Here is a 70157-nt window from a genome sequence, read left to right as displayed (position 1 = left end):
GTGTGTGGTGTCCAGTGGCCACTGTTCTCAGGAGTTGGACCTCCAAGGAGGGGTGGGAGGACATGGACGGCCCTCCGGCCAGTGTAGAGAGGGCCCTGTAGGCTCTGGCTGAGCAGTTGCCAGAGGAGGAGAAGGATACAGCCGGCCACGTGGGCTGGATGTTCCTTGCGGCCTTGAGTCTCAACACGGAAAATGCGCTTAATGAAATGGCCCGGGTGCTGGACCAGGTGTCCTGGTTGGAAGTGCTGGAAGCCCAGGTCCGCCTGTTAGGACAGGGGCTCCAAGGTGGAGACTCTGAGGCAAAGGCAGAGGAAGTGAGTGGAGACAATGTAGCTCCCAACCCCCAAGCCCGGCCAATCTTGAAGCAAAGGGTAAAACGTGAGCAACCTTTGGGCCCCGGGGGCATTGCTGCCGGCAACCCAGCTGTGACTGAGTTCACGACCTACACCCCATACACTCCCACTGAGTTGCAGGAGCTGGGGAGGCGGTACAGACAGCGCCCTGGAGAGCCAGTCTCGGCTTGACTACTACGTTTATGGGAAGAGGGAGCAGACAACATTCTCTGCTCCACAGGCGAGATGGAAAAGCTAGCCTTCGTGACAGTGCATCCGTCCCTGTGACAAAGGTTACAAAACTGCCATAGGTTGGCCAACAACCAGGGCAACCATTCTCTAATGCAGTGGCTCACTGCTGCAGTACGCACCGTATGGGAACAGGCTGGCGAGCTGCCAGACACTGTGAGTCAATGGCAGTCATATACAGAACTTACACAAATAATCCGTGAAATGGGTATGAGACATGCTATTTTTAACCTCAACATGCAGGGCCCAGATGATGAGCTTTTTACTGCCAGCATGAGAGATCTGGTTTTGGATACTGCACCTGCAAGTGCTTTTGGATCCTTGGTTGCTATTCTTACACCGTATGTAGGGAGACGGATCCAAGAAGTTACAACTGCCATGGCCACCCTAGGGGATGTAGAAAGCCGGAGGCAAAGGAAGTTAAGACAGTAGTCCGCGCTGTTGAGACCTGGAAGTCCAAACCAAAGGTAAAGGGGCGAAGTCGCGGGCCTCAGAGAGTAACACACGCACAGTTGTGGCGTGACCTCGTGGCAGCAGGGGTCGATAGGAAGAAAATAGACCAGCAACCCAATGCACTCCTGCTTAAACTTTGGAAACAGTTGCATCCGGAACAACAATTCCAGAGAAGCATAAAGGAGGAGTCTGGCAAAGTGTGACCCGTGTCCCTCCAGGACTTCATGCAGCCACTTGAGGCCGACTCCTTTCAGCTGGATTAGGGGTGGGGCCAAGGTATCCGGTCAGAGGGGACGAGCAGGGACCGGAGGCCCCATGTGGAACTGTCCACACATTGGTCCCCTTAAAATGTACAGAGGGTTTTGGCTCTAATTGACACTGGCGCAGACTGCAGTCTCGTTTATGGGAATCCAGAACTGTTCCCTGGACCAGCAGTCTGCATTGATGGCTATGGGGGAAAGACTGTGACTGTGAAAGCCATTTCCTTACTTTGGGTATAGGAGGGCTTCCTCCTCGTACCTACAAGGTTTATGTCTCCCCCGTTCTGGAATATATTCTAGGGGTGGAAGTGCTACATGGCCTCAGCTTACATACGTCGGTAGGAGAGTTCCGTCTCCGGATCCGGGTGGTGAAAGCGGTGACACCGGGCATGCTCACCACCCTCCTCAAGTGTTGCCACAGCCCTGGCGCGTGGTTACAGTGCGACAGTACCGCCTGCCAGGAGGACAGGAGGAGATTGGTCGTACAATATTGGAATTGGAGAAGGCACATATTGTGAGGCCAAGGCACAGTCCCTTTAACTCCCCAGTGTGGCCTGTCAAGAAGCCCGATGGGACCTGGCGAATGACTGTGGACTGTAGGGAGTTAAATAAAGTGACGCCACCCTTGCACGCTGCAGTGCCTTCAATTCATGATTTAATGGATCGTCTGACTGTCTGCCTGGGGACATATTACTATGTAGTGGACTTGGCCCTGGCAGGTCAAAAGCCCACACTGTCAATGGTTGGGCCTGATAGCCCCATGGGGGGCCGGTTTGACTCATGATTTGCAAGTGACGCCAGGGGTGGTGGCTGAGTGGCCACCGCAAGTGACTGTAGTATACAGAGGTCCCAATACCGGGATGATTTTGCGAGGAATCTATGTGCTCTCACTATGGCCTATTATGGGGTCCCCTGTTCTGTTACATGTTGAAACTATGCAAGGGACCCCAAGCAGTGCCATAAAGGTCTGGTACCACAAACCGGGAAAGGTGCCAGTGGCAGCGACCCTCCTGCCTAAGGAGCGGCTAGTTTCAGTGCCTAAGGCTTCCATTCTCTGCTCTGCAGTGAGGGCTTCAACCACCATTTTCAGCCTTCTTTCCTCAGTATTTTCTCCAAGGTCTCTGCCCTGATCATTGGGTTCAGCCGTGTTATATGCTGCCATAAGCGGAGCCCTAGCAGTCCGAGTTCTTCCCGCTCCCACAGCTCGGTAGTTCCGGGAAGCAGCGAGCTCGGAGCACTGAGCTAGGTCTGCGTCCTGCGCCCTCCCGGCTCCATCTCCGCACTTCTCCCTTTCCTCCTCCCCCCACTCGCACGAATCTCCCACCTGTAGGTGATTTCGGTAGTGGGCCTCTTCGTCTTGCCTGTCTGCTGTGCAGGGAGTCCTTTGTGGAGTTTTTGTTGTTCGATTCGTTGTAAATTCCAGGGGAGCTTTACAGAAGCTCACCTCATGCCGCCATTTTTCCTCACTATCCTGTTTTTTTTTTTTTTTTTTTGCCTGTACCATGTTGTTTTGGTTAGCATAGCCTTGTAGTATAGTTTGATATCGAGTAGTGTGGTACCTCCAACTTTGTTCTTCTTTCTCAAGACTGCTGTGGTTATTTGGGGTCTTTTATGGTTCCATATAAATTTTAGGATTATTTGTTCTAGTTCTGTGAAAAATGCCATTGGTATTTTGATAGGGATTGCATTAAATCTATAGATTGCTTTGGATAGTATGGACATTTTAATAATATTAATTCTTCCTATCCATGAGCATGGTATATATTTCCATTTATTTATATCTTATTCATTTTTCTCTCTTCAATGTCTTATAGTTTTCTGGGTACAGGTCTTTTACTTTTTTGGGTGCATTTATTCCTTTTTTTTTTAAATGCAATTGTAAGTAGGATTGTTTTCTTCATTGCTTTTTCTGACAGTTCATTATTGGTGTATAAAAATGTAACTGATTTCTGAATGTTAATTTTGCATCCTGCTACTTTGCTGAATACATTTATCAGTACTAATAGCTTTTTGGTGGAATTTGGGTTCTCTATATACAGTCATCTGCACATAGTGAGTTTTACTTCTTCCTTTCCAATTGGATGCCTTCCCCCCCACCCCTTCTACTTGTCTGATTGCTATGGCTGGATTTCTAGTACTGTGTTGAATAAAAGTGGTAAAAGTGGACATTCTTTTCTTCTTCCTGATATTAAGAAGAATACTTTTAGTTTTTCTCCATTGTTTATGAGGTTAGCTGTGGGTTTGTCATATATGGCAAGGTATGTTTCCTCTACTCCCACTTTGCTTAGAGTTTTTATCATAAATGGATGCTGCACTTTGTCAAAGGCTTTTTCTGCATCTATTGATACGAGCATGTGATTTTTACCTTTCATTTTGTTTATGTGGTGTATCACTTTAATTGATTTGCAGGTATTGAATCAAACTTGCATCCCAGGAATAAATCCCACTTGATCATAGTGTATATTTTTATTATATTGCTGAATTCAGTTTGCTAATATTTTGTTGAGGATTTTTTTGCATCTGTGTAAATCAGAGATATTGGCCCATAGTTTTCTTTCTTTCTTCCTTCCTTCCTTTCTTTTCTTTCCTTTTTTTTTTTTTTTTTTTTTAAGGACCTTTGTCTGGTTTTGGAATCAGGGTAATGGTGGACTTGTTGAATGAGCTTGGGAGCCTTCCCTCTTTTTAAATTTCTTGGAATAGTTTAAGAAGAATAGGTGTTAATTCTTCTTTGAATGTTTGGTGAAATTCACCTGTGAAGCCAACTACAGTAGCATCTCTGTTGTTGGGAGCTTGTTGATTACTGATCAATTTTGTTGGTAGTAATCACTCTGTTCAGATTTTCTGTTTCTTCTTGATTCCGCCTTGGAAGATTGTATGCTTCTAGGAATTTATCCATTTCTTCCAGATTGTCCAATTTGTTGGTGTGTAATTGCTGATAATATTTTCTTAATACTTTTTGTATTTCTGTGGTCCATTGTCACTTCTTTTTCATTTCTACTTTTATTTATTTGGGTCATTTCTCTTATTTTCTTGATGAGACTGGTTAAATGTCCATTTTGTTTATCCTTTCAAAGGACCCGCTCTTGGTTTCATTGATCTTTTGTATTTTTCTAACACTCTATTTCATTTATTTCTGATCTTTATTGTTTTCTTTGTTCTTTTCTCTTTGGGCTTTGTTTGCTGTTCTTTTCCCAGATCCTTTAAGTGTAAAGTTGGATTATTTGAGATTTTTCTTGTTTCTTCAGGTAGGCTTGTGTTACTATGAATTTTCCACTTAGGATTGCTTTTGCTGTGTCCCATAGATTGTGGGTCATTGTGTTTTTGTTTTCATTTGTCTCAAGGTATCTTTTGTTTGCTTCTTTCATCTCATTGTTAACCCATTAATTCTTTTGTAGCATGTTATTTAGATTCCATGTGTGTGTGTTATTGGTCTTTTTTTGTAATTGATTTCTAGTTTCATACCATTATGGTTGGAGAGGACGCTTTATATGATTTCAATATTCTTGAATTGATGAGACCTTTTTTTTGCCCAATATGAGAATATGACGTCTATCTTGGAAATGTTCATGTACATTTGAAAAGACTGTATATTCTGCTACTTTGTGGTGGAATGCTCTAAAAATATCAATTAAATCTATCTGGTCTAGTTTGTCATTTAAGTCCACTGTTTCTTTGTTGATTTTCTGTTTGGAAGATATATCCATTGTTATTAATGGTATGATAAAGTCCCCTGCTATGATTGTATTACTGTCAATCTCTCTTTTTATGTTGGTCATTATTTGTTTATATATTTCAGTGCTCCTATGTTGGATGCATAGATGTTTACTAGGGTTATGTCCTCTTATTGGATTGATTCCTTTATCATTATGTAATGCCCTCCTTTGTCTCTTATTATAGTCTTTGTTTTAAAGTCTATTTTGTCTAATATAAATATTGCTACCTCAGCTTTTTTTCATTTTCTTTTGCATGAAATATCTTTTTCCATCCTTTTACATTTAGTCTATGTATGTCTTTTGATATATGGTGAGTCTCTTGCAGACATCATATGCCTGGGTTTTGCTTTCTTATCCATTGAGTTACTCAGTGTTTTGATTGTAACATTTAATACGTTTACATTTAAAGTGATTATTGATAGGTACATAGTATTGCCATTTTATTAGTCATATGTTTTATATTTTTTGTTTTTGTTTGTTTGTTTTCCCTCTTCTTCTTAAAGAAGTCCCTTTAACATTTCTTGTAATACTGGCTTGGTGGTAATGAATTCCTTGAGCTTTTTCTTGTCTGGGAAGCTTTTTATCTCTCCTTCAATTTTAAATTATAGCCTTGCTGTGTGGAGTAATCTTGGTTGTAGGTCCTTGCTTTTCACTACTTTGAGTATTCCGTGGCACTCTCCATTGGCCTGTAAACTTTCTGTTGAGATTTCAGCTGATAGTTTTATGGGGGCTCCCTTGTAAGTGCCTAATTGCCACTCTCTTGCTATTTTAGGTTTCTCTCTCTGTTTTTAACTTTTTGCGTTTTAATTAAGATGTCTTGGTGGGGGCCTGTTTGGGTTCTACCTTTCTGCCTTTCCTGGTCTTGTATGTTTATTTCCTTCACCAGGTTAGGCAAGTTTTAATCATTATTTTTTCAAATAGGTTTTTGATCCCTTTCTCCTTCTCTTTTCATTCTGGTACTCTTATTATGCAAATGTTGTTGTGCTTGATGTTTCCCAGAGTTCCCTTAAACTACATTCACTTTTTAATTACTTTTTGTTGTTGTTGTTCCAAATGGGTGTTTTCTGCTACCTTGTCTTCTAAATCACTGATTCAGTCCTCTGCTTCATCTAATCTGCTGTTTATTCCTTCTAGCATATTCTTCATTTCAGTTATTGTATTCTTTATTTTTAACTGATTCTTTTCTATGATGTCTATATCCTTCTTTATGCTTGCTATCTCTTTGTTGAAGTTCTCCCTAAGTTCCTTAAGTATTCTTAAAAACCAGTGTTTTAAACTCTAGTAGGTTGGTTTCTGCTATTTCATTTAGTGCTTTTTCTGGAGTTTTCTCCTATTATTTTATTTAGGACATGTTTCTTTGTTTCTCATTTTGGCTGCTTCTCTGTGTTTATTTCTGTGTATTAGGTAGAACTTTGTGTCTCAGACTTTGTTGGGTGGCCTGATGTAATAGGTGTACTCTGTTAGGTGTACTAGGTGTACTCATAGGTCCAATGAACAGTCTTCCTGATCACCTGCACCGTATGTTCCAGGAATGTCCCTTGTGCACATTCTGCATGCTCTCCTGGTGTAGTTGAGCCTTGATTGCTTTTGGTGCATCAGTGGGTGGGATTGAGTCTCAAGTTGACTGGCTGTGAGGATTGGGTAAGCCCACAGCATATGAGCTGCTATGTGGGGGCTGACCCCTCAGAGAGGGATGTGTCCCAGTGGGCTTTTGTGCCTGTTGTTACCATCCTTTGGGTGTGCGACTTGTGGGGCTAATCAGGCAGCGCTTTGGTATTGTCTGAAGCCAGCCTCTAGGTGTGATGTTTCTGGTGTCCTTTGGGAGGGGCTCCTGTGCAGGTCAATTTCAGCCTTGACTGTGACTGGCCTGGGTCTATCTGGTATGAGATACAAAGCTCTATGTGGTTTGTTGCTGCCTGTGCTAAACCTGGAGGCAGGTGGGGGTGGCCTCACTGTGAAACAAGGCCAGCCAGCTGCCACCAGTATTAGGCCCAAGACAGCTTAACAAAATGCCCAGAGCACCCCTCAGTCTGTTACCATCTACCAGCTTCTTATAAGGCTCAGCCACTGAAAGTGCCTCTTTAGGTACATACGGCTGGCTTGTTGTCCCAGTGCTGACTGTGCCCCCAACGATATCATCCAAGTTGGGCGGGACAGAGTCCCAACAGTGTGGGACAGGTAGTATTCACAAAGTTAATGCACATTCAGTTTTTGCACCAGTGCCTGTGGCCACTCCTCAAAACACCTGGAGAACACTGTGGCCCGCAGCCACTCACCTTGGTCCCACAGATCCCTGATAGCTGCTCAAAAAAGGCTGCAGTGTGAGCTGGGCCTGACAAACAAAATTTTCCCAGTTGACCACATGGGCTGCTATAGGCCATCCATTGCTGTAAAAGCCTCCTGCAGCTTATGGGATGGCGCTTGCTGCTCAGGAGCTGAGAGTGCCCCCATCAATGCTAGATGATTTGGTGGGGTGGGGTCTCATGGAGTCACCTACGTGATATAGTCCCAGAGTTCACAAGCCAATGTAGTCTCAGATTTAGCTGTGTGAGGGGGGCGTTCAACACAGGAAAGATGGCACCCACCTGTAGACTATACATGACATGGGCTCCACAAAGGCATAAATGGCAGCTGTCCCTCTAGCCCTTGCCACATAGCCACACAATTCAGTCTTTTCCTGTATGTCTCTCGTACATTTCAAGTTGCTGCCCCTCTGCTGGATCCCAGCTGAGTTCTTGAAACCGAGTTAGTCTGTACATTGGCCCTATAACAGACATCTGGATTTTCCAGCTGCCTTCTGTCTCACGAGTATGGGTGGAATTCTCATTGATTTTCAGTGCCAGAAAATCACTGAAAACTTTCCCAGCAGGGAACCCTCTGTGTTGGGGAGCCTGGTGTGGGGCTGGGACCCCTCATTCTTCAGAGGGCACCTCTGCCGCCGAGATGTCCCTTTCAATGCTCAAGCACTACCTGTGGTTTTGAGGTCAGCCTGTTTCACATCTCTGCCTTTCCTACCAGTCTCAATGTGCCCTTTTCTTTATATCCTTAGTTATAGCATTCTATTCAGCTAGTCTTCAGATGATTCTCAAGGTTGATTGTTCTGTAATTTATTTGTTATTTAAATGTGGCCATGGGAGGGAGCAGGCATAGCATTTACTTACTGTGTCATCCTGAAATCTCACCTCATCTTCATTTATGAAACACAATTTCCTGGTGTGTTTTTTTCTTTCAATATTTCGGATATGACATATCCCTGCCTTCTGGTCTCTATTGTTTCTGAAGAGAAACCCTTGTCAAACTTATTAAGGCTCCCTTGTATGTGACAAGTCATTTTTCTCATGTTGCTCTTAAGATTTTGTCCTTACCTTTGTTTTTCAACATTTTTTATTGTAATATGTCTGGGTGTGGATCTTTTATGTTTATTCCACTTGGCATATCCTTGATGTGTAAGTTAAGGTTTTCATTAAATCAGGAAGTTTACAGCCTTCTTTCTTTATTTATTTTTAAGTACACTTTATTGGGGAATATTGGGGTACAGTGTGTTTCTCCAGGGCCCATCAGCTCCAAGTAGTTGTCCTTCAGTTTAGTTGTGGAGGGCGCAGCTCAGCTCCAAGTACAGTCACTGTTTTCAATCTTTAGTTGCAGGGGGCACAGCCCACCATCTCATGTGGGAATTGAACCAGCAACCTTGTTGTTGAGAGCCTACGCTTTAACCAACTGAGCCATCCGGCTGCCCCTCCAGAAGCTCAGTGGCAGCTTGTTGGTGCAGTTCACTCGCCCATGTGGGACTCGAACGGGCAACCCTGTCGTTCAGAGCCCACGCTCTAACCAACTGAGCCATCTGGGCACCCCGGCCTTATATCTTTGAATTGTTTTTTCTGCTCCTTCCCTCTTTCCTTCTGGCACTTTTATTAAAAGGTATGCTTGTGTGCTTAATGGTGTCCCATATTTCACTGAGGTTCTATTTATTTTTCTTCAGTCTTTTTTTCTCTTTAGCTTAGATTGCCTAATGTATATCAATCTATCTTCAAGTTTTCTGGTTCTTTTGCCAGATCAGATATACTATTGAGCCCTTTTATTGAATTTTTCACTCTAGTTAATGTACTTATGGACTTCAGAATTTTTATTTGTTCTTTTTCTATCTCTTTACTGATATCCTCTATTTGATGAGATATTGTCATTGTACCTTCCTTTACTTCCTTAGACATGGCTTCCTTTATTTCTTTGTACACATTTATTATAGCTGCTTTAAAGTCTTAGCTAATCTGACATCTGAGCCTCCAAAGGCAGTTTCTGTTGCCTGAATTTTTTTCTTGTGTATGGTCACAATTTCCTGTTTTTGTTTTTGTTTTTTTGTACCTTGTAATTTTTGTTTCAGGTTGAAAACTGAATATTTTAGATAATACATTGTAGCCACTGTGGATATGATCCCCCAACCAGCATATGTTGTTGTTTTTGCTAGTTTGCTTAGTGACACATTTGCTTAGTCTGGGCTATTGTTGTGAAATTCATTTCCCCTGCAGTGTTCAGCCTCAGATGTTCCTCAGATGGTGCAGCCTTGGGCATATGCAATTACTCTAGAATAAAATATTTCTAGCAAGGCTATTTTTGACTGTCTTCCCCCACCCCCCAGCTCCTTATTAAAGTGTCTACCTCTGTTGGTTAGTTGTTACTAATTTCTAGCTGATAGAACTATTGTTTTCCACAGTGTTCTGGCGCATAAATTGCTCTTCAATTATCCAATTAAATTCAAGCCCTTTTGCAGCTGTAATCTTTGAGGCCAGCCTTTCAGATTCATTCTGATTTCAGGACCATCTTTCATAGCTACCTCTTTGCCTGGTTTTCTCTGATAAACTTCTAGCTTGTCTATTGTTTAGCTTGTTTCTCTCATGGAGTTACTACTCTCCTCCCCTTAATTGCCAACATCCAAATTTTCCATTGTTTTCAACAGTTTCCTTAGGTTTATACTTCTCCCCACTCTGTTCCAAACAAAGTCAATGACTAGTCATCTAGAGGATGACCATCTTGGACCAATCCAGAGTCTAAGAATGTAAGACTGATTCTTAAGAATGTACTTTTTACTATAAGAACTCTTAGCTTTTCTTTCTTCTTTGGAACATTCTGGGTATTGGCTAGTTGTGTTTCTGGTTTACAAACCCTGAGACCCTTAAATAAATCATTATCATTTATTTCTAGACAAAGTCTTTGGATTCATTTACACTCAGTCAACATGGGATATGAGATCTCAAAGTATAATTGTGGATTTATATATTTCTCCTATGTATTTTGCAGCTCTCTTATTAGATACATAAGTACATAGGATTGTATGTCCTCTTGATGAAAATACCCCTTTATCTGTTATGAAATTATATTTTTTACTTTGTAATATTCTTTCTGCTGAAGTCTACTTTGTCTGATATTAACATATCTTTTCGAGCTTTCTTTTGACTTGTTTCAGCGTGGTATATTTTTATCCTTTCACTTTTAACCTATTTTTGGTTTTGTATTTAAAATTCATTTCTTGACAGCAACGTACAGTTTTTCCTTTTTTATTATTCAATTTTACAGTCTATACCTTTAAATCAGGAGGTTTGGTGCATTTACACTCAATGTGATAACTGATATGGTTAAAATTATGTCTAGCGTCTTCATCTTGCTATTTCTCTTCTCTTTGTCTATTTGTTCTTGGTGTTCTCCCCCTTCTTTTTTCTTTTTTAATCTTTTTTTGCTTTCATTTGGATCGAGTTTTTAATGATTTGTATTTATTTCCTTTGTTGGCTTATTGTTTATAACTTTTTTGGCTTCTTTAGCATTTATGATATATGTCTTTAACTTTGGTTGCTTTAGCATTTGTAATATACATCTTTAACTTATCACAGACCACCTTCAAGTAATATTATGTAAGAGGATACCAGTGACTTGCTTTCATTTCTCCCGTTCTGATTTTTATGTCAATGTTACACAGTTCACTTTATGCATATGTTATAAACTCCACAATATATTGTTATTATTTTTATTTAAGGAGTCAATTATGTTTTAAGAAGATTTAAATAATGAGGAAAATATTTTTATATTTACTCATGTATTTACCATTTTTGGAGTTCTTGCAAAACAATATGTATCTTTTTTCTCTAAACTCATTGTATAAAACAGCCCAGTCAATTCCAGGACAGTGAATGTTTGTCTTTTCCATTAGCCCTGCTGATGGTGATTTAGACTGGATGCTCGAGGACCTGGTCCTTTTTCTGGCTAGCATCTGGCTCAATAAACCTTTTCTTTCAGAAAAACTTTCAGCCTGGAAAGTTTTTGATTAACAGCCTCATAACTGTTAAATACATTTTTCTTAGTTTATGTTTTAATTTTGTGTTCTTTTTAAATTGGACTTTTCCATAGTTCATAGTAAAATTTGTTCATATCCTTTATGGTTTCTGCTTTTTGTTTCATGCTCTTTCAAATTGTATTATTTAATATTTTATTTATATTTTAAGTAATTGGTTTTAGTTTTTAAGTTTGCATACTGAATTCATGTACCACTTATTTATTATAATGTGTGAGATGACTAGATAATCCACCTGATTTTCTCAACATCATTTACTTAATACAATATACTATCTCCATTGTTTCAAATGAGAATTTCAACATATACTAAATTCTTATGTATGTTGGGATGTGTTTGTTCTTTTTTAAAATCAGCAGTACACTTTTAAATTATGTTTATAATAATACACATTTCCAAAAGAAAATTCCTGCTTATTCTCCAAGGTGATATATTTCCAGGTGAAGTTAAAAATTATTTGTCAACTAGAACAAAACCAAACTGTCCATCAATTTGTGTGTGTGTGTGTGTGTGTGTGTGTGTGTGTGTTTATTGAAATTGAGTTGTTTTACAGAATTTTCTGTAAGGGTAAATACAAATATAAAATGATAGAATTTTTCCTGGTGTAAAAAGGGGAAAAGGCCTTTGCTCCTCTTCTCAAGAGCATTGCCTTAAGGAAATTGTAAAGCTTTTCTCTGTCCTTTTGATGTGTATATAAATCTTTTTAGAAAATAAATAAGCCTTTTATTATTTTTGTAACCCAGGAAACCTGTTTCTTAAAGGCTTTGGAGCCATATCTTTGAAATGTGACTAACACAGATAACCACCCTAATTACCAGGTGAATTTAGGATGAACTCTGTGTAGCAAATGGGTTGTCAAGTCCTCTTGAATAGTTATGTATAACCATTAAAATTCACACTTTTACATAAAAGTGTGATATATCTGTTATTGCAAACTCATTAGCAGATGATCTGATGCCAATCACAGTCCAGTTTAATCTAGTTTACTAATAGATTGTTTCTTTTTTTCTCTATCTACAGAGAGGATTTTCTGGATTTGCAAGAAATATTTTTAAATATTTCCCCAACACCTCTCATCCAGAAAACTGGTGTGTGTGTGTGTGTGTGTGTGTGTGTGTGTGTGTGTACGCATGTGTGCATGCACATACTCAGATATATGTGTACATTTTTTCTCTATATGGATTCTATGTTTTAATGTTATGAAAATTTTAATACTTTTGTAATTATTTTGAATGGAAACACATTTCTATTGTTGACACAAGAGTAAATTGATGTCATAAAGTGAGCAGGAAATCGGCATATATTCAATTTGTAGACGGAAGAGGGTTACATGTTAAACCTGACAAGTTTAGGAGATTGAAAATAACCACATAGGATGGTGTGAACATGAAAGTTCCTAAGGTGGGCCATGGCGGGAAGTTACATCTTTAGCCTGAAGCTTCCTTGATAAGGTCAATCTTTACCTTAAGTGAGCCTGTTTATTGTCTTTTTGCACCTAAAATGACATCCTTAGAATGTCAGTAATCCCATTTTCCAGACCAGGGTAGGAAACTACAGACTCCCACATTGTTATTCTTGTCCCGATTACCATTTCTATGCGCTGTAAAAAGTGAACTAGTAACTATCCTGTAGCTACTTATGTAGAAGTACCTAGGAGGGGGGTGGTAGATGAGGGTAAATGGAGTAGAATATATGGCGATGGAAGGAGAACCGACTCTGGGTGGTGAACACATAATGGAATATATAGATGATGTAATACAGAATTGTATACCTGAAATCTATGTATCTTTACTAACAATTGTCACCCCAATAAACTTTAATTAAAAAAAGAAAAAAAAAAGGGAAGTTCCTGTCCCTCCAATTTACTTTTATCCAATCCCAGGGATTTCCCTGCTTTGCTTACTCCCACCCCCCTTAATCTACCACCAATGGATTTCATGTAACCCTCCTCCTTTGATTCTACATATAAAATAAGCTGCAAACCGCCATTTTGCAGAACATTTTCTCAACCCGTTGAGATTTTGCTTCCCAGCAATTGTCGTCAGTTTGGCTCAAATAAACTCTTATTCGCTTTTTCTTAGGCTGGATGCTTTTTCTTCGACAAGTGTATATTCCTCAGTGGAATGACAGCTGAAATATTTTATACCATTAGGATAAAACTTGAGTAAAACTCTCAGAAGAATGTGCACTTTGCATTGTGTGCTTTTTCTCTCTTGAATAGTGGTACGTGTGGCACTCATGTTGTTTTAGCTTATATGCATTTTCTCTTTATTATGTTTCATGTATTGAGACAGGTTAGTTAGCATGTTACTAGGTAGACAAGGAGGTCCCTGGTGGAATAAACCAAAAAAAGCAGCCTTATCCTGAAACTCCAGGTTCTGGAATGTCTCCTTCACTCCAGGACAGAGATATGCGGTTAATAAATTATCTCAAATGCCTTTTGGCCAACAAAGGAACAAATCTGGTAGATAGGAACGGGTTATTTCGTTAATCCCTTCAGCACAGGCAAACAGGACAAACCCAATGGAGGAATTCCATCAGGAGGCTCCAGCCCCGTCCCCAACCAGCCAAGAGATGGTATAAAAGAGTTTTTGCCTCAGTCACTGGGCACCCCTTGCGGTCGGGAGCTCTGCCCCTTAGCTTTCAATAAACTATCCTCTTTTAAAACTCTTTGCCTCTCTTGGGTCCATGTTTCCATTTTTCCATCTCATGAGACATGATCCCAGCATTCTCTCACTCAAAAATCCCCTATGCCATTTGGGGACTCACAGAGAAATAGTCGTACATCAGTATCATTTGCATAATTTTAAAATTAGTATTCCTAAGATAAAGTCAGCCCTTACAGGGTATTCTTTGAAAGTTCTACTGTACTTTGTTTCAAGTACTTTCTTTTACTCATAAATATTCATTGCACCACCTCACTGTAGTTTTGTTTTCAAGCCCCCATATCACAGGTTGCCAGTTCTAATCAGCCATCAGTATGAGTAACGAAAGAAAGGACCAGGGCTCCCAGAAATCCCAGCAGCAAACACGCTGGACACTGAAGGCCAAACCTCATCTACCATGGAGTCGCAACAGAGGCTTCCCGGAAGCGCAGTTCCAGAGTGGGTCGTGGGTATACTTTTGCGCATGAGCAATTCCCGCTCTTTCGTAGTCGCCATTTCCCGGCTTGCTCCCCAAAGGGGAGAGAACTGGGAGCCTCCAGCTGGGCGCAGCGCCGCACAGGAGAATCTCCACGGGGCGGGAACCGTGGCGGTGTCCCCGCTGGTGTGTCCACGGCCCCGCTTTGGGGACGCCAGGCCGGGGCAGGGGGAAGTCGGGTCTCCGCGGCTGCGCAGAGTCGGAGAGCCTGCAAGCCACCCCCTTCGCTGAGGCCGAATGGGTCTCTGAGGGCCCCTGGGGAGGGAGCCGGGCGGGAGGCGGCGTGGAGGCCGGTTGTCCGCCTTTCCGTTCCTCCCCAGAAGCCTCGTTTGTCGACCCGTGTGAGAGCAGCGGCTGCAAGAGACCTGGGGCGCCAGCCGAGGTGGGGACGGCCGCTGGTGACGTGGATCCAAACCCGTCCCTGGTGATTCCAGCTGGCGCGTCGCGGTGCTGGGCGCTGGGGACACGGCGGTGTCAGGCTCCAGGGACCTGGGCTCCAGTCCATTGCCTGCCAGGAAAGGGGCAGGTTCTTCTCGGTACGATTCAGATACTCACCTGTAAAATGATAATACTATTGGTGTTGTTTTCTGTATTAAATAGGATAGTATATTTAAAGTGTGATGACTCAATAAAGGTGAGCGGCTTTTATAATTACAAAGTATGCTGTTCTTTCATTATTGGCTCATCTAATCATAATCATCATAACCATCCTTTCCATGGGCATTAACCACCTCTATTTTAATAAATACGAATACTACAAGTTCAGAGATATTGTTTTACCCAGCGTTAGCAGGTGGGCTTTAAATTTTCACTTGCTAGTTCATGCTGTTTCCTACATTAAAATTCGCAGTAATTGACCCTGAGCATCGCTAGAACATAATCGTGTAGTGTAGTGGATTAGGTCCACCCAATATTAGCATGTAGTGTTCTATTTCCAAAAATTATTGAGGCTTCCTCAGAACTCTTGTGTGGAAGGTTAAAATTAAGGCCCTTCCCGCATTCTCCATCCTGTCTCTATTCTCAGAGGAATGTTAAACATGTAATTTGAAACTGTAAATTAAGCCCAGAATTTTAATTCTTGCTTGGAATCCTATCCAAGCAAGAGGGGAAATGGAACAGACGTTTTTTAAAAAATGAAAACTGCAATTTCATCCATGCTCCATGTTATGAAAGTGTCATAGTACCTCTGATTGGCTGGTGTATCTGGGCTTATTAATTAGGCATTTTGTAAGCAACAGGCTGACTGAAAGTGGTTTCTGCTGTATGTAACAGAAGGGATTTCAGCATTATGGCATCCTTTTGCTACCTACATGAAGTGCCTGTTTGGGGGTTATGGTACCAAATTGTTGTTTTAGAAGTTAGATTTATGTCACTATCAGCAGATTATTTTGCCATGTTAGAATTCATCAAGGCCTAATTAAATTTTACTCTAGGCCCAGCCTAAGTTTGGAGGGGATAGTAAATTCCAGGGTACTGTCTGGATTTGTGGTACTTAGTGAAGACTTATAGAATCAGAATGGTACATAAAGCATTGTTAAAATTTAATTCTTCATGTAAAAGATAAACAGCATTTTTAGCTACGACAGTCACTAGATTTTTAATAGCAGAGCCTAGCATAGAGCACAAGACTCCAGAGCCACGATATCATATTTAATACGTGATTTAATGAATCATGGAGAAGTGATTTTTGAGAAACTAATTTAGGAGAAACATTTTTGAAAGCTTTGGAGACTTTCTAACCTTGTGGGGTTTATAATAATAATAGGAGAAATTGTTATGACTTGTAACTTAAACACTTTTCCATACCGTGTTTACCTGAAAATAAGACCTAGCCGGACCATCAGCTCTAATACGTCTTTTGGAGCAAAAATTAACGTAAGACCCGGTCTTATTTTAACATAAGACCGGGTCTTATATAATGTAACATAATATAAGACCTGGCCTTTATAATATAATACCAGGTATAATATTGTATAATATAATATAATACCAGGTGTTATATTAATTTTTGCTCCAAAAGACACATTAGAGTTGATGGTCCGGCTAGGTCTTATTTTCAGGGAAACACAGTATCAGTAAATACTTCTCTTCTGCATCATTTGTAATGCCAGCATAGAGTTCCATACTTTGGTATATATTATACACCTTGCTTAACTAATCTATTAATGGATGTTTAAGTTTTCAATTCTTTTGTGTTATTTGGTAAATGGACACGTAATTTTAAAAACGGCCAATAAGAAAGAAATGTTTAGATTCAGTCAAAAATGTCCCAAGATCACCAAGATTATATCAAAGTCACCAATGGACAGGTGGGTACTCCTTTATCATGGTTCTTCCTATTCCTTTTCATAGCTTAAAGGGACATTTATCCAGAGGTTTAAAATGTATGGAAATTTCTCATAGGTGATTCCTGAAACTGCAAGATAAGGTCTCATGACTTCTGTCTTTCAACTTTCCCTATTCTGGCTTCATAGTTTCTATCCTGTCCCAAGAGCTGCAGAAAATGAACACATTTCAGGTAAGTCATTTAGCCCTTACTTTGTTTTTTTTTGTTTGTTTGTTTGTTTTTTAATTTTATTAAATTTATTGGGGTGACAATTGTTAGTAAAATTACATAGATTTCAGGTGTACAATTCTGTATTACATCATCTATAAATCCCATTGTGTGTTCATCACCCAGAGTCAGTTCTCCTTCCATCACCATATATTAGCCCTTACTTTGTTTCACTGTGTGTGTGTGTGTTTGTGTGTGTGTGTGTGTTCAATGAGTTTTATGAAAGAGAGCCCATATATTAAATTTAAAAAGAAAACAGTTTAAAATCACGTTCAGGGAAAATACTGTAACTAGCACAGCATTTCTCAAAATGTGGTCTGCGGATCTCTGGGAGCCCCAAGAGGTCAGTGAGGTCAAACGTAATATTAAGATCCAGATTGAATTGCACACTGTTGACATTTGCACTGATGGTATAAAAGCAATGGTGAATAGATTGCTACCTGTTTGGCGTGAATCAAGACGATGACACCAATGACATTTCATTCCTCTGCAATGTACTTACAGTAAAATATTGCCATTCTTATTTAAGGATATCATTGGTGAAACAGTAAAAATTATTATTTTTATTAAATCTTGACCCTTGAATACACATCTTTTTAATATTCTGTGTGACAAAATGGGAAGTTCACATAAAGTACTTTTGCTGCATTCTGAAGTATGGTGGTGGTTGTCTTGAGGAAAAGCACTTGTGTGATTGATGTGTGAGTTCCTCTAGCCACTTTTTTCATGGAACACTTTTACTTGAAAGAGCAACTGGCAAGCAAGCTGTGGTTATTCACACTTGGGTATTTAATAAATGTTTTCTCAAAAATGAGTGAAATGAGCCTGTCACTTCAAGGAAAATACTTGATACTATTTGTTGCCAATGTTATATGTAAGCTGTAAGTGAAAATTAGAATTTTGGAAGACTTGTATCCTCTGCTATGAACTTAATAACTTCTAAGACTTTTCTGTTGAGATTGATGAGGATACTAACAAATGTGATACGTTTTTATGTTATGTAATAAAATGTGTCAACATTTGAGTAGTATTTTTGATATAAGTGTTCAGAGGCAAGCTCAAGCAGCTTAAGAGGACAGAATGATATAGTGAAATGAGGAACGGGGAATGAGTTGGTTAGGGATTGCCCATTCTAAAAGGTAATAGTTGAGGAAAGTCCTAAATTAAATGAAACAGAGAACCAAGTAGAAAAATGGTGGAAGAGCATTCTAGATAGGAGGAATAGCAAATACAAACACCCTGAGGTATGTTCCAGAAACTGTGGGAGAAAGGTAAGAGGTGAGATCTAAGAGGTAGAATCAAAGAGGTAAAAGAACTAGAATATGTAGGACCTTGTAGGTTGTAGAAAACATTGAATTTTAATTGTATTGATTGATTGATTAAAAATTTTTTAAATCATACTTTTTACAATCAAAGGACTGTACATAATGTATATGTATAATTTAGGGAATACTGATTAAGTAAACAGCAGTATATCCCCTATCTGGCTTAAAAGATAAAATTTACTGGTACCTTTGAAGCCCCTGTGTGCCCCTCCTTAATCTCATTGCAGTATAATCCAGATAAAATTAATCCTGAATTCTGTAGGAGTTATTTCCTGCTTTTTAAGTTTAATATTTTAAAACAAAATAGCTTACTTGACAATTAATTAAATGCCCAGCCCTTTGATAAGCTCTTGACAAAGTCTGTTTTACATAAGCCTCACAACTACCTTTTGAAGTATTATTAACTCACTTTTTTGTATTATTTTGTTTACTGTTTAGTCTGGAGATTACAATATACACCATTAACTTATCACAGTATCTTAAAATAATATACTTATTCATGAACAATGTAATCAACTTTCATCAGTATCATTCTATTTACACCTTTTCGACCCATGTGGTCCTTGCCTTATATCTCACTTCTATGTATATATTGAAGTATTATTATTATCAGATCATAAATTTTCAGTGTGGACATGATCTGTTATTAAAAGTCATAGCCTTTAGGCATGTTGATTGAGAGAAACAGACTCTAGAAGGAGGGAGAAATTAAGTAGGAGGAAGCCCCCAAAATTTAACCTGTTCTACAGTTGTACTTCGGTCAATCTTGAACATATTTATATCTTTTATGTGAAGTTCTCCTTATCCAGAATTAATTCAAAGGTGGTACATGATGTTTTCCCTATCTTGTGCTCTGTAACTAATTGCTGAATGGTCAGTCTTGGACAGCAGAAATGACTAGTGAGCCTCTTTGTTTTTTGAAGTAATTTTGCAGTCGTCACTACCAACTCACGGAAAAGTTTATTTTATGCAGATACTGAAATTTTTTGTTTGTTCATAGTCATTTTGTCCAGATTAGATGATCTCCTTTATTCCTCCTTGAATCTCTCAAGTCCTATTGGCATAAATTTCCTGTTTGAAAACATCCTTTATAGTTACTGTTTTTCTTGTGTGTGCTTGCTTGTTTTAGCCAGGGTATGCTGTTGGAAAATTCTCAATTTTATTTATCTGAAATATTCATGAAGAACTTCTTCACTGTGTATAGAATTCTTCACTGACAGTTCTTATCGTTTAAAACATTGAAAAGCATTTACTGTCTTTACTTCTGATGCTGTTAAATTTCACCTGTTGATTTTTCAGGCCGTTGAAGTAAATTTGTCTGTTTTGTGCTAGCTGCTTTTAAAATAGCTTTTATTCTAGTATGTTTATGTATGGATTTCTCTTTATCCTAATGAGATTTATTGTATTTTCTTTGGGTTGAATATTTGAGTGTTTCAAATATTACTTTGTATCTTCTTTATTGACTTTTAAACTCTACTTTTTTGTCTTATTTTGTTTATTGCTTAGTCTGGAGATTACAGTACGCTGTTTCCCCGAAAATAAGACCTAGCCAGACAATCAGCTTTAATGCATTTTTTGGAGTGAAAATTAATATAAGACCGGGTATTATATTATATTATACCTAGTCTTATAGTAAAATAAGACCGGGTATTTATTATATTATATTATATTATATTATATTATACTGTATTATATTATATTATATTATACTATATTATATTATAAAGACCCCATTTTTCACTTATTTTACTTATAGTAAAATAAGACCGGATCGTATAGTAAAATAAGTATAGTAAAAAAATTAATTATATTAATTTTTGCTCCAAAAGACGCATTAGAGCTAATTGTCTGGCTAGGTCTTATTTTCGGGGAAACATGGTATGCACCATTAACTTATCACAGTATCTTCAAATAATGTTATACTTTTTCATGAATGATGTAATCATCTTTCATCAGTATAATTCTATTTACACCCTTCCCATCCTTGTGGTCCTTGTCTTATGTCTCACTTCTACATATATTTTTATCCCCAAATACTTGTTATTTTTTTAAAAAACACTTAGTAATCTTTTAAAGAAATTTAAGTATGTGTGTATGTGTGTAGTCTTTTATGTTTATTTACATATCTGCTTTGAGTTCTCTTTATTCTTTCCTACAGGTCTGGAATTTTCTCAGATATCTTTTCCCTTTAGCCTCAGCAATTTATTTCATTATTTCATGTAGCTCAGGATGGAGGGTGACAAATTAACTTGGCTTGTCTTTCAGAAATGTCTTTATTTTATCTTGGTTTTTGAAGGATATTTTCCTGGAAAGAGAACTATTTATCAAGAGTTTTCTTTGTTTTGCCCTTTTAGGATATCTTTGTCTTCTGGCTTCTGTTTTTTTCTGATGAGAAGCCAGTCTTCATTTTGTTGTTAATCACCTGAACATAATGTGTCTTTTTCCTCTGGTTCTGCTTAGGATTTTAATTTTATCTTTAGTTTTCCACAGTTAGACTGTGATCTGCATACATATTGTTTGTTTTGCATTTATCCTTCTTGAAGTATGATAAAGATTTGTAGGTTGTTTTATCATAATGGAAAATTCTTGGATACTCTTCAAATATTTTCTTTGTGCCATTCTCTTTTTTTTTTCTTTATAAAGTTCCAATTACGTAAACGTTGGAGTATGCGGTGTGATCACAAAAATTTCCTGTTTGAAAACATCCTTTATAGTTACTGTGTCTTTACTTCATCCTCCATCAGGACAGCACTCTGTGACACACATGGCTTCTGGTATGGCAATTTCTGTCAAATAAAAACATTACGGTGTGTCCTCATCCACCTTATTCACCAGAGCTGGCACCGTGCGATTTCTGGCTCTTCCCCAAAGTCAAAATGACCATGAAAGGTAAACGTTTTGAATCGATTCAGGACATCGAGGCAGCCACGACAGAGCAACTAACGACACTCATTGAAAGAGGACTTCCAGAACTGCTTCAGAAAGTGGCAAGAACAATGGGATAAGTGTGTTCAAAGTGAGGGGGAGTATTTTGAGAGGGATTAATGGCAATGTGTCTTTTACTGTAATACATTTTTTAAAATATAAACATTCATCGTATTTTTTTTATCACACCTTGTATATACATATTGTCGCCAAAATCTCAGATGCTCTATTTAGTTTTGGGAGGGTTTTTTCTTTCTTTTTTTCTTCTTTCTTTTCTGTTTTTTTGTGGTTGTTGTTGTTCTTTAGTTTGGATATTTCTATTGAACTTTTTTTTTTTTAAACTTTGTGGCTTCCTTCTTCTGTCAGTTCTTTTCATTCATAAAGCCCACTTCATTCATAAAATCTACTTCTGCTATTGTATCTTCTAATTCTAAAAATTCCTGAGTTGTTTTTTTTTTATTGTTTGTTTGTTTGTTTTTCTATCTCTGCTAAGATTCCCCATACTTTCATTTATATTGTCTGTTTTTCCACTAGGTCATTTAACAATTTTATCATAGTTACTTTAAATTCCTTATCTGTTAATCCTAATATCTAGGTCATCTGTGGGTCTGCTTCAATAGCCTTATTTTCTCAATATGAGTCATATTTTTATGCTTCTTTGTATGTCTCTTTAATTTTTTATTATGTGCTGGACATTATGTGTAAAGGTGTAGTGAAGATTGAAGTTAATAATACCTCCAGAAAAAGACACAGCTCTTCCTCTGTCCGTTTGCTAAGTCGGTCTAACATATAGTTCAGCTGGCCCTGGGTTTTAGTTAGATTCCATTCACCACTGGCTTCAAATGATTTGATGGCAAGATCTAGCTTTCCCTTAGCAGGGCTTGGAATCTGAGTACCACCAGGCTCCATTGATGTCATTTGTAGCCTACCCACCACCTGTTTTGAGGAGTTCCTGCCCTGCAGAGCTTTCACCACCTGAAACATCTCTTCCTGCCCTGACACTCTGCTCTTGGCCTTTGGAGAGTTGTTCCCATGCATTCAATAAAGGCCTGTTAGGGGGAAAATGGGTGTTTACATTTCAGAACATCTATATCTGTAATGGAACATCCTATTTGGTTCCAGAAACTGCTTCTCCAGTTTATAAACTGACCACTTTGAAACATTTGATGGGAAGTAAGAAAAGACTTCTTTTTGGGGATATGCATATGAAGCCCCCCACTCAGTCACCAGGTAGTATCAGGTTGGTGTTGACTTGCTTTGTGATTGGGGTTCATAAGGATGATAATACATCACAGAAGCCCAAAAGCAAACATTGAAAGTTTGTTAAAAGTTGAACTGGTTTGCTCTCTCTCCTACTCACCCCCAGCAATGAAAGTAGTTGTAGTTTTCTTTTCTCTTCTGAAGTATTTATCTCTTCTGAATTTTTTTTCTTTATTAATCTTTGTATTCTCAGATCTCTGATAGAGCTTATCTTACAGAACTTACAATTTTCTTGGTAGGGACTTGTTGTATTGTTAGGGTGAGATCAGCTTCTCTTTTACTTCTCCGCATTCTATTCAGAACTGTTTTTTGTTTTGTTTTTTTTTTAATCTTATTCTAGAGGTACTAGCCCTAAGCTGCTTTCTGCTCTGCATTTTTGCTCTGGCTATGAAATTTTTAAATGCCCTGAAAATTCTAAGCAGAGGTGTAACACTCAGGACCTTGATCCCTCAAATTCTGGTGCCTGTGTTAATATTTGATACTTCTACATAGCTATTTTTAGTGTTTTGGAGGTTTTATTTTTTGCTTTTATTTTTTAATTGTGGTAAAATATACATAACAAAATTTATCATATTAACCATTTTTAAGTATGTAGGTCTGTGGCATTAAGTACATTTACATTGTTATATAACTATCACCACCATTCATCTCTAGAACTCTTTTCATCATCTCAAACAGAAACTCTGCACCCATTAAACATTAGCTCCCCATTACTCCCTTTCTCCCTCTCCTGGGAACCACCATTCTACTTTCTGTCTCTATGAATTTGACTATTCTAGGTACCTCATATAAGTGGAATCATACAGTTGTTTTTTTTTAACTGGCATATTTCAGCATAATGTCTTCAAGGTTCATCCATGTTGCAGCATGTGACAAGGTTGAATAACATTCCATTGTTTGTATAGATCACATTTTGTTTATTCATTCATCTATTGATGGACACTTGGATTGCTTGTACCTTATGGCTATTATGAATAATGCTACTGTGAACATTGGTATACAAATATCTGTTTGAGTACCTGATTTGATTTTTTTGGGGATATATAATTAGGAGTGAAATTTCTGGGTCATATGGTAATTCTATGTTTAATTTTTTTAGAAACTGCCACACTGTTTTCCATAGTGAAAAATGGAACCATTTCCACAACCATTTTACATTCCCACCAACAATGCACAAGGGTTCCAATTTCTCCACATCCTTGTTGATATTTTTTGGTTTGTTTTAGCCATTCTAATGAATCTGAAGTGGTTTTTGACTTGTGCTGTATTTTAATTTTTATTTATTTATTTATTCTTTCAATTATAGCAAAATTCCCTCTGTTTGGGTATACATTTCAACCAGTTTTAATACATGCATGAAGGCGTGTAATCATCACCACAATCAAGATATAGAACAGTTTCATCACCTCAAAATTTCCATGGTTCCCTCTTTGTAGTCCCCCACCACTAATTCCTAGCAATCTCCAATTTATTTTTTATCCCTATAATTTTGCTTGATTGTGTTGTATGTATCAAGTTGCTTTTTTATTGCTAAATAGTATTTAGTTGTATGTATGCACCCTAATTATTTATCCATTCACCAGTTGAAAACATTTGGGTTGTTTCCAGTTTTTTGGCAATTATGAAAAGCGCTGTTATAAATATTTGCATTCAGATTTTTGTGTGTATACAGGTTTTCATTTCTCTTGGGTAAATAGCTAGGTGAGTGCTTGCTGGATCATAGTTAAGTATTAAGATTAACTTTATAAGAAACTGCCAAACTGTTTTCTAGATTAGATGTATTATTTTGTATTCCTATTGCAGTGTATCAGAGTTCTACTTGCTTCACATTCTTGTCAGCACTTGGTATTGACAGGTGGTTTTTTTTTAAGTCATGTTGATAGGTATGTAATGGTATCTCATTATGGTTTTAATTTGCATTTTCCTAATGACTAATGATATTGAAAATTTTTTTATGTGATTATTTGATATCCATCTATCTTCTTTTGTGAGTGTGTTCAAATCTTTTGTTCATTTTTAAATTGGATTGTTTTCTTACTGAATTTTGAGAGTTCTTTATATGTTCTGGATACAATCACTTTGTTAGATTTGTGATTTTCAAATATTTTCCTCATTATCTGTGGCTCCTCTTTTCACTCAACAGTGTGTTTCACAAAGCAAATTCTGATGAACTCCAGTTTGGTTTCTTTTTAGTTTCTTTTGGTGTCATGTCTAAAAAGTCTTGCTTAACAAAGACTTTCTTCTATATTTTAAAATATTTTGTAGTTTTTACATTTTATATATTTAGACCTGTTTATTTTCAGTTGATTTTTGTATAAAGTGTAAATTATTGGCTGAGGTTCATTTTTTTTTTTGTATATGATTATTCATTTCTTCCAGTGCCATTTATTAACAAACAAATGTATCTACATTAGCTTAACATATATACAGGTAGATACAAGTATATTAGCTTAACATATATACAGGTAGATACAGAAACAATTATAGATATTTATATATACATGAGTTAATACAATACATACTATATTTTCTAACTCTGTCTGCTGAGAGGGCCTGTAACCAGTGACACCCCAGTAGCAATGAATATACCCAGCACGCAGATCTTGGTTTCTAAATACTATTCTCCAATAAAAGGAGCCAGAATTCCATGGAGAAATAATTTATTCTAGGGCTGAGGCAAGGAAAATATAAAATAAGCCCAGAGCATTTTGTACATCAGAAAGTAAGGAAGTGCTCAAAAACAAAGTGATGGGGATATGTGAGATATGCACAAGAGCCAACTTGAAAGAGCTTCTCGTGGGCAAGGCTGGAACAATTTGAGCAATAAAATAAAACAGTATTTGATTCTAACCCAAAGCATTAAATATTCGAGACCATATTGATATAAATAAATAAAAAATAATAGGGAGAAGATAGAACTCCTCTTTGTGAAGAATTCCAAATAATATACATAGATACTGCCCCCTTTTGGAAGTGGGTTTTATTCCCTCCCTCCTTGAGTATGGGCTGGACTTAGTGATTTGCTTTCAAAGACTAGAGTATGAAAAAGAAACATACAGTAGAGAAAAGTGGCAAACACTACCTTAACAAAGTGGTCCAGGTTAACAGTGACATCCAGGTCACCAGTGACATAAAGTGCCCCTTTTATATTGTGATGAGAAGGGCTCTTTGTTATTCTCCCTAGTCAAGTGAAAGTCATTGTAGTCAATTCAGTGTCAACAGGAGTCCCCAATTTGGGCTACAGTGAGGAGGGGAGAGACTTTATTCAGTGCAAACAGCTCAATTGTGAAACAGCTCAGCTATGGAACAGCTTGGCCATGCAGCCCCAATGAGGAGGTTCCAGTGTTACAGCTCCAGTGTCACAGTTCAGCTCCAGTGAGACAGCTCTGCTTTGGCAAGACAGATCTGCTCTGCTCTGTTATAGCTCCACTCCGGTGTTTTTTTTCTTTTTCTTTTTTTTTAAATTTTATTTTATTAAATTTATTGGGGTGACAATTGTTAGTAAAATTACATAGATTTCAGGTGTACAATTCTGTATTACATCATCTATAAATCCCATTGTGTGTTCATCACCCAGAGTCAGTTCTCCTTCCATCACCATATATTCGATCCCCCTTACCCTCATCTCCCACCCCCCACCCCCCCCACCCCGGTGTTATAGCTCTAACTGGTAAACAGTCTTCGATCGAAACTGAAAGTGTGCCACACAGAGACAGAGGTAAAGCTGGCTTATATAGAGACGAGTTACTGCTCCCAGTCCTTGATTGGTCTGTTTTCATGCACATGAGGACTCTAAATCCTCACAGCTCTGATTGGTCCAAAAGCACTGTCCTGATTGGTTGGTAAAGATGCAAATGAAGATATAGCTGCGTATCTCTGATTGGATGGGGAAAGTCTCAGTCCTATTGGTCGAATTTCAATACCAGGTGCTCTCTTATAAAGATCAACTGAGATGGCAGGAGCACAGTGGAGAGGCTTGACAGCCCACTCCATGGCTTTTCCCTGAAATGCAGCCTGCCTGAGGGACCTCTGCAAACAATGACTGCTAGTCTCTGATTTTGTTCCACTGATCTGTGTGTTTATCCTTTTACTAATAACCTGTGTCTTTACTATAGCTTTGCAGTAAGTCTTGAAATCAGGTAGTGGATTTGCTGATATTTTGTTGAGGATTTTTACATTTGAAACTATGTAAAATGCTGGTAAAATTTAGTGATCAGATTTGGGGGATTGGTAGAGAAGTCTGGTTAGTACTGTTTACCATTTTCTGTGGTATAAATACTCCCACCATGACAAATTTCAGGCTACAAGTTATGTCAAGCAATTCCTAAAAAAAAATTAACAATTATTAATAGCACTCCTGATCTGGTACAAACTGGTAACCACCACTATAGTTTTCTGGTAATTGTTTTGTTAGTTTGGGTATCAGCATAATAATGTTGGCCTCATAAAATGAGTTGAGACTGGTTATCTTCTTTTTGTTTTATGGAAGAAATGGCATATAATTGGTATTGTTTCTGCCTTAAATGTTTGGTAGAATTCACCTGTGAAACCATTTGGGCCTCAGCTTTTCTTTGTTAGGTTTTGTTTGTTTTAATTGAAAAATTTACATAATATCGTTTTAAAGTGTACAATTGGGTGGCATTTAGTGCATTCACAATGTAGTGGAACCACCACAACATTTAGTTCCTAAAAGAAAAGCCCCATACATAGCCATTAAGCAGTCATTCCCTGTTTTCTCTGCCCCTAGCTCCTGGCAATTAACAATCTGTTTTCTCTCTCTGTGCATTTACCTTCCTGGGTATTTCCTATAAGTGGAATCATGTAATATGTGACCTTTCCTGTCTGACTTCTTTCACTTAGTATAGTGTTTTCTAAGTTCATTGACCTTATAGCATGTATCAATTGCTTCCTTCATTATTATGGCTAAAAAATATTCCATTGTATATATGTACCACAATTTGTTTATTCATCCATTGATGGATATTTGGATGGTTTTCACTTTTTGATTATTGTGAGTGGTGCAGCTATGAACCTTTGTGTACAAGTATTTGAGTACCTGTTTTCAATTCTTTTGAGTATATTTCTAGAAGTAGAATTGCTGGGTTGTATGGTAATTCTATGTTTAACTTTTTAAGAAACTGCCAAATTTTTCCACAGCAGCTGTACCATTTTATATTTCCACTAGACTATATGAGAGTTCGAATTTCTCTAAATCCTCTTCATCACCTGTATTTTCCATTTTTGTTTTTTTTAAAACACCCATCGTAGTGAATGTAAAGTGGTATTGTGGTTTTGATTTATGCTTCCCTAAAGACTAATGAGCATCTTTTCATGTGCTTTTAGACATTGGTATATACTCTTTGGAGAAATGTCTGTTCGACTTCTTTGCCCATTTTCTAACTGGGTGTCTTTTTGTTTTTGAATTGTGTTTCTTACGTATTCTGGATGGTATGTATAGATAGATAATTTATCAGATAGATGGTTTTCAAATATTATAGCCCATTCTGTCGGTTGTCTTTTCCTATTTTGGTAGTATCCTGTGATGCATAGAAGTTTCAAATTTTTATAAACTCCAATTTATTTGTCTTTGTTACTTTTGGTGTCATATCTGGAATCCATTGTCAAATTCAAGGTAAGACTTACCAATACGTCTTCTTATGAGCTTTATAGTTTTAGCTCTTATATGTAGGTCATTGATTTATTTTGAGTTAACATTTGTATATGGAGTGAGGTAAAGGTCCAATTTTATTCTTTATGCACGTGGATATTCAGTTGTACCAGTATCATCTGTTGAAGAAATTATTCTTTTCTATTGAATGGTCTTGGGTTCCCTGTTGATAAATCAAATGGCTGTAGATGTATGGGTTTATTTCCAACTGTCATTTCCATCCCATTGAACAAAATGTCTATCCTTATGCCAATACCACGCTGTTTTGATTACTGTAGCTTTGTAGTAAGATTTGAAATTTTGAGAAGAGAGGCCTCCAACTTTGTTCTTTTCTAATGTGGTTTTGGCTATTAGGGACTTTTTGTAATTCCATAGTAATAAGGATTAGCTTTTCCATTTATGTTCAAAAGCCATTGGTATTTTGATAGAGATTGTATTGAATCTGTAGATTCCATTGGGTAGTATTGTCACCTGAACTATATTAAATCTTACAGTCTATGAACACAGAATGTCATTTATTTAGGTCTTTTTTAATTCTTCCAGCGTTTTTTTTTTTTTTTTTTTTCTTTTCAGGTTTTCAGTTACACTTCCTCAAGTAAATTTATTCCTTGGTATTTTACTCTTTTTGATGCTACCCTAAATGGAATTGTCTTAATTTATTTTACAGATTTTCATTGCTGGTATAAAGAAACACAATTTATTTTTGTGGGTTGATCTTATATCCTGCTACTTGCTGGCTTTGTTAGCTCTATTAGCTTTTTTGATGTTGTTGTGGATTCTTTGAGATAACCTTTATGTAGATTCTTTGGGATAATCCAATTCATGCCATCTGCAAATACATTTTACTTTTTCCTTTCTAATTTGGATGGCTTTTATATCTTTTTCTTCTCTAATTGTTCTGGCTAGCCTGTCAGTACAATGTTGATTAGAAGTGGTGAAAGCAAGCATCTTTGTCTTGTTCTGGTCACAGGGAGAAAGATTTCAGTCTTTCACTGATGATTATGCTGTTGTTTGGGGGAAGGAATGGATTAAAAATGCTGTTTATCATGTCGAGGAATTTTCCTTCTATTCCTAATTCCTGAGTGTTTTTATCATGAAAGAGTGTTGAATTTTGTTAAATGCTTTTTCTGCATCAATTAAAATGACCATCTACTTTTTCCCCCTTTGTTCTATTAATATAATTGATTGACTTTTGTATGTTGAACCACCCTGGCATTCCTGGGATTGGTAACACAAAGTCATGTTATATGGTCTATTTTTTATTTTGCTGGATTTGATTTGCTAGTAATTTGTTAAGAATTTTTACCTCTATATTCATAGAAGATATTAGTCTGCAGTTTTATCCTTTGGTGTTTTTTGTCAGGCTCTTATGAGGTCTTAACAATGAAGTTCGTGAACTTGTTGCAACAATGTTGCTAACCTTTTTTGATATCAGAGGGGTTATTCATTATGAATTTGTACCAACTGGACAAACAGTTAACCAAACTTACTATTTGGAAGTGCTGAAAAAAGTCTGCGTGAAAAAGTTATACGACCTGAGCTTTTCGCCAACAATTCATGACTCGCATCACGACAATGCACCAGCTCACATGGCACTGTCTGAGGGAATTTTTAGCTGTAAACAAGTAACTGTGTTGGAACACCCTCCCTACTCACCTGAGCTGGCCCCAGTGACTTCTTTCTTTACCCGAAGATAAAGGAAATATTGAAAGGAAGACATTTTGATGACATTCATAACATCAAAGGTAATACGACAGCCGTGATGGCCATTCCAGAAAAAAGAGTTCCAAAATTGCTTTGAAGTGCAAACTAGGTGCTGGCATCAGTGCATAGCTTCCCGAGGGGAGTACTTGGAAGGTGACTTTAGTGATATTCAGCAATGAGGGATGTAGACCTTTTTCTAGGATGACTTTGCAAACTTAATCGTCAGACCTCATGTATCAGGGTAATGCTGGCCTCATAAAAAGACTTAGAAAATGTTTTCACCTCTGCTTTTCTTGTTGGGAGGTGTTTGATTAATAAGTCAATCTCTTTACTTGTTATAGATCTGTTCAGATTTTCCATTTCTAGGTTTTCATTTGTTGGTATACAGTTACTTATAGAATCTTCCAATTTTATTTCTGAAAGGTTGATAACAATGTCCTCTCATTTCTGAATTTAAATATTTGTGTATTTTTTTCTTAGTCGTTACAGCTAAAGGTTTGCCAATATTTTAGATCTTTACAAAGAAATAACTTTTGGCTTTGTTGATCTTTTTATTGTTTTTCTATTCTCTATCCCCATTTAAAATTTTTATTTCTAGTTTTGCTAGCTTTGGGTTTAGTTTATTTTTGTAGTTCCTTAAGATATAAAGGTAGGCTATGGATTTGAGATCTTTCCTTTTTAATGTAGTCATTTACTACTACAAATTCCTCTCTAGTCATTGCCTTCATTGCATCCCATTAGTTTTGGTGTACTTTCTTTTTCATTTTCATTCTTCTCTAAGTGTTTTCTAATTTTCCTTGTGGTTTTTCTTTGGCCTCTTGGTTGTTTAAGATTGTGTTTTTAAATTTCCACCTTTTTGTGTGTGAATTTTCCTGTTTTCCTTCTGTTATTGATTTCTACCTTCATTCCCTAGTGGTTAGAGAAAATACATTGGATATGATTTTAGTCTTTTTAAATTTATTGAAATTTGATTTATGGCCTAACAAAGGTCTATCTGGGAGAATGTATCATGTGTACTTGAGAAGAATGTGTATTCTGCTGTTGCTGGGTGGAGTATACTACAGTATGATTGTTTAGTATCAGAATAGTCTTTTCCTTTTCACCATTTCTGTAAGCACTCCATTTTAATTTACACAGTTTCCTATTATGGCTACACCTATTATGGCTACTCTTATATCTGTTAGTTGTTATTTCTGGTTTGCCATGTGCTTTTCTTTTTTGGTTTCTCTGAAATATATTCCAGTGCTTTGCAGAATAAGTACATAGTTTATATGCTTTTAAAGTCCTTATGTTTATGAAAACATCTATTTTTTTCTTATCCTTGAATGAAAATTTGACACGGAATGGAATTTTAAATTCAAAACTTCTTCCATTAGAACTTTTAAAACTTATTTTTTTCAGTTACAGTTGAATTCAGTATTATTTTATATTAATTTCAGGTGTATAGCCTAGTGGTTAGACATTATATAATTTATGCAGTGATCGCCCCATTAGTCTAGTACCCACCTGGCACTATACACAGTTATTACAACATTATTGACTATATTCTCTATGTTGTACTTTACACCCCCATGATTATTTTATAACTGCCAATTTGTATTATTTCTTAATCCCTTTATCTTTTACACCCAGCTCCCCAACCCCCCTCTCCTCTGGCAACCATCACTTTATTCTCTGTATCTAGGGGTCTGTTTCCATTTTGTTTGTTCATTTATTTTGTTCTTTAGTTTCCACATATAAGTGAAATCATATGGTATTTGTCTTTCTCAGTCTGACTTATTTCACTTAGCATTATACCCTCTACGTCCATCCAAGTTGTCACAAATGGTAAGATTTTATTCTCTTTATGGGCATTTCTTCTTTTCCTTATAGCATTTGGTTCTACATATGAAAAGTCACATCAGTTTTGTTTGTATTCTCTTAATTGCTGAAGTGATATTGCTGTACCATAAAAAAACAGTACTTGTAACTATTTCAATAGAGTTTTGCTTTAAAAAAATCCTATGTATTACAAAAGAATAAAATGTGTGTGTGTGTGTGTGTGTGTGTGTGTACACATGCATGCACACACATGTAACACAATTTATCTTTTTGGCTATCTTGTGCCCATATTCAGAGCCCCTGTATTTGTTCCACTGCTATATGTGGTGAGCTCTTATCAGATTTTGCTTTCTGCTGGATGCTCTTTGTTTAAACACACACACACACAAAAGGAATTATTTAAGCTTGACTATGATTAATTTCCCTGCCAAATCAGTCATTCCACTGTCTCTGTCAAATTCCAACCCTTCAACTCTAAGAATAAAGATTTCCTGAGCTATCTGTTAGGATGTGTGTTCACAAGGTAATGTCAGAAACATGGCGATGTGAGGGGTGCTCCTTGAAATCTCTACTGGAAGTTAAAACAAATCGAACAGCTATACGAGGTCAGACAATTAAGTTCGTGAACTAATCCTAGAAAAAGTGCTGCATACCTCATTTACACGGTTTCCTATTATGGCTACCTCATTGCTGAATATCACTATGGTCACTTTTAAAGTACTCCCCTTGGGAAGCTACGCACTGATGCCAGTGCCTAGTCCACCCTTCAAAGCAATTTTGGAACTCTTTCTGGAATGGCCATCAAAGCTGTCACTGTATTACCCTTGATGTCCTGAATATCATCAAAATGTCTTCTTTTCAATAGTTCCTTTATCGTCAGGTAAAGAAAGAAGTCATTGGGGGCCAGCTCAGGTGAATAGGGAGGGAGTTCCAGTGCAGTTATTTGTTTACTGGCTAAAAACTCCCTCACAGGCAGTACCGTGTGAGCTGGTACATTGTCGTGATGTAAGAGCCATGAATTGTTGGTGAAAAGCTCAGGTGTTCCAACTTTTTCACACAGCCTTTTCTGCACGTCCAAATAATAAATTTGGTTAACACTTTGTCCAGTTGGTACAAATTCATAATGAATAATTCCTCTGATATCAAAAACGGTTAGCAACATCATTGCAACAAATTCACAAATTTAATTGTCAAACCTCGTAATTTGACAAAGGATGCCCTACACAACACACAAGCGTATTTTGAGAGCTCGGCACTTCGAAACATCTGAAGGTGGGCCAATTGGGGCAAAGAAGGGAAGAGCGAAAAAGGAAATGCAGAGACGTAGACTGACGGGCACATCCTGTAGCTCACTGCACTCCTGGGAGAGGGAAGGATCCAGGATGCAGGTGCACTGTCTCTGGCCCACAATCCTGCCTGAGGTATAGCATATAATATGGCTGAACCCAGCGATCGGGGCAGAGACCTCAGGGCAAAGACTGAATACAGAAGGGTGAGAACTGTGGTTTAAGCCCTCACTGCCAGGTAGAAGGCTGACTCCCACCACCCTCCCAATGCTCGCCTCCCCCCACCCTCCTAGTGTTAGGAGCCAACTCCAGAAGAAGTTGTACAAGTGTCCAATTAAAGAGTAAGAATATCTACAGCCCTGAGAACTGGAGAGACAGTCCCACAGGCACAGATGCACAGTGCAGCTAATTCCAGTGACAGGGAAGGAGCTGTGTAGGCGTGAGTTGGCTGTGGGCTGGAAGTCGCCATTGCTTGGTATCACAAACACAACTGCCTCCTCTCCCAGCCCAACCCATATCCACCTTTCCAGGATGATCCCTGCAGGAAAAACCAGGGCTGCTGAGATTATTCAAACTGCATTGGGCTGCAGGGGCAGTATTGGGATTTCAGAGGCTTGGGACTCTATTGCCCTCCACATCGTCCCACAGAGGCAGTGCCTGAGACCCAGGCAACCTGCTCACATAGAAGAAGCCCACCTTTGCAGGTAACATCCTGTCGAGTGAGAAGCTGGAACAGTGTGAGAGAAAATAAAACGCTGCAGTGACTCCTACTTGAAAGCAAAAGAAAGACCTCTTCATATCAGCCTGCTGCAGAATCTACTCCTGTAGATGCCCAAGAAGAGAAATAATAATTCATTAATTGTCATGATTAAGCAAGGTAACAAGTCAGCCCAGAAAGAAAATGAAAAACCTCCAGAAAATGACCTTAAAGACGTAGAAATATGTCACTAAAATGACAGAGAATTCAAGATTGCAGTTGTGAAAAACTCAATGAGATGCAAGAAAATTCAGGCAGTTTAATGAACTCAGAAACAAAATCAATGAATAAAATGAATATTTTACCAAAGAGATTGAAATTCTAAGAAAGAACCAAATAGAAATTCTGGAAATGAAGAACTAAATAAAAGAGATGAAGAATGAAATAGTCAGCTTATGATATAGAGCTGACCAGATGAAGGAAAAAGCTAGTGATATCGAAGATAGAAATTTGGAAAGGACACAGATGGAAGAAGAGAGAGACTTGAGTTAAAAGAAAAGAACTCCACAATAACTTTCTGACTCCATCAGAAACAGCAACATAAGAATAATGGGTATATGAGAAGGAGACGAGAGGAAGAAGGAACAGAGAGTCTATTTAAATAAATAGTTGATGAGAACTTCACAAACCTTTGGGAAGAACTGGATCCTTGAATCCAAGAAGCAAACAGACACCTAATTACCCCAATCCCACAGGCCTTCTCCAAGGCACATTATATTGAAGCTGTCAAAAATTAATGACAAAGAATCCTCAAGGCAGCCAGGGAAAAGAAGACAGTAACCTACAAAGGAAAGCCCGTTAGATTATCAGTAGATTTTTTCAGCAGAAACTACAAGCCAGGAGGGAGTGGAATCAAATATTCAAACTCTTGAAAGAGAGGAATTACTAGCCAAGACTAATATACCCAGCAAAGTCATCCTTTAGATATGAAAGAAGAGTAAAGACCTTTCCAGAGATACAGAAGCTGAGAGAATTTTCCACCACATGGCCTGCATTACAGGAAATACTGAAGGAGGCTATTTGACAAGAAACAAAAGAATACAAAATGATGAGCAAGATTACTGACAGACACACAAAAGCAGGAAATGCCAAACCTACACAAAATAGGGCACTGTACACTTAAACAGAACATAAAGGGTAAAGATTAAAAACATATTATAGAAATAGGAAAACAAGAAAAAGACAACTTGCTACTGAAACTCAGAAATCAACACACAACATAAATTGGTATAATTTGTGACAACAAAAACATAAAAGGGAAGAGAGGAAAGATCTGAACCTGCAAAGGGGAGTGGAGGGATAAGCATGCTGAAGATAAAGGACTACTGTGTACATGAAACTTTCTTTTATGTAAATTTAATGGTAACCACACACACACACAAATCCAGAACTAAGAGACATAACATAAAAGAAGAGGAAACGGGAAAATCATAGAATACCACCAAACTAAAATAACAAAGACAAAAAGGCACAGAAACAATGGAGACACTGAGCTACCAGAAAACAAAAGATAAAATAGCTAGAGGAAATCTTCATATATCAATTATCACCCTAAATAGAAATGAACTGAACTCACCAATAAAGAGGCACAAAGTAACAGGTTATATCAAAAAAAACAAGAGCCAAACATATGCTGCCTCCAAGAGACACATGTTAGCTACAAGGACAAATATAGACTCAAAGTGAAAGGGAATAAAACGATACTCCAAGGAAATGGAACCCAGAGAAAAGTCGGTATAGCCATACTTATATCTATCGAAACAGATTTCAGGATAAAAAAGATTACAAGAGACAAAGATGGATATTTCATAATGATTAAAGGGACAATACAACAAGAAGACATAACACTTATCAATATATATGCTGCCAATAGGGAGCACCAAAATGTACAAAGCAACTAACATAACTAAAGGGAGAAACTGACCAAAATGCAATTATAGTGGGGGACCTAAATACGCAATTGACAGCTATGGACAGATCAGCCAAACAGAAAATCCAAACATCCAAACAGTAAGGAAATATCAGCTGTAAATGACACAGTAGACCAACAGATCATCCAAACAGAAAATCCAAACATCCAAACAGTAAGGAAATATCAGCTGTAAATGACACAGTAGACCAAATGGACATAATTGACATTTACAGAGCACTTCATCCTAGAATACCAGATCATACTTCTTTTCTAGTGTACATGAAACATTCTCAAGGATAGACCATATATTGGGATATAAAAATAGCCTCAGCAAATTTGAGGTTGACATCATACCAAGCATATTCTCTGACCACAAGACTTTGAAATTGGAGATCAGATGCTAAACCAAAGTGGGAAAAACCACACATATGTGTAGATTGAACAACATTTTATTAAAGAATGGGTCAAAGAAGAAATAAAAGAAATCAAAAGATACATAGAAACAAATGAGAATGAAAATATGTCCTATCAAAATTACTGGGATGCAGTGAAAACAGTAACAAGAGGGAAGTTTGTATCATTACAGGCCTATCTCAAACAAGAAAAATCCCAAATAAACAACATCACACCTTAAAGAACTAGAAAAAGAGAACAAGTGAAAGCCAAAGTCATCAGAAGGAAGGAAATAACAAAAATCAGAGCAGAACTAAATGAAATAGAGAACAAAATGACAATAGAAAAAATTAATGCAACAAACAGCTGGTTCTTTGAAAAGATTAATAAAATTGAGAAACCCTTGTCTAGACTCACTAAGGTGAAAAGAGAAAAGACCCAAACAAAATCAGAAATGAAACAGAAGTTATCATGGACAGCACAGAAATACAAAGGATCATACAGGAATACTGTGAAGGACTAGATGCCACGAAATTCAATAACCTAGAGGAAATGGACAAGTTCTTAGAAACATATAGCCTTCCAAGGCTGAACCATGAAGAACTGGAAAATCTAAACAGACCGATCACCAGTAACGAAATTGTATCAGTCATCCAAAACCTTCCCAAAAGCAAAAGTCCGGGACCAGATGGCTTCACTAGTGAATTCTACCAAACATTTAATACTTGGCCTCCTCAAACTCTTCCAAAAAATTGAAAAAGAGGCAGTACTTCCTAACTTATGTTATAAGGCCAAGATTACCCTGATACCAAAACCTGGTAAGGATAACGCCAAAAAAGAAAAGTACTGACCAAGATCTCTGATGAATATAGATGCAAAAATCCTAAACAAAATTTTAGCAAATTGGATACAACAGTACATTACAAAAGTTATACATAATGATCGAGTGGGGTCCATCCCAGGGGCACAAGTATGGTTCAACATACGGAAATCAATCAATGTGAAACACCGTGTAAACAAAATAAAGAATTAAAATCATATGATTATATCAATAGGTGCAGAAAAAGCATTTGACAAGATACAACATATTTATGATGAAAACACTTAATGAGTATAGAAGAAAAGTGACTTAACATAATAAAATCCATATATGACAGAGCATCAGCTAATATCTTAATGGTGAAAAACTGAAAACTTTTCCTCCAAAATCAGGAATAAGACAGGGTGGTCCCCTCTCACCACTGCTATTCAACATAGTGTTGGAAGTCCTAGCCAGAGCAATCAGGCAAGGGAAAGACAAGGCATCCAAATTAGGAATGAAGAAGTTAAATTGTCACTTTTTGCAGATGACATGATTCTTTATATAGAAAACCCGAAAGACTCCACCCAAAAGCTCTTAGAAACAATAAACGGTAAAGTTGCTGGCTACAAAATCAATATACAAAAATCCATTGCATTGCTGTATACTAACAATGAAATTTCAGAAAAATAAATGAAAAAAAAAAAAAAAACCACACCAATTCCTTTCGCAATTGCAACAAAAAGAATAAAATACCTAGGAAGGAATTTAACAAAGGATGTGAAGGACCTATACACAGAAAACTATAAGACATTCTTAAAAGAAATTGAACACAAAACAAAGAAATGAAAAGATAGTTTGTGTTCATGGATTGGAAGAGTCAACATAATTAAAATGGCCATATTACACAAATCGATATACAGATTTAATGCAATCCCCATCAAAATCCCAGTGGCATATTTTAAAGAAATAGAACAAAAAAAAAAATCATCAGATTTGTATGGAATCACAAAAGACCCTGAATAACCAAAGTAATCCTAAGAGAGAAAAAAACAAGGCTCTAGGTATCTCACTTTCTGACTTCAGTTTGTACTACAAAGTGACAGTAATCAAAAACAGCACGGTACTGGCAGAAAAACAGATACACAGACCAATGGAATAGAATTGAAAACAGAGAAATAAACCCACACATCTGTGGGCAGATAATTTTTGACAAAGGAACCAAAAACATACAGTGGAGAAAAGACAGCCTTTTAATAAGTGGTGCTGGGGAAATTGGAAAACCCTGTGCAAAAAAATAAAACTAGGGCCATCCCGGGGGCTCAGGCGGTTGGAGCTCCGTGCTCCTAACTCCGAAGGCTGCTGGTTCGATTCCCACATGGGCCAGTGGGCTCTCACCCACAAGGTTGCAGGTTCAATTCCTCGACTCCCACAAGGGATGGTGGGCAGCACCCCCTGCAACTAGCAATGGCAACTGGACCTGGAGCTGAGCTGCACCCTCCACAACTAAGATTGAAAGGACAACAACTTGACTTGGAAAAAAGTCCTGGAAGTACACACTGTTCCCCAATAAAGTCCTGTTCCTCTTCCCCAATAAAATCTTTTTAAAAAATAAAACAATTAAAAAAAATAACTAGACTGCTATCTGTCACCATGTACCAAAATTATCTCAGGATGGATCAAAGACCTAAACATAAGACCTGAAACAGTAAACTGCACAGAGGAAAGCATAGGTACTAAACTTACGGACCTTGGTTTTAGAGAGGATTTTATGAAGTTGACCTCAAAGACAAGGGAATTAAAAGCAAAAATAAATGAACAAGACTATATCAAACTAAAAAGCTTCTGCACAGCAAAAGAAACTATCAACAAAACAGAGGCAACCAACTGAGTGGGAGAATATTTGCAAAGAACACCTTCAAAAGGGAACTAATATCCAAAATATATAAAGAACTCATACAAATCAACAACAACAAAAAATCCAGTTAAAAAAATGGGCAGAGGACCTGAACAGACATTACTCCCAAGAAGATATACAAATGGCCAACAGATACGAGTATATAAAAAAATGCTCAGCTTCATTAGCTATTAGGGAAGTGCAAATCAAAATCATGAGATATAACCTCACACCTGTTAGAATGGCTATCATCAACAAGACAAATAATAACAAGTGTTGGAGAGGCTTTGGAGAAAAAGGAACCCTTATTACACTGTTGGTGGTTATGTAAATTGGTATAGCTGCTATGGAAAACAGTATGGAGGTTCCTCAAAAAAATTAAGAATAGAATTACCATATGTTCCAGCAATCCCTCTTGGGTATCTACCTGAAAAAAATCTGAAAACATTTAATGTAAAGATATATGTATTCCAGTGTTCGTGGCAGCTTTATTTATGGTGACCAAAACATGGAAACAACCAAAGTGTCCTTGAATAGATGATTAGATAAAGCAGATGTGTTGTATATACACAATGGAATATTATTTGGCTATAAGAAACGATGAAATACTGCCATTTGCAACAACATTGATGGATCTTGAGATTATTTTGCTAAGTGAAATAAGTCAGACAGAAAAAGTCAAGGGTCATATGACTTCACTCATATGTCAGATATAAAACTGAAAGCAACAGAACAAGACAAACAAACAAAAACTCATAGATACAGACAACAGTTTAGTAGTTACCAGAGGAAAAGGAAAGTGGGGATGGTAGAAGAGGGGAAAGGAAATCAAATATATGGTGATGGAAGGAGAACTGATGGTGTGGTGAGCACATAATGCGATATATAGATGATGTATTATAGAAATGTATCCTTGAAATCTATATAATTTTACTAACCATTGTCACCCCAATAAATTTAATAAAAATAAAGAATGTGTGTCCAAAGCTGGTTTATTTTATTATGAATTCTAGATCTTTCAAATTTTTCTCAAATTGTCTTGTTTTTACTCCTTTGCTGTGCTTTTATCGAGTTATCCTTATTTGAACTTTTTACATTTTGAACTCTTAACTGGTCCTTATTTGTGAATCTCTTTCTTTAGTTCCCTAACACTCTCCTCTTGGCCTACTCTTACATTGAAATAAGTTTTTTCAGGCTTCATGGTATCGGTCTACTTTATCCTGCCATCATTTCAAATATTGCTGCTTCCACGTATTCTTCTTTTGGGACTCTTCTAGAACGCTGTTTTTCATACACATGAAAATATTATTTGTGGAAATTTATTTATATGTATATCTGCCAAAATGGACAGTTTCAGCTCTATGTTCCACGGTCACTTCAAGCACAGCATGACCAAAATTCAACTAATTTCCTCCTTCTGTCCAACTTATTCTTTTCTTTCCCATTTTGTGTGGATTTCCTGATTGTCATAGAATAATGTTAGTTGGTAAACTACAAAAGTCTCTCTGTACCATAACTGGCTCTAACTGCATAGCTAGGATACAGGAAACTTCAATTTAATTTCAGCATATAAGTTGGGAGATGATTGTTGTCAGAAGAAGCAGAAGCAGCTTGGAGCTCACTCCATAGCAAGTCACGAGGAGATTGATGGGAGAGAAGAGATGGTGATGTCATAGCTGTAAGAGAACAAAAGATCAACAAGGCGTATATACTGCCAAAATCAGTCTCTCACCCTGATTGGAGAAAGATGGAGAAGAGTTCTGAGACCTGTGGTATCTAAGTACTGACACTGGGAATTGAAAAGAAGGGACTTAGAATGTGCACAGGTGGCAGCTTGGAGCAGGCAACAACTCAGAGGAAAGGAAGGAATCCCATCCTCTTGGTAATGAAGGCAAAGAAGAAAACAAGCACCTAAAATTAGGTGTCCTAAAAAAAAAAAAAAAAAGTAGTATCACAGAATCTAAAGATACCACCTTCAGTGAGGCTATTTTCTTCAAGAATGTGAACATACTATGCCAACAGAAGAGAGCTTTTGAAATAAGAACTAGAATAACCCTTTCATTCCTTCCCACCATTAAACCAACTTTTATCTTCGTTGGATTAATGAACAAAATTAGTTACTCAACATTGTACAATATCAATATAAGAAGAAAGCATTAAGCATGAATTAATACCTTTTCAACTGATGTAAATACTCTTCCCTCAAACAAACACAAAGTAGAGAAAAACACAACTTGACAATATTAAGTAATTTGATAGAAAAGAACCTTAAAAATCATAGATTGAACACTCACAATAAAATGGAAAAATAAGTAAATATAAAATATAGGCATGTTAATTCGGGAAAAAATAGAACAGAAAGTCATTTCAGATAAAAAGATTAAATTACAGTACACCTAAGGGAGAAGAGACATCAATGAAAGTACCATAAATGACATACGAGAGGAATGGAAAGAGACTGTAGTGGGGGGAAGAAACGAACTGACAAGGATGAAGAAAAGGGTACTAGAAACAGAAGAAAGACCAAGTAGATTCCCTATATAACAAAAACTAAATAGTGAACAGGACTATTATTTAAAACTAATTCAAGGAAACGTTCCACAAAGAAAAGAAAAACTGAATCTAGGTATTGAAAGGGCTCTCTGTGTACCAGAGAGAATTGACTAGAATGGTAAACACAAGAGATTCTAGTGAAACTACTAGATGTACTCAAAGGGGAACAAAAGTCCTGTGGGTCTCAAGGAAAAAAAGTCTAAGTCACTTGGCAAGGAAAGAAAATAAAATTGACATAATTCCTGTTAATAACATATAAATATATAAAACAATAGTATTAATAGTAAAATAGTATCTTTAAGAAAGATACTGTGAAGCAAGAATGTATATCTATCCAAGATGTTCTTCAAGTGAAAATACTGCACTTCAGATTTTATGGAATGTATAAAAAACCAATTATCAGAGGAAAATTCATAGCCTTAAATAGTTCAATCAACAAAAATGCAGAATGAAAATAATTAGCATTATGGCTCTAGTCATTACCAAACCATATAGACACTGGGAGTTACCCTTCCCCTTTCTCCCAGTAGTTATTAATTAATTTCCAATTAATTACAAAGTTGTGTTATGCTTCTTTCCCCCACTGCTGCTACTTTAATGTAAATGTTTATTTCTTACATAGTCTCTTAATTTGCTAATACTCCTTATTTCTGATGTGTTCTTTGCCTCTTCTACTTTAGTTTTCTTCTAACTACTAATCTACTCACAAAACTCAAGTGCTTATATCAATCTCTTCAGTGGCTCCTCATCTGTATTTGCATCTACAAAGTGAAAGGTTGAACATCCCAAAGATGTGTAAGACAGTCCACATAGTTTGAAATAGCAAAATATTGATTCATATTTTTCTTTCATAAAAACTAAAACTTGTCCATTTTTAATAAACAAATAGATGTAAATATATGCTCTATTAATAAGCAGACATCAATTAAGTGGGTGTACAAAATATATTTTAATGGCCCAAAAGACAAATTCAGAATTACTCCATGTTTTGTAACCTGACTTGAGTATCACCTAATCTTGATCCTATGTCCTGTTTTCATATCATACTATCTTATTTGTAGTTTCCTAAGCTTGCCATTTTTGATGCATCCAAGCCTTTGCCAATCCTGTTTTCTTAATTCCTGAAGTTTACATTAGTCAGCTTGGCCACCTAATAAAAATCTAACTTGATAATACAAAATACAAACAACTATCCCTATCTGTGACCTTCTTATATCTTATGCATACTTCAGTCATAGCACCTGCTCTGCTGGTTGCACTGAAGCATTTGCATTTTTGCCTCCATGTCAGAATGTAAGCTCTTGATAACAGGAATGTTTACTTTGATTCATCTTTGTATCTCCAGCAGAGTTCTAGGCATCGAGTGATATCTCAGTAAATATACATTGAACAAATATTTCATATATATATATATATATATATATATATATATATATATATATATATATATATATATATATATATATATATATATATGGCAGGGTACAGAGTAGCAGTGTGTCTTAACTTTCCAGAGTAAATTCTATAGTTAGCACATTAAGAGCTAGTCTACACGTCTTTTCAATGGTACTCTATTCTAATCACTTAAGTTTGAATTGAAATATGTTGTTACAGGGACCAGTAACATTAAAGGATGTTATTGTGGAATTCACCCAGGAGGAGTGGAAGTTACTGGACACTGCTCAGAGGACCCTGTACAGGGAAGTGATGCAGGAGAACTATGGTCACCTAGTCTCAGTGGGTGAGAAAGACTTCTCTGTGTGTAACTCCCAGTAGTTTGCATTTCCTTTCCCAGTTGTGGAACATGGAAGGCATCTGTGGGTTTGAATAATATTAGCTTTGTTTCAGAGGTCAAAGTTGATGAATCCATTTTGGGTACCAGAAAAATATTTGTGTCCCTACCCTCCCGATTGAAAGATTCTAAATTTGACAAGCCTAAGTGGGACCTTCATTGTTCTCCTAAAACTGTACTTTCTTATCCTACAGTTCCTAAATTCCAGACAATTTGTATTATTTTCTTTATCTTTTCCATTAATAGGTTATTGTGTGAATAAGTCAAATGCAGTCTTCAAGCTGAAGCAAGGAAAGGAGCCATGGACATTAGAAGTAGAATTTCCACATCAGAACTACCCTGGTGAGTGAGAAATTATAGCCCTTGTAATTAGTAGTGAGGTGGTTGGTGACCCTTGCTTTTTGAAATATTTTTTCAACAATCTTTTTTTAAAATGCCCTATACTTCTGGAAATGAATGAGGACAATTGATCTGCATATGTAAGCAACATAAATCACAGCTCAATTTTCATTCTCTCCACCAAAATTCCCCCGTTTGCTCAACATTTTTATAGGCTTACTTCTCTCTCCTATATACTAAACTTGACTTAAACTTTTATTTTGTCTTTTTTCTAGAATTCCCAGTAACTCTCTGCCTTTGACGTAAGAAAGTGTTTATAAATCTGACTTACAGGTTTTTTTCAAATGTTATTTCCTCCTTTTATTAGCAACAAAATGCCTTAGTTATTTTCAGCACCAGTTTTAACTTCCTATTCTCTCTTTAAACTGAAATCAGATTACAAATTGTTATGCCTGTCATCAATTATATTATTTCAGAGCGGATACTTCTGGATGGTATTTGTCTTTTACATGAAGTACTGATTATCCTTCCTAAAATCTGCACTTTGTTTGGAGTGTTATAATACTGTATAACACTAAGATAAAAAAATTAGCATACAAAAAATATCTCACTTTGCTTCTTTAAATGCTTTTCCTGTATTTTCTGACTTGTGTACTCATGCAGGAACAATGTGCAAGAGTAATGCCTGGTATAAGTTGTTCAATAGATATTTGTTGAAAGATTCAATTTCAGTTAACAAGAGACAGACACTCCTTATCTTCTTTCCTATGCTCTGTATACTAACTTCTTCAAGGGTTTATCATTTCTTAAGACCAAAGCTTTGCTTCTTAGGCGTAGAACTTCTAAAATTGACATTTCCAATGTGATTATCTTATTTGCCTTCTGGTCCCATATTTTATCATCTTACAGGATGGATTCACTAATCTAACTCCCTTTTTTCTCAGAGTCAGAAGCTAATTTTTAATTTAAATCCTCATAGTAGTTGTATGATGCTGCATATTTACATTGCTGCTAGCCTATCATGGTAAACTTACTCAGACTCTCTCTTACTAAATACTCTTAGGTTAACTTTCTATCAAGAAATAGTCTAGCCCTTTCTTGCATCTGATTTCTCCTTGTGGCCCCAAAACACATGCTAGTCATCACTTCATCAGCTCTTTTAAGTGTCTTCCATAAATCGGATATTATTTCATGTGTATCCAAATTAACCTTGCACAAGTCCCTATCACATAACTTTTCTTATGTTTCCCCCACAAATGCCATGAATTTCCTGTCCCAAGTATCGGCTCATAATCTTTGACTTTCTTTCATTTAAACATGAATAAATATGAAGGTCTAAAATGATGTTGAATAATTAATCTTTAAAGATTGTGTAGTAAATTGAAGCAGAGATGTGGGAGCTAAGCTATGAAAGCAGAATAAGACTTGTGAGTCCTAGGTAACATTACTTTGGAGATGCAGCCCTGGAGGTCAGGATTGAAAATCTCTGGTGCTGCAATTGGGAATTCATCCTGTTAAGTGGATGGCTTGCACTCTGCTTTGTAAAAATCTTTCCTTTTGGACGTATGTGTTCCTGGAACTTTTGTCCCACTGAAAATTAAGCCAACTAAATGGAGAGTGAAAGCTCAAGCTATAGGACTGTTCCTCTAAGAATGAGGTAATTGATGTTCTGAGAAAGTCACTTTAATGTTGACAAATAGATTGTTGTGTAGGTAAAGAGGAAATAAAGTAGAAGTTTACCATCTGCTAACTAATAGGAATCTGAACACAGTAAACTAGATTTGAGCAGATATCTTTCCCCTGATGTTTCCAGTGAAGATAGTTGTCTACTAAGTGTTTTATCACCCTACTTACTGTTGATTGTCCTTAAAGGGCTCACAGCATTCTCTATAACGCCTGCATTCCTGTTCAGCAGCCTTTTAAATATCTTCTGTTCTCTGCACCATTTATTTTTTTTTGTATTAACTTTCTCCAAGTTTTTAAGATCATATTTGTAAAGAGGTACTTGGGGTTATAACCATGTTCCTTCCCCTATCTGCTTTGGCGGTTTTTAGTGTTTGTGATTTTTTTTTTCCTAAACCAAATGGAACAGAAGAAATCTGCATTTGACCATTCCTTCATTTGGGGAAATTGGCCTGAAGCCTAAGAATCAACACTACAAGCATAATAATGTGTTAAGACTTATACAGTATTAAATTTTGGATTTCTTTGTAGAAGATCTTTGGAATATTCATGACCTAGGAGCAAGATACCAGGAAAGCCAAGATGAAAATTCAAGGCAAGTTCAAGAATTCAATTTTAAGATTGGAAGCTTTGTAATAAAGGGTCTTGATGAGGGTACAAGAAGTAGGAAAGCACTAGTTAATACTAACTGTGAGAAAACTAACACTGGAACAAATTCCAAAGATTATAATCCAAATGGGAAAGCCCTTTTTTATAATAGAAACCTTATTCAGGATCAGGAGATTCAAATTTTGAAGCAGTCTTTTGATTCTTCAGAGTTACACAATAAGGAAGGCTTTATTATATGAAGTAGAGTTCAGGCAGTTGACAGACCCTGAGAATATAATGCAAATGTTAAACCACAATGCATGTCAGAGAACATTCACAGTGAATAAATCCTATGAATCTAATGAATATGGGAAAATCTCTAAAAATCGATTCTCAGAGTTATTTGGAAAATACGCACAGCAGACAAAAAGAAAAGCTTTATATATTAATGTATTTGGAAATTTCTCTTTAGGACTGGAGAACTCACAAATCAGAAATCTCATACTAGAGAGAAAACCTATAAATGCAAGGAATGTGGAAAGTCCTTCTTCCAAAAGTCTGCCCTCATAGTACATCAGCACACTCATTCAAAGGACAAACCCAGTGAATGTGGGAAATCTGTCTCTAGGAATAGAGACCTCAGAAGACATCAGAAGACGCATACCAGAGAAAAAACCTATGAATGTAAAGAATGTAAGAAAACTTTCTATCACCTGTCATCTCTCAGTAGACATTTGAGAACTCATGCAGGGGAAAAACCCTATGAATGTGATCAGTGTGAGAAATCCTTCTACCAGAAGCCACACCTCATAGAACATCAGAAAACACACACAGGAGAGAAACCCTATGAATGTACTGAATGTGGAAAGTTCTTCTATGTTAAGGCATACCTAATGGTACATCAGAAAACACACACAGGGGAGAAACCATATGAATGTAAGGAGTGTGGGAAATCCTTTTCCCAGAAATCACACCTTACAGTACATCAGAGAACACATACAGGGGAGAAGCCCTATAAATGTAAGGAATGTGGGAAATTCTTCTCTAGAAACTCACACCTCAAAACTCATCAGAGAACTCACACTGGAGAGAAACCCTATGAATGTAGTGAATGTGGGAAATGCTTCTACCAGAAGTCAGCCCTCACAGTACATCAGCGAACTCACACAGGGGAGAAACCCTTTGAATGTAATAAATGTGGAAAAAATTTTTACTATAAATCAGACCTTACTAAGCATCAAAGAAAACACACAGGGGAGAAGCCCTATGAGTGTCGTGAATGTGGTAAGTCTTTCTCTGTGAATTCAGTCCTCAGATTACATCAAAGGACTCACACAGGAGAGAAACCCTATGAATGTAAGGAATGTGGGAAATCCTTCTCTCAGAAGTCACATTTTACCATACATCAGAGAAAACACACAGGGGAGAAACCTTATGAATGTCAAGAGTGTAGGAAAACTTTTATCCAGAAATCAAAACTCACTGCACATCAGAAGACACACACAGAAGGAAAAACCTTATAAGTAGTATGAATTTGGAAATTCTGTCTGACTTCATCCTTCAGAATAATGAGATAATTCACACAAGACAAAAAATCTTATGAATGTCATCAATATGGGAAAATTTTAGCCACAGTCTTTCTTCTCAGAAAGGAAATAACACAGAAATTCTGAAAATCTACAAGGGAGAAAATTCTTATCATATGTTACACTACTAAATATCAGACAATATAGATGGCAGAAACACTACAAATTACAAAACAAGAGGAAGCCTTTCAGAAGTCATACTTTATTGTACAACATAGAAATCACACAGGTGAGAAATCCTGTAAGTAAAATGAATGACAGGAAATTTTCTGTTAGGGGAGCCATCACTAGACATCCAAAAGCTCACATGAATGAGAAACTCCTGTCAGTGTCCTGAGCACTCAGAAATCTTTTTACACCAGTTGGACTAATATTAGAACACTCAGAAGGGATAACTGCAAAGATTGCACTAGATACAGAAGCCTTTATCAGAAGTGATGTTTCGGTGAATGTCAAATCATTTACTGGAGTAGAACCTTTATAGACATTTTAAATATGTGAAAGCTTTTTATCAAAAATTCAAAGAGCATCTATACTGAGGGAAATAGTTACTAGAAGTCACATTGCAGAGATGTGATTCCAAGGATTTTTTTTTTTAAAGAAAGCTGAAGCCTGAGGTTTGTCAATTTTAGTAATCTTTTCACAGAATCCGCTCTTTGTTGCATTAATTTTTTTCCATTGTCTTTTTGTCCTTGATTTTATTTAATTCTGCTGTAATTTTATTATATCCTTCCTCCTGCTGATTTTGGGCTTCATTTGTTCTTCTTTTTGTAGTTCTTTAAGATGTAATGTTAGGTTATTTATCTGGGATTTTTCTTGAGATTGGCCTGTAATGATATAAATTTCCCTCTTATTACTACTTTTGACACCTCCCAAAAGTTTCGATATGTTGTATTTTCATTCTCATTTGTTTCTATGTGTCCTTTGATCGCTCCTTTTATTTCTTCTTTGACCCGGTGGTACTTTAGTAGCATGTTTAACCTCCACATATTTGTGGGTTTTTTCCACTTTCTTTTTGCAGTTGATCTCCAATTTCAAAGCATTTGTGGTCAGATAGTATGCTTGGTATGATTTCAATCTTCTTAAATTTGCTGAGGCTACTTTTGTGTCCCAACATATTGTCTATTCTTGAAAATTTTCCATGTGCACTAGAAAAGATTGTGCAAGCCGGTGTTCATGGATGAAAGACTGTATAACTGTCGATTATGTCCATTTGGTCTAATGTGTCATTTAAGGCTGTTATTTCTATATATACAATGGAATATTAACAGCCATAAGAAAAGATGAAATACTGCCATTTGCAACAACATGGATGGATCTTGAAATTATCATGCTAAGCATATAAGTCAGAAAAAGTGGAGAACCATATGATTTCACTCATGTGTGGAATATAAAACTGGAAGCAACAAACAGACAAGAGAAACAAACAAAACTCAGAGACACAGACAATAATTTAGTTGTTACCAAAGGCTAAAGGTAGAAGGGGGAAGTAGAAGAGGGTAAGCTGGGTCAAATATATGGTGACAGAAGGATATTTGACTTTGGTTGGTGAACACAATGCAATATATAGATGATTTATTATAGAATTATGCACTTGAAACCTACATAATTTTACTAACCAATGTCACCCCAATACATTTAATTAAAAATAAATACACACACACACACACACACACAAAGCTGAAAATGTCTATACACATGAAGCTTTTTAAGAACCACAAATTGAATAATCAGGCAACATCATTAAATACACGTGAAGAGTCTTGTACCATGTAGGACTTGTGTGTGTACTACAAGATACAGATTGTGGATATTTGATATGCATGTAGAATCCATCCGTAATTGTACATAGGGCAATATGTTATCCTAGTTAAATAACTTTCATGTATATGAAAATATTTCATATTGTCTCAACAGTTATTCCTATTGTTACGATAATGTGTATTTAAGTATAATATTTTTAAAAATTATAATGCATCTTTTTCTCGTTTCCTGACGTTTTTAAATGTAGATTACACACACACACACACACACACACACACACACACAGGGTGCCAAAGAAATGTATACACATTTTAAGAAAGGAAAAAAACTATTAAAAATGTAATATTCAGTACATACCAATAACAGAAGATGAATACAAGTCACGTTTGATTTCTGCAATTACAAGAGGTACCCAAAGTGGTTACCATCAGCATAATTTTAATACTGTTATTTTCCTTTCTTAAAATGTGTATACATTTTTTTGGCACCATGTATGTATGTGTGTGTGTGTGTGTGTGTGTGTGTGTGTGTAGTTACATGTATATGTTGTTACATGTATGTTGTTACATATATGTTGTTACACACACATACACGAGATCTGACAAGTTCGTGAACTTGTTGCAACAATGTTGCTAACCTTTTCTGATAACAGAGGCATTATTCATTATGAATTTGTACCCACTGGACAAGCCAAGTTTACTACTTGGAAGTGCTGAAAAGGCTGCGTGAAAAAGACGACATGAACTTTTCACCAATTCATGGCTCTTGCATCACAACAATGCACCAGCTCACACAGCACTGTCTGTAAACAAATAACTGTATTGGAACACCCTCCCTATTCACCTGATCTGGCCCCCAGTGACTTCTTTCTTTACCTAAAGATAAAGGAGATATTGAAAGGAAGACATTTTGATGACATTTAGGACATCAGGGGTAAAATGACAGCTCTGGTGGCCATTCCAGAAAAAGTTTCAGAATTGCTTTGAAGGGTGGACTAGGCACTGCCATTGGTGCATAGCTTCCCAAGGGGAGTACTTCGAAGGTGACTATAGTGATATTTAGCAATGAGGTATGCAGCACTTTTTCTAGGATGAGTTCATGAACTTAATTGTCAAACCTCGTATAGGTATTATTGAACTAAGCTTTCAAAAAGAAGTTAAAAATGTTTTTGTAAAATGTTCAACTGTCAACTAAATTTTACATTAGGGACACGTTATAGGAAAAGCCTGAGTTTAGTTTTAAAAATAGGTGAAAATACTCTACACAATAAAAACAAATAATGCTATGTAGTGAAATGTTATATATCTTACTATTGATGTTTTAGCAGGATGCAGAGCTATCTGCATTTGTATTTTGTGGGGGAGTCCTAAATGTTCTTCACTGCCTTTTTCTTTCTGGTAGAAGCAATGTGGCATAGGCTCAAATTCTAGCATTGTACATGCCACTTAGCCTCTTTAAGCCTGAGTTTCCTTTTCTATAAAAGAGAAGAGATAATATGTTAGGATTGCTTTGAGGTGTAAATGAGTTAATATTTTTAAAGCACTTAGGATAGTGTCAGACACAAGAAGAGTTACATATTGGATATTATAATCTTCATAATTTGCATTACTGTGCAAACAAACAAACAAACATAAAAGGTTGGCTACCATCATACATTCCTGACATTATTGCTGCAGTGCCTTTGTTTGGTTTAGTTATGCATTTTCCCACAAGTGATTAAGATCTGGCCCACTGGTTCTTGTAGCTGGCCAGCTAAGCATGGTTTTACATTTCTAAAGTTTTTCTGTTACTTAGAGCTAAAACCATCATAACCAATATAAAGTATTCTTTTATATACGGTATGTGTTTCAGAAATGGTGCATACAGCAATTTGTGGTTGGTAGTTTTGTGCAGTATATTTGTTTTATGTGGTATATTTCTATGTTAAAAACGTAAGCATTAGAATTTTGTCAAAGAAGTGTGTTTTGTTTGATGATTTGTAATAACATCAAGAAATTTCCTGATGGAATGTAGTAGTAAATGTACAAAATAAACATTGTCTAAGTTAAATTGAGTTGTTAATGGTCCCTACCCACAGTATTGTTTCTTCAAGTCAATGGCCAGTTTTCCCTACATCACATTACAATTTTTTCACTATCCCATGATAGTCATACTTGACTAATGTAATCTAATAACACAAAAAAGTTATAATACCCAATTCTACAAGTTATATTAGTAGTAATTACATTACTAGTATTACTACATTACTAATAAAATTATTTTAATGTCCATACTTCATATAATTGTCAAATGCTACTCCAATCTAAATTTTCCCACCTTACTCCCCTTCTTAATGAAGATGACTTTTTTTTTTTTTTTCCCCTTGGGGTATATTGGCGAACAGTGTGTTTTTCCAGGACCCATCAGCTCCATGTCAGGTCATTGTTTTCAATCTAGTTGTGGGGGATGCAGCTCAGCTCCAGGTCAAGTCGTTGTCTTCAACCTAGTTGTTCAGGGCACAGCTTACTGACCCATGTGGGAATCGAACCAGCAAACTTGGTGTTACGAGCACTACGCTCTAACCACTGAGACAACCAGCTGCCCACCCAGCAGCTCAGCTCCAAGCTCAAGCTGTTGTTTCTCGTTGGTCCATGTTGGAATCGAACCAGCGACCTTGATGTTAAGAGCACTGTGCTCTAACCACTGAGCAAACCAGCCACCCTGAAGATGACTTTCTTGATGTTCAACTTTTTAAGTATGCCTCATTCTGATTTGTCTGATATTTAATGAGCACCTAGTATGGTGACATTTAGTGATTGATTTTACCTTAAGAATAAAGTATACCTTGTATTTATCTGTTATAATTTCTGAATATTCATTGGTAAAATATTGTTACCAATATCCTACTCAGGTCTGATATGAGCATTTTATCTTGATAAAGGTTTAAGAGATAAAGGTTTAGAATTGTTCTCTGTTTCAAAACAAATACATTTTCTAACTTCCTTGGCCTTCTCAATCAGAAACTAAATAAAAATTAATACTTTCTGAGGACAGTCCAATAACTGGCAAATCTATTATTAAGAATAAAGCCTATAATAATGAAGATACTTAAAATAGTTATCTGATAATAAAATATTCCTAGTCTCCAAATTCAAGAAAGCCTAGGACTGTTTCTTTGCTATAACCTCAAGCCATGAATTAGTAACCACCAAAATTGATGGATCAGAGACAACTGATCAGACATTGATAATAATTAATCAGAGACAGTGTTTCATCAGTACACTTACACAGGCCAACCAACCTATGACAGTTCCACATTTCTGAAAGCCAGTCAACAACAGCTTTCACTCTAACCATGCGCTGAAAAATCAGTACGTCAGCTACAGCCTCACTCCAGTGACTACAACTTTTTTGAAAGCCCACCAGTGCCTGAAACCCTCACTTCCCAAAACTATGTATCATTTCTTACTTTCTTTGACTGACTTAGAAATATAGCACTCCTTTAGCTAGTGTGATGATCAAAGATAGTGTGAACAAAAAAGGAGCCTTATACAAGTTCAGTGACTGACCATAACCTCATAAGTTGACCTGACCATAAAATCCTAACTGGCCAGGTCATGGTGGGTAGTCATGCCTCAAGCCTATATCTTCCCTAGTAAAAAGTTATTTTTGCCTTAAGCAAACCCTAGCCATTGATTTTGTGTATCTAGGTCAACACACCTTTGAAGTGCTTTTTTTTTTCAAATTCCTGGGAATTGTAACCACCCTCAAGAGAGCACATAATCTTGTTACTGTGTTTCCCAAAAATAAGACCTAGCCAGACAATCAGCTCTAATGCGTCTTTTGGAGCAAAAATTAATATAAGACCCGGTCTTATAGTATAATAATATATGATATGATATATTATATAATATAATTGATATAATAATTAATATAAGACCCGGTCTTCAAAAGACCGGGTCTTATATTAATTTTTGCTCCAAAAGATGCATTAGAGCTGATGGTCCAGCTAGGTCTTATTTTCAGGGAAACACGGTAACTATACTGTAATCCAATCATAGAGATTTCCCTTCTTTGTTCTCTCCCACCTTCATGTAATCTTTACATTCTCTCCTTAATTCTAAATGTATTAAAGAAACTGCAAGCTGTCATTCTGATAAGTATTTTTCTGTCTGTTGAGATCTTGCTTCCAGGCATGTCCTCTGTTTGGCTCAGATAAACTCTAATGAACTCTTACAAAAAATTGTCTAGTTTTGGATTTTCTTGCATTGACAGTACGTTCCTCACCATCTTGAATCTGGGTTGGTATATTACAATGTGACAGAAGTTCCAGGCCTACTCTTTAGGAAGCATGGCAGCTTTCACTTTCCTTCTTGAAGCTAATCATGCAAAAAGTGCAACTAATCTGACTAAGACCACCAAGCTTTGAGTAAATTCAGGCTACTGCTGGTGAAACCCCTTGATGCCAGACATGTGAGTGAAGGTTTGCTTTTTTTTAGATCTTCCAGCCCAGCCCTATCTTGCCTAAATGTAGCAAGCCAAATGAGAGACTTCAGTTAATGCCAAGTGGAGCAGAAAAACCACCCACTCTACCTGCAGAAAAATAATAAATTATTGTTTTAAGCCATTAGGTTTTGGGTGCTTTGTTACATAGATAACTGAAACAAAAAGTGAGCAATAAATCAAGATTTCTGTTTCAGATCCTGAATGGTTAATCTCTTCTTTCACAATAATAGTTATGCAACTTAAGTGGTCCTTAAAAGTTCTGCCACCATTAATACTATAATGACAGTGGTTTAATATGATTTCTAAAAAAGACATCCAAATACAACAAATCTGCCCCCATGAAAGAATGGCTCAATTAGACTGTCCCATCCTGGTTGGTGTCACCCCAACTATATCCAGACGTTGAAATGTACATAGCAGAGAATAAACCCAAATGAGATGGGGAATTGTCCATACTGTTGTTGTTTTTTACAATGAAGATTTTATCCAAGAGATTGAACAGGTGATATGTACACAGTCATATGCCTGACAGATGAAAACTCCATTGCCTGACAGATGAAAACTGCATTACCAAAAGTGAAGTCACCGGAAACATCTCTACATAATGAGGAAATTAAATATATTAAAAGACATCAATCAATATCAGTCTTAAAAACATATTGAAAAGAAACATTTCCTCTATATTCTTATAAATAAATGCTGCAAGAATAAAGGCATGGCTAAAAATTACCAGAATGTGTGATGCATTGCTTATTTCTGACTTTGGGACAAATAACAAAACAGCTTAAATTGTAAAGGCCTTACATATAAAAATAAAGTTATTTGGTAGAGTAACACTAAGAATATTAAATGTTGAATATTGCACAAAAAGACTTCATATATGTCTGATTTTCATGCGCTTAAATGTTATACAGTCAGTATGCTCAGCCAGCATTAAGTGATGATTCTGTGTTAAAGAGACTAAAGGCTTCATGGTCAAAATCATTTGACCAAAATGAGGGAAATTGAGACACTCTAATGAGGGAAATGATACAAATCTGATCTGATTAATGAGATGTTGCTAATATGTATCGGTGTTATGGGAATCTCGGTTCTTTTTGCCAACGCAGTGAAGAATCAAGGTCAGCAAGCTGACTAGTACGCAATCAGGGTTTATTAGTGATGCATTCTCAGGGAAGAGAATGGGCCTAGCTGAGGAGAGAGAGAGAGAGAGGGAGGGAGAGAGAGAGAGAGAGAGAGAGAGAGAGAGAGAGAGAGAACGCGAGCGAGATACTGGAGGGCCAGAGAGAGCCCTTTTCTGAAGGACTTATATTAGTTTGCTGGGTGGGATGAGGGAGTTGCATATTGATTTGGTAGGAAAAGTGGTGCTTGCTCTTCTATGGGAGGGCGTGACCTCCTAAGATGAGTGGAGGTCTGTTGACTCAGATCCTTATCTTGCTTCAGACCAACTCTTGTTGTCTGTTGTTGTGAAAACAGATACATGGCTGGAGGCAGTTAAAGCTATTTGTGAGCTTTTTCTGTAGGTACTATGGATCCCCTCCCAGCCCTCCTCCTCCTACATTTTCTAACTTCTAACTAACAGAAGTGCACTGACATAGATTATATAGAAACAGCCTGTCACATATACTCAACAGTTAAACACTCAAGTTTTTTCAGAGAATCCATAAAAACTCATTTTCTTGGATGTCCTAGATAACCTGACTAGAAACAGACTGCCCAAATTGATCTGTTAGCTGCCAACTACTCAGTTTACCTAAAAAATAGAAAAATTATGCATTGTTCCTAGTGTATCTATGATTTCTCATTTGTCCTTACATATGAATCCTGTATTTTAGGCACAACATTCTGATATGAGTAAATTTGTGTACAGAAAGCTAAATATCTCTAAGTTATTCTTTGACATAATATTGACTCTCTATAGACATACCGTATTTCCACGAAAATAAGACCTAACCAGAAAATAAGCCCTAGCATGATTTTTCAGGATGCTTGTAATATAAGCCCTACCCCAAAAATAAGACCCAGTTAAGATCATCAGCCAGACAGATGCATTTAGTATGCCCATTGCAACACATGATGGACGTATTGAATTATAAAATAATATCAATATATAATTAAAAATAAATAATATTGACATTAATACTTAAATGATAATATAAATTATAATTATTTGTAAATACCCAAGCAGATGCCTTTGGACAAGAGGTAAACACCTATGTAAACAGATGAACTCCAGACTTATTGCCAAATGACCAATCAGAGTACAGACACAACACACGAATAACATGCGCACTTGACAATGAACGGAGGTGGTTGTGTCTAATACGAATCTTCATAATTCAATATGTCATGTGTTTTAATGGACGTACTTAATGCACTTGTGTGAAATAAATGTTTTCTGAATTTTGGTGCCTGCAATCTTTCGTCACTTGTGTGTGGACCATTATTCTTAACTGTCATTTTTGTTGCCATTCCTGTCTCATAAGTCTTCAGTTAACACTTAATTTAATGGTAGATTTAAAGGAAATATTTTGACCCCCAGACAAGATGAGTGCAAAAAGAAAGAGCTATTCCGTCGAGTGTAAGAAAGGAATCGTGGAGGACTCCCGTGGCAAGAATCTTATGGCTTTCGGCAAAGAGAAGTTGGATCTCCAAATGGTCCTAAAATGGTGAGCAGAGTACAAGAACCTCAGTCAACAGGTGGATGAGGGAAATGCTAAGAAGCACAAGTGTGGATCAGGTCGGCAACCATTATTTCCTGAGCTGGAAGACATCATCTGTGAATGGATTGCTGACAGGAGAGCAAAGGCTTTGGTTGTGTGCAGGGCTGATATTCAAGAATTTGCCCTTGCAATGGCACCACAGTTAGACATATCCCCAGAAGAATTCAAAGCATCACAATACTGGCTGGATGGCTTCCTTCAGCGATATGAACTGTCTCTAAAATCAACAACACTGTTCAAACTAGAAGATACTGAAGTTATTAAACGTGCACTTGCATTTAAGTCCTTTGTTGATGGCATTGACTTTTCTCAATACCAACTCTCCAACGTGATTGCTATGGATGAAACTGCAGTGTTTATGGGCCAAGGATCTCAAACGACAATTTATCAGAGGGGTGCCTCGTCAATCTACATTCCCTCTACCGGTTATGAAAGTTCATGTGTTACTTGTATTTTGCAATTCATCTGGATGGAAGGAAAGCCCCACCTCTAATCACCACTAATGGAAAGAAAGATAAGGTTGAATGTGTTTGAGGCGTTTATGTTCTTGAAACCAAAAAAGCCTGGTGCACACAAGCAGTTATAAGGAAGTGGGTCGATTTAATGCTGCCACGTGTTTTGCAAGGTGGCCAAAGAGGTCTGCTAGTCTGGGATTCAGCCAGCACTCACCACATTAAAGACATGAAGAACTTCCTTGCAGAGAGAAGAATAGATCAAATAATGATTCCTGCAGGAATGACTGCCTATCTCCAGACTCTTGATATTGCAATAAACAAGCCATTCAAGGACTATTTGTGCATGGAAATCAATGACTACATGAAAATAGAATGGAGAGAAATCAACGTGGAAAGTTTGCGAAGCCTGCAAGATGTCATGAGTTGGGTGAAGAATTCATGGGATAAAATCACTGACAGCTGTGTTGCCATTGCACTACGAGCAGGCTATATGGACAAGAAGTGCTCATTTAAGAAAAGCTGTATTGCTGGACATGAGAGATTGAGGCCAATGGTTCTACAGGAAATGGAGTCGCAAGAAATTCAAGCCAGAATTTGGGGTTTGGGGATTTATGACGATATTCCAGAAGAAGATGACATGACTGTATTTGAATAAATATAGATTTCTGTACATGAATAAATGAAGAAATGTAGATTGTTGTACATGAATAAATGTAGATTTTTGTACATGAAAAAATAAGACATCCCCTGAAAATAAGCCCTAATGCGTCTTTTGGAGCAAAAATTAATATAAGACCCAGTCTTATTTTCAGGGAAATACGGTAATGTTGTAAGAGACCGTTAGCATGAGAACTGCTACGATAAGGTCAGGGTTAACAGCCCTTAGCTTAAAACAATCTAATTGTAAATTCCAGGATGTGGGCAGTTGCAGCACAGAGACCAGAAGCCTTGTAGCTTATCTTATACTCTTTGAAGCTATGTAAGCCTTGTAGCTTATCTTATACTCTTTGAAGCTATGTAAGCCTTGTAGCTTATCTTATACTCTTTGAAGCTATGTAAGTCCTGTAGTTTATCTTGTACTCCCTAAGACTATGGAAAATTACTGAGTGCCTTAGAAACGCTATAAAAACCCTTGGCTTTAAGGGTTTAAGGTCCTTGTTAAAACCCGCTGCGTCGGGCAGAGACTGGGACCCCAGATAGCTGGAAATAAACCTCGCTGTGTGACTTGCATTATCGTGTGTGTCTTCTGTCTGTCTGAGGGGTGGGCGATTCCAGGACTTAACAATGTCAGGGGTTACAATATCATCAGCAACAGTTAGTGCCTTTATCTCATCATTCCATTGGCCTGAAATTCTGTCCTTTTCCTCCCAGCCTCTTGTCACACTTTGGGGTGTGGGGATCCTTGCAAGCTTGTGACCTTCCCATCACACGTGTTTGTCACAAAACTGGCCTCAGCTTTTCAGATAGTGCCTGCCTGTCTGTTTCACCCTAGAATCCTCCTCAGGGGAGCTTACGATTGGCCCAAATCTCCCCCCCAAAAGAGACTGAAAACAGGCAGAGGTGGTGAGTGATACCTAAGGCCATCCCTGCCTCTTCTAGGAGCAAAATGTTTATGCACATGAAGCTAGAGAATTGTCATTTCCAGAAAACTCCATGACATGTGCCCTCAGTACCAGCAGTCCAATCCCCAGAAAGGACTAGGGCTGGGGGAGGCACAAAGTTCTAAGCTGCAGATGATCTTTTTAAGGCGTCCAGCGCAATACGGGCAGTGAGAAAACGAGAAGGGGCGGCGAAGGGTTAAGAAAGAAACAGAAGTCAAGAGATTTATGCACTAGGGGCTGAGGGTCTCACAGCCTCAAAGGACTGAGAGCCCCGAATCGGGCAGGCCTTGTGGCTTTTATTGATGTTCACACAAGGAAGTAACATTGTTTTCTCCACAGTCTGTGTATTTCATACATTATACTAGGAAACTGATTCAAACTAATCGATCTTGTCTGCAAGCAGCGGAACCGTAAGTCTCAGGATGTACCTCCCCAAGGGACAAAATCTTTATGCTGAAATGTACTGATATGAATAGATGGAGAACTATTATCACATCATTGAATCTCTTCCCAAGCAGGTTGTGGGAAGGAATACAGACATAGAGGCAGAAGCTCTCCTTAGCCAGGGGAAGGTGGGGGTCTATGCCCACATCTATCAACCCTGTGGGTTCTCCTGATGGTCCCCACGTGGCTGCACCTGGCTTAGGTTGTTCCACCCGTGGGGAATCTTACCCATCATTGGCTAACCAGCCATCCTTTGGGGCCAAACAGGGAGACATAAGGTGTAAGCACAAAGGTGAAGCAAAGTCCTGAAAGGATCAGTCTCACAGACTCTCCTTTCTTTAGGGGCAGGTACGAGGGGACAGATGGGTAGGCTGCTGCATGACAACAGTGTAGGAAGCCTAGTAATTTAAAAAATACAATATTTCATACAAATAGAAAAGAATAGAAAATAACATGACCACGTATCCCCTTGTTGAAAAGTAAAAGGTTATCAAAAATCAAAGCCCATAATGTATCTTTGCAAAATCATTCCTGAACCTATAGCTCTTTCCACTCTCAACAAATAGCCTAAACTTGTTCATAAATCTGATTTAGTTATACTTTTACTCTATGTTTGTATCTGTGAAAATATATATATATATTTGTTTTGCACTTTTTATATCAATAGTTATATATATGCTCTTCTGAAACTTACTATTTTTCTTCAATTCTTTGGTTTTGAGATTTATCCATGTTGATATATGTAGCTCAAGTTGATAATTTTAACTATTGTATATTATTCTATCTTATAAAACTACACTATGTTCAGGTGAACATTTAAATTGTTTCCAATTTTTCATTATTATAACTAGTGAAATATAATTTTACTATGTGAAATATAGTAAGATAATTTTACTATTATAGTGAAAATTTTTTTGCTCATATCTATTGCAGATGAGTATTTACTGAGTTTTTAAAACACTTTTAGAAACTCTTAACATGCTGTAAGAAGTAACATATTTCATGACTCAATACACCCATACAAATTAATTCACTTACAAAATTTTATTGAGTACCTACCATTCATCAGGAACTATTTTAGGCACTGAGGAAATAGTGAACAAAACATCTCTAATGATACTTGTAGTGGTGGACATGGGGTTGCGGGAAGCACAGATTTTAAGAAATATTAAAAAGGAAAATATATACTAATAGATGAGATGACCAGTGCTATTTTAAAAAAGGAATTATAGACCCAGCAGACCCAGTGCAGGATGGTGCCAAATCTGTGCTCTCCATTAAATGGCTAACAGTCTGCTGTGGTGAATCCCTGAGACCCTGCCTCAACCAACCCTTGACACAAGCCCAAACCTCTTCCAATGACTATTCCACATGACCAGCCTGCCTCAGCTCATGCTACAGCCTTTCCTAAAATATCCCAAATGTCCACCAACACCAAACAAGCAGCAGCCAACTTCAGCATGTCCACTACCACTTGCCAAACAGCCACAAGCCCAGTGAAAGTGGAGACCAGGCTCAATTTGCCTTTCAACTCTCATCAGATAGCCCAAGCGTGGCAAAAGTGGCGGCCAGTTTTGGATTGAAATGTAGCTTCCACTAAGGGACCACAAGCCTGACACAAGTCTCAGCTCACATTGGGGTGCCCACCATAACATTGAAGTCTGATATTAGTGGCAGCCAGCACCAGATCACAGCATAGCCTCTCCGAAGCATGTCAAAGCACAGCACATGTGGGAAACAACTGCAGATCACATTGTAGCTCCTACCAGGAAGTTCTAAGTGACAAATGACCTTGACCTGCAGCGGAGCCCCTCCCTGAGGCTCCAGAATTAACACACCTAGTGACTGACTTCAGACCACCCCAAAGCACCACCCAACTAGCTCAACAAATGACACACATGAAGGGGAGACTCAGCTGACACCAGAGCACCTGCTAAAGTGACTGGCTCCATGGGGTCAGGCCCCACACAATAGCTCAGTCACTATAGTCAAGGCAGGTACAGCCAGTCAGTCTGAGTGTCTATCCCACCCACTGAACTGTCAACAACAATAAAGGGTCAAATACAATAGACATACACAACTCACACAAGGGACGTCCCTGGAGCACCCAAGACACCTAATATATATTATCACTGTGCCAAGAGCAGATTTATCTAATACACAGGAAAAAACACAAGACGTCTGCCAAAATGAAGAGAAAAGGAACATGTCCAAAAAGAAAAGGAAAACCTCCATAAAAGGAATTAAACAAAATGGAGACATGCAATCTACCACATACAGAGTCGTTGGTTTGGTGTTTTTTGTTTTTTTTTTTAAAAAGGGGTGATGGCATGAAACTGGCGGCGTGAGATGAGACTCTTGAAATCTCCCCTAGAATTTACAACAAATTGAACAACTATAACTCCACAAAGGACTGCCGGCACAGCAGACAGGCAAGACTAAGAGGCACACTACAGAAATAATCTAAAGTGGGCAAATTAAGTGAGCAGGGGAGGAGGGAAGGAAGAAGTACAGAAACGGGGCCGCGCAGGCGCAGGACGCAGACCTAGTTCAGTGCTCCAAGTTCGCTGCATCCCAGAACAACCGCAGCTGTGGGAGAGTGAAGAACATGGACTGCTAGGGCTCTGCTTATGGCCCACAGGGCTGAGGGGACAGCATATAACATGGCTGAATCCAAAACTCACGGCAGAGACCTCAGAGCAAAGACTGAAGGAAGAAAGCTGAAAATGGTGGTTTAAGCCCTCACTGCCGCAGAGAATGGAAGCGTTAGGCCCTGAGACTAGCCGCCCACTCCCTATCCTCCCAGACCTCACCCCGCCCCCACCTGCCCAGTGCTAGAAGCGGAACAGTAGCAGGGTCAGATCAAAAGAACTGAATATTTGCAGTTCTGAGAATTGTGGTCCGCAAACACAGATTCGCAGCCCAGCTAGTTCTGGCAAAGGGGAGGGAGCTGTGGAGGCAGAACAGGCTGTGGTGGTGGTTGCCGCCATTGCTCTGGGCCACCTCTGACAACTCACCCCTTCCTGTCCCCACCTATCTGGATGGATCCCTGCAGGAGTAAACAGACCTGCTGAAACACATGGACTCTGAATCTGGTGCAGGAAGAGCTTTAGAACTTCATAAGCTCTCCTCATCCGCACACAGATGCAGTGCCCTATGACCGAGGTGAACTATTAACAGAGGAGAAGCCCACTTACAAGGAATCCCCTAATTGTGTGAGAAGCTGGAATAGTGCAGAAAACATAACACTACAGTGTTAGAGAGAATAAAAGGTTGCAGTCAGAGAGAAAATAAAACATTCTACCAACAAGTACTGGAAAGCAAAAGAAAGACCTCTTCCTATCAACCTGTTGAAGAAGCCATTCCTGTAGATGTCTAGGAAGAGAAATAATAAATCAATAATTGCCATGAATAACCAAGGCAACAAGACACATCACAAAGAAAGTGAAAAGTCTCCAGAAAATGAACTTAAAGATATGGAAATATGTGACTAAAATGACAGAGAATTCAAGATTGCAGTTCTGAAAAGCTCAATGAGATGCAAGAAAACACAGACAGGCAGTTTAATGAACTCAGAAACAAAATCAAAGAACATGAATTTTAACAAAGAGAGGGAAATTTTAAAAAAAGAACCAAATAGAATTTCTGGAGATTAAGAATTCAGTACAAGGAATGAAGAATGAAATAGCCATCTTAGGTAGTATAGTTGACCAGATGGAGGAAAGAATCAGTGACATCGAAGATAGAAACCTGGAAATGACACGGATGGAAAAAGAAAGAGACTTGAGACTTCAAAGAAATGAAAGAACTCTACAAGAACTTTCTGACTCCATCAGAAAGAGCAGTATAAGAATAATGGGCATACCAGAAGGAAAAGAAAGAGAGAAAGGAACAGAGTATATTCAAACAATTGGTCGATGACAACTTCCCAAATTTGTGGAAAGAATTGGATCCTCGAATCTAAGAACCAAATAGAACACCTAATTACCTCAATCCCAACAGGCCATCTCCATGACACATTGTATTGAAACAGTCAAAAATCAATGACAAACAGAGAATCCTCAAGGCAGTCAGGGAAAAGAAGACAGTAACCTACAAAGGAAAGCCCATTAGAATACCATCAGGTTTTTCAGCAGAAACTCTACAAGCCAGGAGGGAGTGGAACCAAATATTCAAACTATTGAAAGAGAGAAATTATGACCCAAGAATGATATACCCAGCAAAGATATCCTTTAGATATGAAGGAGGAATAAAGACCTTTCCAGACATACAGAAGCTAAGGGAATTTTCTAATACACGACCTGGACTACAAAAATAGTAAAGGAGGCTATTCGACCACCATCAACAGGGACATTTTGTGGAAACCAAAACGTAAAAATGGGGAGAGTAAAGGCCTGAACCGGAATATGGGAATGGAGAAAGTAAGTGTGCTGAAGAAAATGGAATACTCTAAATATCAAACTTTCTTTTACATAAACTTAAGGGTAACCACTCAAAAAAAAAAAAAAAAAATCCAGAACTGAAATATATACTGTAATAACAGAAGACACAGAGGGAAAAATCATAGAATACCACCACACAGAAATATTAGACAATAACAAAAAGGCAAAGAAACAACAGAGACACAGTCTTACCAGAAAACTAAAGATAGAATGATAGGAAATCCTCACATATCAATGATCACCCTAAATGTAAACGGACTGAATCACCAATAAAAAGGCACAGAGTGGCAGATTGGATAAACACACTAAACCCAACCATATCCTATCTCCAAGAGACACATCTCAGCTACAAGGACAAGCATAGACTCAAAGTGAAAGGGTGGAAATTGACACTCCAAACAAATGGTATCAAGAGAAAACCAGGTGTAGCTATACTGATATCAGATGAAACAGAAATCAGTGTGAAAAAGCTAACAAGAGACAAAGGTGGGCATTTCATAATGGTAGAGGGGACTATACAACAAGAAGACATAACAATCATCAATATTTCTGCTCCCAAGAAGGGAGCACTGAAATATACCAAGCAACTACTAACAGAACTAAAGGGAAAAATTGACCAAAACACAATTATACTAGGGGACCTAAATACATCACTGACAGCTACAGATAGATCATCGAAACAGAACATAAATAATGAAATAGCAGCCCTAAATGACACATTAGATGAAATGGACATAATTGACATATATAGAGCACTTCATCCTAAAAATCAGACTATACATTTTTTTCTAGTGTACATGGAACATTCTCAAGGATAGACCATATATTGAGACATAAAATCAGCCTCAGCAAATTTAAGAAGACTGAAATCATACCAAGCATATTCTCCGATCACAAGGCTTTGAAATTGGATATCAACTGCAAAAAAGAAAGCAGGAAAAAACACAAATACATGGAGATTAAAAAACATACTTTTAAAGAACGACCGGGTCAAAGAAGAAATTAGAGGAGAGATAAAAAGATACATAGAAACAAATGACAATCAAAATACATCCTACCAGAATTTTGGGGATGCAGCGAAAGCAGTTTTAAGAGGGGAAATTTATATCATTACAGGCCTCTCTCAAGAAAAAAAAATCCCAAATAAATAACCTTGCATTACACCTTACAGAGCTAGAAAAACAAGAACAAATGAAACCCAAGGTCAGCAGAAGAAAGGAAATAGCAAAAATCAGAGCAGAACTAAATGAAATAGAGAACAAAAAGACAATAGAAAAAATTAATGTGACAAAGAGCTGGTTCTTTGAAAAGATTAACAAAATTGACAAACCCTTGGCTAGGCTCAATAAAATAAAAAGAGAGAAGACACTAATAATCAAAATCAGAAATGAAAAAGGGAAAGTTATCACGGATGCCATAGAAATACAAAGCATCATCCAAGTCATTCATCCTATGAAGGACTATATACCACCAAATTCAACAACCTAGAAGAAATGGACAAGTTCTTAGAAATAGCCTTCCTAGGCTGAACCACGAAGAACTGAAAAATCTAAACAGACCATTCACCAGTAACGAAATTGAGTCAGTCATCCAAAACCTTCCCAAAAGCAAATGCCCTGGACCAGATGGCTTCACTAGTGAATTCTACCAAACCTTCAAAAAGGATCTAATACCAATCCTGCTCAAACTCTTCCAAAAAATTGAAGAAGAGACAGTACTCCCTAACTCATTTTATGAGGCCAACATAACCCTGATACCAAAACCTGGTAAGGACAACACAAAAAAAGAAAACTACAGACCAATATGTCTGATGAATACAGATGCAAAAATCCTAAACAAAAGTCTAGCAAACAGAATACAACAATGCATTAAAAAGATTATTCATCATGACCAAGTGGGATTTATCCCAGGGGCACAAGGATGGTTCAACATACGCAAATCCATCAATGTGATACATCACATAAACAAAATAAAGGACAAAAATCATATGATTATATCAAGTGATGCAGAAAAGCATTCCACAAGATACAACATCCATTTATGATTAAAACACTTAATAAAGTAGGTACAGAAGGAAAATACCTTAACATAATAAAGGCCATATATGACAAACCCTCAGCTAATCTCATAATTAATGGTGAAAAACTGAAGCCCTTTGCTCTATGATCGGGGACATGACAGGTCTGTCCCCTATCACCTCTGCTTTTCAACATAGTGTTGGAAACCTCACCAGAGCAATCAGGCAAGAGAAAGAAATAAAAGGAAATTGGGAATGAAGAAGTTAAATTGTCACTCTTTGCAGATGACATGATGTTATACATAGAAAACCCTAAAGACTCCACCAAAAAGCTCTTAGAAACAATCAACGAATACAGTAAAGTTGCCAGCTACAAAATCAACGTAAAAATGTCCATTGCATTCCTATACACTAACAACGAAATCTCAGAAAAAGAAATTAAAAAAACAATTCCTTTTGCAATTGCAGCAAAAAGAATAAAATACCTGGTAATAAACTTAACCAAGGATGTGAAAAACCTATATACTGAAAACTATAAGACGTTTTTAAAAGAAATTGAAAAACACACAAAGAAATGGAAAGATATCCTGTGCTCATGGATTGGAAGAATCAACATAGTTAAAATGGCCATATTTCCCACAGCAATACACAGATTTAATGCGATCCCCATCAAAATCCAATGGAATTTCTTAAAGAAATAGAAAAGAAATCATTACATTTGTTTGGATCCACAAAACACCCCGAATAGCCAAAGCAATCTTAAGAAAAGAGAACAATGCTGGAGGTATCACACTCCCTGACTTTAGCTTGTCCTACAGGACAACAAAAATCAAACAGCATGGTATTTGCAGAAAAACAGACACATAGACCAATGGAATAGAATTGAGAACCCAGAAATAAAACCACATAAATATGGACAGATAACTTTTGACAAAGAAGGAAACAACATACAATAGAGAAAAGACAGCCTCTTCAATAAATGGTACTGGCAGAATTGGAAAGCCACATGCAAAAGAATGAAACTGGACTGCTATCCGTCACCATGTACCAAAATTAATTCAAAATGGATCAAAGTCTTAAGCATAAGATTTGAAACAATAAACTGCATAGAAGAAAACATAAGTACTAAATGTATGGACTTTGGGTTCAAAGAGCATTTTATGAATTTGACTCCAAAGGCAAGGGAAGTGAAAAGCTAAAATAAATGAATGGGACTATGTCAAACTTAAAAGCTTCTGCATAGCAAAAGAAACCATCAACAAAATAAAGAAGCAACGAACTGAATTGGAGACAAACTGAATTGGAGAAGATTTTTGCAAACAGTGTCTCCAATAAGGGACTAGTATCCAAAAAATGCAAGGAACTCATGCAACTCAATAACAAAAAGACAAGCAACCCAATTGAAAAATGGTCAGACGACCTGAAGAGACATTTCTCCAGAGAGGACATACAAATGGCAAATAGACATATGAAAAAATGCTCAACATTACTAATAATCAGAGAAATGCAAATAAAAACCACAATGAGAATCACCTCACCCCAGTTAGAATGGCTATCATCAAGACAAATAGTAACAAGTGTTCAAAAAGCTGTGGAGAAAAGGAACCCTCATACACTGTTGGTGGGAACTCAGATTGGTGCAGCCGCTATGGAAGGCAGTGTGGAGGTTCCTCAAAAAATTACAACTAGAATTACCATATGACCCAGCAATCCCTCTCCTGAGTATCTACCCAAAAAATCTGAAAACATTTATGCATAAAGACACGTGTGCTCCAATGTTCATTGCAGCTTTGTTTACGGTGGCCAAAACATGGAAACAACCAAAATGTCCTTCGATAGATGAATGGATAAAGAAGTTGTGGTATATATACACAATGGAATACTATTCGGCAGTAAGAAAAGATGATATAGGAACATTTGTGACAACATGGATGGATCTTGAGAGTATAATGCTAAGTGAAATAAGTCAGACAGAAAAAGCGGAGAACCATATGATTTCACTGTTATGTGGTATATAAACCAAAAACAACAAAAGAACAAGACAAACAAGTGAGAAACAAAACCTCATAGACACAGACAATAGTGGTTATCAGAGGGTAAAGGGAGAGGAGGATAGAGGATGAGGTTAAATGGGATCAAATATATGGTGAAGGAAGGAGAACTGACTCTGGGTGGTGAAGCACAATATTATTTATAGATGATGTAATACAGAACTGTAAACCCGAAATCTATGTAACTTTACTAACATTTGTCACCCTAATAAACTTTGATTAAAAAAAGAAAAGAAAACAATATAAGGATGCTCGATGAGCTTATGAGAAGAACAGATGAACTCAGAACTTCAAAAAGAGATAGAAAACATAAAAAGGGAAGTAGAAAACATGAAAAAAACAACTGAGACATGAAGAATACAGTAATGATATGAAGAATTACATAGATGGAATCAATAGCAGATTAAATGAAGCAGAGGATGAAATCAGTGATCTGGAAGACAAAGTAGCAGAAAACATCCAATCAGAGCAGCAAAAAGGAAAAAAGAAAACATAGGTACTAAACTTATGGACCTTGGGTTCAAAGAGCATTTTATGAATTTGACCTGAAAGGCAAGGGTAGTAAAAGCAAAAATAAACGAATGGGACTATATCAAACTAAAAAAATTCTGACAGCAAAAGAAACCATGGACAAAATAAAGAGGCAATCAAGCGAATGGGAAAAGATATTTGCAAAGAATGCCTCTGTTAAAAGGCTAATATACAAAATATATAAGGAACACATAGAACTCAACAACAACAAAACAAACAGCCCAATTAAAAAAATGGGCAGAGGACCTGAATAGACATTTCTCCAAAGAGGACATACAGATGGCCAATAGACATGTGGAAATATACTCAATACACTTCATCATCAGAAATGCAAATAAAAACCACAATGAAATACCACCTCACACCCATTAGAACAGATGTCATCAACAAGACAAATAATAACAAGTGTTGGAGAGGCTGTGGAGAAAAAAGAACCTTCATACACTGTTGGTGGGAATGCAGATTTGTGTGCAGCCGCTATGGAAGGCAGTGTGGAGATTCCTCAAAAAATTAAGAATAGAATTACCATATGACCCAGCAATCCGTATCCTGGGTATCCACCCAAAAAATCTGAAAACATTTATACATAAAGACACGTGTGCTCCAAGGTTCATTGCAGCTTTATTTACGGTGACCAAGACATAGAAACAACCCAAACGTCCTTCGATAGATGAATGAATAAAGAAGTTGTAGTATATATACACAATGGAATACTATTTGGCGGTAAGAAAAAATGAAATAGTACCATTTGTGACAATATAGATGGATCTTGAGATTATAATGTTAAGTGAAATAAGTCAGACAGAAAAAGTAGAGAACCATATGATTTCACTGATATGTGGTATATAAAACTGAAAACAAAAGAAGAAAACAAACAAATGAAGGAATAAAACTCATAGACATAGACAATACTTTAGGGTTACCAGAGGGTAAGGAAGCAGGAGGGCTCTAGAAGAATGTAAACGAGATAAAATATATGGTGATGGAACAAGAACGGACTCTGGGTGGTGAATACAATGCAATATATAGATGATGTAATACAGAATCGTACACTTGAAGCCTGTGTAACTTTACTAATCATTGTCACTCCAATATACCTTAATTTTAAAAAAAAAGAAACAAATGATTTTTAAAAAATTAGTACAGTTTAAGGGACTTTTAGGACAACATCATGCATTCTAATATCCACATCATTGGGGTACAAGAAGAAGAAAAGAGAAACCAAGGGATTGGAAACATATTTGAGGAAATAATGACTAAAAACTTTCCTAACCACAAGTTCAGGAAGCACAGAGAGACCCAAACAAGATAAACCCAAAGGATCCCAAACCAAGAAACATTCCAAAAGTTAAAGACAAAGATAGAATCTCAAAAGCAGCAAGAGAAAAGCAGTAAGTTACCGACAAGGGAGCACCCATAAGATAGCTGATTTGTCCAGAAACTTTGCAGACCAGAAGTGATTGGCATAGAGTAATCAAAGTGATGAAAGCAAAGACCCACAACCAAGAGTACTCTACCCAGCAAGACCATCGTTTACAATCAAAGAAGAGACAAAGAACTTCCCAGATAAGAAAAAAGATAAGGGAATTCATCACCACCAAACCAGTAGTACAAGAAATGTTAAAGGGACTTCTTTGAGAAGAAAATGAAAGATTTCTCAATGACAAAGGCAAACACTTAGCAAAAGCAGAAGATCAACAAACTATAAAGTTGATACAAAGCATAAAATGCAAAAATAGCAAGGCTTTGTTTAATTACAATAAATTAAGGAATACACAAAAGGAAGTAAGACATAATGACAAAAACTTGTAGAGGGTGAGAAAAATTGTAATGATTTTAGAAAGTGTTGATCTTAAGCAACCGTCAACTTAAAATAGAATGCTATAAATGTAGCTTAGTATATGTGAAGTGCATGGTATCCACACACCAAATATCAAAAAGAGATATCCAAGAAGTAAAGTGAAAGAAATCCAAACATGACACTACAGAAAGTCATCAATATAAAAGAGGAGAGAGGGCCGGCCCGGTGGCTCAGGCGGTTAGAGCTCCGTGCTCCTAACTCCGAAGGCTGCTGGTTCAATTCCCACATGGGCCAGTGGGCTCTCAACCACAAGGTTGCCGGTTGCACCTTCCAAAACTAAGACTGAAAGGACAACAACTTGAAGCTGAACGGCACCCTCCACAACTAAGATGGAAAGGACAACAACTTGACTTGGAAAAAAGGCCTGGAAGTACACACTGTTCCCCAATAAAGTCCTGTTCCCCTTCCCCAATAAAATCTTAAAAAATAAAAAATAAAAGTAAAAAAGAGGAGAGA

The 70157-nt window shown here is 37.2% G+C and overlaps 1 protein-coding gene across 5 annotated transcripts; it reads left to right on the top strand.

The window, feature by feature from the left end:
- The first annotated feature begins 14437 nt into the window (after window positions 1-14437).
- Window positions 14438-51140, top strand: ZNF25 (zinc finger protein 25). 5 transcript variants are annotated; one of them, XM_074337335.1, is made up of 6 exons: window positions 14438-15021; window positions 16889-17003; window positions 42996-43080; window positions 43378-43473; window positions 45685-45748; window positions 46214-51140. In XM_074337335.1, exons 2-6 carry the CDS (start codon window positions 16989-16991, stop codon window positions 47262-47264), a joined length of 1311 nt encoding a protein of 436 aa, XP_074193436.1. In that variant the 5' UTR covers window positions 14438-15021; window positions 16889-16988; the 3' UTR covers window positions 47265-51140. The 5 variants fall into 5 exon arrangements, with proteins under 5 accessions (XP_074193436.1, XP_074193437.1, XP_019572899.1 ...); XM_019717340.2 differs by having other exon boundaries at window positions 14439-15021; window positions 16960-17003; window positions 42954-43080; XM_019717338.2 differs by having other exon boundaries at window positions 14439-15021; window positions 42954-43080.
- Window positions 51141-70157: the final 19017 nt, after the last annotated feature.

This window comes from Rhinolophus sinicus, linkage group LG07 (genome assembly GCF_036562045.2).
Source record: "Rhinolophus sinicus isolate RSC01 linkage group LG07, ASM3656204v1, whole genome shotgun sequence".
Taxonomy (NCBI): Eukaryota; Metazoa; Chordata; class Mammalia; order Chiroptera; family Rhinolophidae; genus Rhinolophus; species Rhinolophus sinicus.
Note: the sequence above shows the minus strand (reverse complement) of the source record. Positions and strands in the feature narration are given on the sequence as shown.

Bases quoted from the DNA above. Each gene is read 5' to 3' on its own strand.
- ZNF25 (XM_019717340.2), top strand. The intron at 43,081-43,377 runs GTGAGAAAGACT...TTCCATTAATAG, and splicing joins TGGTCACCTAGTCTCAGTGG to GTTATTGTGTGAATAAGTCA. The intron at 45,749-46,213 runs GCAAGTTCAAGA...ATTTCTCTTTAG, and splicing joins AGCCAAGATGAAAATTCAAG to GACTGGAGAACTCACAAATC.